The sequence below is a fragment of the Calypte anna genome, chromosome 24 (genome assembly GCF_003957555.1).
Source record: "Calypte anna isolate BGI_N300 chromosome 24, bCalAnn1_v1.p, whole genome shotgun sequence".
NCBI lineage: Eukaryota > Metazoa > Chordata > Aves > Apodiformes > Trochilidae > Calypte > Calypte anna.
The window spans coordinates 4,788,729-4,860,480 of NC_044269.1; the positions used below are offsets into that span (position 1 = coordinate 4,788,729).

The 71,752-nt window shown below is 45.4% G+C and overlaps 1 protein-coding gene across 1 annotated transcript; it reads right to left on the bottom strand.

Annotated features, from left to right (window-relative positions):
* Positions 1-14,826: 14,826 nt before the first annotated feature.
* POU2AF1 (POU class 2 homeobox associating factor 1) lies at positions 14,827-46,218 on the bottom strand. The gene is made up of 12 exons (XM_030464800.1): positions 46,202-46,218; positions 27,088-27,218; positions 26,389-26,431; positions 26,028-26,299; positions 24,753-25,024; positions 21,460-21,565; positions 20,662-20,808; positions 20,006-20,057; positions 19,145-19,311; positions 18,430-18,546; positions 15,292-15,456; positions 14,827-14,898 (listed from the first exon to the last, which is right to left on the bottom strand). Exons 3-12 carry the CDS (start codon positions 26,390-26,392, stop codon positions 14,827-14,829), a joined length of 1,374 nt encoding a protein of 457 aa, XP_030320660.1. The 5' UTR covers positions 26,393-26,431; positions 27,088-27,218; positions 46,202-46,218.
* Between the last annotated feature and the right edge of the window lie 25,534 nt (positions 46,219-71,752).

Genomic DNA, 71,752 nt, shown 5'->3' on the forward strand with positions numbered 1-71,752 from the left:
GGTACCTTGGCTTTTTTAGACAGGCCATTACCTTCAGGACAAGCTTTTATTCCTAAGGATCTTTCTTGTCTCCTCATTTCCATGCAGAGAGAGCCCTGGGAGCAGACCTCACCCGAGAGCCTCAGCCAGGCAGATGCTGCCTGCTCAGAGCCCCTGCAAGCCCTGCCTGCCAGCAGCTGCCTCTCCTCACAGGAACCTGGAGGTGTTTCCCCAAATAGGGGCTCAGGTTGGACTCCAGCCATCCCCGGGGCCCAGTCCTACCCTCTGCATCCTCTTGAAGATTCCCACTACTCCCCCAGCTATGCTGCCACCTCATCCTACTCCTTCTCCCCGTTCCTGGCTCTGGGAAATGAGGTGACCTCCAGGGTGAGCCACCTCTCAGCAGAGCAGAACTTGGAGACCCCAGCCCTGCAGGATACCTCTGCCTGGGCCAAAGAGGATGGGAGCCCCATCTGGGGGACTTGTGAAGGACAGAGAACTTACTGAGCTGGGCAGAGCTCTGGGAAAAGAGAAATGGACCATTATTGAAGCAAATTACTTGCACGTTTTTTTCCCCCCCAAAGCTAATCCTCCAAACAGAGGATGCTAACAACATGCAGTGCTTTATGCTCTATTTAGAAACACAATCATTTGTATGTTCCTCATTTAGCTTCTAGTGGTGCCTTCTAGAGCTTTGTGAAGGCCATTGCTCATTGACCCACTGTGCTACAAGTAAAATACCCAGCCTGAAAACTATCTGCACTCTGTGGACCTTTCCTACAAAACAGGATCTCAGGTATTTCTTTTCAGATGCTGAGAGAAGCAAGTTGCTCTGATTGTTAAAACACAGCTACAGGACATTACCAGAGGGTATTTGGGAAGGGTGGGGAAAGCAAGGCAATGCCTGGGGGGAGCTCTCCTTAATAGCACAGGGCTATTAATTAATATAACAGCACCTGGCTACCCAGCAGCATAAATACACATCCCTGCTGCTAGCATGCTCTGAGCATGGCATTGTTCTGGGCAACAGTTCTGACCAGACTAGCAAAGGCATGTTGGAGTTTACAGCACAGAAGGCTCAAACAAAGCAAAACAAAACAAAACAAAAATCTCACCGTGCTACCCCAAGGCCTGGCAGCCACACTGGGGTGCTGGAAGGGACTCTTGGGGCACTGTCTGCATGAGGAAATCTCAGCATCCTTCCCACCTGCAGTGCACAAAACATCCTCCCACACAAGTGAGGTGACCCAAAGCCTCGTGTCCGTGGGCAGAGCCCTCCCAGCCCCTTGCCCAAGAGGTTCCCACTCCCCCAGGGCTGTAGTGGGGAACAAGGCTGATGTAAAAATAATTCTGGTGCCTGTCAGGGCCCCGTGGCCACCAGAGGTAGCTCTGCACACACAAACACACACGGAGGAGTCCCCTGCAACCCGGACAGAGGCAGAAAGTCCTCTCTGCTGCATCCATACCCTTGGCCTCACCTCATCTCCCTGCCTGGCACCCACAGAAACACCAACAAAAGCCTCGCTGAAGAAGAACAGGAGCTCTGCTGGCCCTGGGAATGGGTAGTGATGAGATGCTTTAAGGCCTTCCTTGGCCTTTCCTCCACAAATCCTAGGGCTGATGGGGCATTTGGAGGCTTCTTAGCACCCTCCAGGGATCAAAAATGGCACCAGGGGCACAAGGTGGGGCCCAGAGCATCACCTCATGCCATGCTGCCTGCAGGCAGGGGGATGTGGGCTGGGGACCCAGAAACAGGCAGAAACTTCAGGGTTCTGTAGGCAATGAGCTGCCAAGTGGGCCAGTCCAGTCCTCTACACAAAGCCCTTTCTTTTACAGATGTAACCCCCCCACCCTCATCCCTGGCACCCCTCATCCTGCAGCCCAGGAGCTCTCAGAGCTGCTCCCCCAACCAGAGGCAGGACAAGAGAAGAAGCCCCAGAGGATCTCAGAGAGTGTGCAGCTCTCTCCTTGCCCCACACTCAGCTCCTCTGACCCCAAACCTGAGACCTGCAGCAGCTCCAGCCTTGTCCCACCCCCCGTGCCAGGCTGGCTCACTGTCCTTAGCCTGACAAGGTGGCAAAGCTGTCACCATCAGCTCTCCCAGCTGCACCTTCTTCAAGGGCTTTGCATAAACAGGGGCACCAGGGACACTCTGGCTGTATTCCCACCAGGCTCTGAGGGAGAAGCAGGGGCTGAAAGTTTTCTGAGCTGTCTTAGAAGCATTTGACCCACCTGATCTCTTGCCCAAGGCAAGGTCCCCATGAGCCTGGAAATGCTCTGAAACCCAGGACATGCAGGAACACCCTAAACACCAATGCTTTGTGTTTCCTTAAGGCATTCAGCTCAGTCCTGACTGGAGCTGAGCAGGTTCTGCTCCGTGGCCTCTGGTTACAGAGGGTAACCATCACCCCAGCTCCAGCAATGCCCTGCACAGCCCCAGCAGCATCCCTGGGCTCTGCCCACCCACCACTGATCCTTCAGTGGGAAGGAGCTGCAGCACCACAAGGGCTTCAGATCCCAAACATTTTATGGGTGAGCACTTGCAAGCCCTCTCTGCAGGTTCCCCAGCACCACAGGCTCCTTTGTGCCACACCACAGGGGCAGAGGAGAGGGTTCATCTCCAGAAGAGACCCTGGAGAAGCATCCGTGTGGATTTGACCTGAACACAGTCTGAGTCAAACTTCCAGCAGGAGTTGCAGAGGCACATTTCAGCACAAGGAATGGCATCACTGCTGCAACCACTCCCCACAGAAATCAAGTGTGTTTGTTCAACTTAAAGAACAGATTCAGCTGTAACAAAAGCCAGCCCGAGCTGCTGGTAGATGATTAACAGCCTGGCCTGCTTTCTGCTTTCTCCTGGGACACAGCAGAGCTGGTGGTGCCCAGGGAAGAGTTTAAATGCAAACTCCAAACCCCATCCAGTGCTGTGGAGGGATGAAGGGTTATCCAAAACCTGCCATCCTACCACACACTGAAACCCCACCACTTGCTGAAGCATGTGAGGAGACAGAGGCCAATCTGCAGAGCTAAAGCAAAGAGCCAGAATTAGGGGAAAACACAAATTAAGGCCAGCATCTGGGCAGAGGGAAGGGAGAGCTGTCAAAGTGGGGTTTGGGTAGCTTCAGCTACCTGAGTGCCCAGGGCAACCTCTTTGTTACACCATGCCCACACACTGCCACTTTGGTCCAAAAAACCTTAGTATTTACCCTTAAAATGAAAAAAAAAAAAAGAAAGAAAAGAAAAAAAAAGAAAAAAACCCAGCTCAGTCCCTCGCAGAATCTTCTCTGCAGGTAGCAGGTGAAATATGAGAGGGCTGGAAGGCAGCCTGCCTGTCTGAGGGGAAAATACTGAGCCGGTTTCGAGGCATCTGCTTCATTCTGGGAAAGATGGGCAAAACCCTGCAAATGTCCCAAAAGCAAAGGAGGAGGAGGGCAGCCCCACCAGATCTTATTCCCCCAGACCCTCTGCTAGATGGGGATGTGCTCAGTTTCACCAAAAGATAGCCCATTTTGTGGAGCCTTTGAATATTCAAATTGAAAGCATCGCGCAATCATTGATTGTCAAATCATTGGTTTCTAGAGGTTTTAAATACTTGGCATTAGGAGAGAAAAACTCAAACTTATACCCGTAGGGATAAAACAATAATATTGTCAGGATCCACCTGGCATTGCCACCAGGCAAGCGGGTCCCTTCACCCCCAAAATTTAAAGCCTCTTGTCCCCTTCACCTGCTGTGGGGACAGGGCCACGGCTGCTGCTGCACCGGCCACCCTGCGAGGTGCTTCCAGCTCCTGCTCAGGATGTCCGGTAAGCCCCCCCCCGAGTCCCCCTTTTCCGCCCCCCAACCCCCCCTCAACCCCGTTTTGGGGCTGTTTCGGGCTTTGCCGGGGTCACCTCTCCAAGGAGGCAACCTCGCCTCTCAGCCAGGAGGAAGCGGGGAGGGCGGGGAGGAGGGAAGGAGGAGGCAGGGAAAGGCTCCTGCCCGACAAGTCCCAACCCCGCAGCTGCTTCGGGGACGTTGCGGGGCCGGGGTGAAGCGGGACGGACCGGGCCGAGCCGTCGGGGGGGGGGTTGGGGGTGTTGGGAGCCGGGGCACCGCTCGCCCTGCAGCGCCCATCCCCGTGGCTTCCGACGGGGCAGCGCTGCCTTTCCCGCTCCTCTGGGTGCCCTCCCCAGGCATTCCGGACTCTCTGCCAGCCCTTCTCCCCGAACCCAAGCCCACCTTAGCCTTGTCACCCTTGTCACCTTCCCCCTGGCCACCCAGCCCCCCTGTGCCAGCTCGGCACCCTCAGGTGCCCCCCAAACAGCCCCAAAGGGGGGGACAGGAGAGCCGGGGAGGGGGGTCAGACAGGTAGATGGAGACGTGGAGAGGTGGTGGGAGAAGAGAGCAGTGGCCGTGGTGGGGGATTTGTGGGGTGGGGAGGCAGAACCCAGCGACCCGGTACTGCCCAGTGCACCCAGAGCATCAGCACACGGAACCTGCAACCCAAATGCCTGCACTGACTGCACCGTGAGACTGACAACAGTGTCTGCAGGAGCTGCTACTGGGTCAAACTGGGAGCAGAAAGGACTGCCAGAGGCTTTGGGTGTTTTAGCAGGAGCTCAGCAAGTGAAAGCGATTTTTCACTCGAGCGTTTCCTGTAGTAAAAACCCCACAGGGAGTGGCTGATGGTCGCTGATTGGTTTGGGCTGAATTACAGACATTCTAAATGAGTGTTTGGAGCACACGGGAGTTGCACAGAATGAGCAAAATAAAGAGAGAAGGTAGGCTTTTCAAGCAGTGATTCATGAAAGCAGTGATGGTGTTTTGGTTCCAGAACTGCCCACTTATTTCCACTGTTTCATTCCTCGTCTTCATCTGCCAAATTAAGTGCTTCCCACATCTATTTTCTGGTCCTAGGAGTGGCAAATATGGTATGAATTAAGAGAAATCCAACAGTAGCACCAGATGGAGCTTGGTATTAGGACACCTGGAGGTGGGCAAGGGGGAAGAAGGTAGAATAATAAGAATAATGTGGGGTTACAAAGTAAAATAAAAATGTATGCTTCTATAATCAACACCAATTTTCTCCTAAACCTCTGCTTGTCTCAAGCATGAATAGGAAATGGTAAAGAGGGCTCTAAACTGTGATTACAAGTGACTTAACAGTAACCAGATAATCCTGTTAGCTCTAAGTGTAGAGCATCCCCTGCAAATGTGCTGGGTTTGCTATACACTCTGCAAGTCTCCTGGGTTGTAAAGTGGTTTTACACTCTTTCTTTCAGGAAAGCCCAAGGTGTACCAAGGTGTTAGAGTAAAGATCACAGTGAAGGAGTTACTGCAGCAGAGAAGAGCACGGCAAGCAGCCACTGGAGCAACAGTAAGTAAAAATCTTTTGGTGTCTGCTTTGCCTCCCCTCAATCTTTTTTTTTGCCATGAACCAGGAAGAAGTAATGATTTACCAACCCCTTTATGCAAATCCCAAGAGTGGCTGGAGCTACAGGACTCCTACAAAGCCTGGAAGAGTGAGTGTGCACACGTGTGAACACAGGCACAGATCTCCACCCCCTTCTTCAGCAGGGATGGGGCTGGGAGGTGGTACTGAAAACCACTGGAAACTTGAATTCAGTCAAGAGTACTTGAATATTACGCTGAGGAGCCCTAAGGGAGCAGGATGGCTCTTACAGAGGCCTGGGTGAACAAAACTGCTGGGATTTGGGAATTCTGGCTCACCCCTCCTCTCCAGCCTCCTCATTGCAGCCAGGGCATCACAGGGCTGCATGGAGCTGGGGTTTGCTCCCCACAGCAAGGTTACAGAGCAGGCTTTTTGGAAAAAAAAGGAAGAAGTGAGAAGTGGCAGTGCAGCAGGTTACCTTTGTGGTCTGCAAAAGGTTTGTGTTGTCCTGGAGAGGCCTCAGATGTTAGGGCTGGCAGGATAAGCTCCCTCTGTGCACAGAAAACAAAGATACTTGAAAAAATGCTGCCAGTGGTATGGATCTGTCTGCCTCGTTACTCACCTGCAGCCTAAGAGAAGAAAGGTGGTCCTCTAGACACTTCCAGTCCAGAATAGCCACAACTTAATGGAATAAATGCTTGGGAATGTGCTAGGAAGCTGTTGCCAGGAAAACAAGCCACTAATTCAAGACCGTTTTGAATAAAGGAAATGAAGGGGAAGTGTGTGTGAATAAAAAGAGGGAGGGGAGAGAAAAACAGTACTTGCATTTCCAGAATAAAATCCTGGTCCCAAACAAGCCATCACCAAAACTCTTGTTGCTTTTGGGATGGATTCATTCCCCCTGGCAGATCAGATTCCTAGAGCAGGTCCCTCTGCCTGCTTCAGCTTCCAGCATCCCTCAGCAATGACCCTGTCCCTTTGCAGAGGGGCACAGAGCTGAGTTAGGGTGGGCAGTGAGGGCAGAGCTGGCTCTCAAACTGCATCAGCACCAAGCACAGTGACCCAGTCTGATGCCTTGTTAATGGGGGGACCTGCAATTGTCCTTATCCACGTTTCAAGAGTTATCATTACGAGTTATTAATTACTCAGTCATATTTCTCCCTAAAAATTCTTTGGGATCCCCACCCCATGGAATTCACAGTCCTAGAAAGGAGCAGGTTAGCTTCAAAGCAGCTACATTTCTGCTGAATTAGGAAGAGCACACGAGCAAGGTGCTGCCTCAAGGGCTGGTTTTGTGCTGTTATGGGCTCAGGGAAAAATCACGTTATGCCTGGTAACCTTGTTGGGTCAGTGCTAGGGAAGTTTCCCATGTCACATCCACGAGGTAAATAAAGTTTACATAAATAGGTCAAAAAATGAAATCCTGACTTACCTCAGCATGTGGGAAAAGGCTCCCCTGTGCTGCAGTGTCTGTGATTCCTTTTCTTCCCTTCTCTTTGGCCAGGTTTCTTGGGGCAGCAGCAGCATCCAGTTTTCGGAGTCTGTGTCTCCTCCTCACCCAGGTTGGTACAAAGCTCATCCACCTCCCCTTTCCAAATTTTTCCACAGCCCTGAGTCTTTGGCCCTTGGTTGAGGCAGGCACCACCAGATAACAGGCAATGCAGCCAATCAGCACCTGAAAGGAGCCCATGAAATGCAGATGAGGATGCCTGGAGGCCAGCAGGGTACACATTACCCTGTTCAGGAGCAGGCTCTCATTTGTGCAGTTTATTTTTCCCCCAGCCAGAAGAGAGATCCCCTTCAGGAAGGGATGCTCATCCCCTAGGGAATAACACACAGCACTGCTGGCATCACCTGTGGGGCCACTTGGAGCACTGGGATGAGCTCCAGGGGATTTGGATTTTCAATTATTCTGCAATCACAGCAGAGAAACCCAGAAGGTGTGCTAGGTGTGAATATATACATTGTATGGACAAGGAAACGATGAAATCATCAATCTTTGGGAAAGGATTTGCTTATGTTAATACAGAAACGTGAGACATGCCAAAGCTTTTCCAGGCTGGAAAGTCTCCATCTGTTTATGTATTTTGGGTGCTTCTCACTTCCTCCCCACATCCACCTAAACCTTGAACCTGTACTTACCACTGACTCTGGGCTTGCTCCATTTTGTCTGCTCACAACTTTGTCACCCCAGCCCTCTGCCAACCTGCAGAGCACAAACCACTGCATGGCAACCTTCTAGGTCTGTAAACTGATGACATTAGAAGGGAAACCAAAGGGCCAAGAGTCTGAGGGAGTTTCCAGCTGGATCCCTGTCCAATATGTCTGGAGCCAGGAGACTTTCCAGCAATGTAGTGAAATGAGGCAAGCTCATGCCACTCCCTGGGAGTTAGTGGCACCTGGTTGCCTCATTTCACTACACAGCAATATATAAAGAGCTTTGGACCTGTACAAGGGGACTGAAGTCGCCAGGAGATCTGCATGCTTTTCAGCATCCCTCTGATGTCTGCTTCCCTTAATATCCACCCTGAACTTGATGACCTTTTCCTTTGGCTAAATTCCTCGGGCTGCTGAAAACATGAGAGGCAACACCTTCCCTTTGTGATGACAGCTGCTGAATAATCTGCTACTGTCTGTTTTCCCTTCTCTCCCAGCACCTTTTGATGCAGAATCCATCTCCTCTGTGCCCAACTATTGCCCATCATGGCAGTTTTCCTGTGAAGAAAGCCCCAGCTATTTGGAGCAGCTGGTGGATTCCTGCCTGCAGACAGATGGACCCTCAGACCCAGCCTGCAACACTTTCCAGACATCATCTCCCTACAACTCAGACCCCTTCCAGCCAGTCCCACTCTGCTTTAACCAGGGCCTGGTAAGATTTGTGTGCCAGGGGAGCAGCCACAGGTGGGGAAGTGAGACAGATCCTAAGGCAGAACAATTTAGGAAGAATTTTTTCACTGTCAGGGTGACAGAGCACAGCTCAGGGAGGTTGTGGGGTCTCCAGGGAGGTTGTAGGGTCTCCTTTCCTGGAGATATCCAAAGCCCACCCAGAGCTCTTTCTGTGGGACCTGCTATAGGTGACCCTTCCAGGTTCCCCCCAACCCCTAAATGTCTATGATTCTATGAATCTGATTTGGAAATGCAGCTGCATTTAGGGGTGGGGGGTACAGCCCCAGCAATGCAGGCTGCTTGGAGGATTTCCAGTGAGAAGGGGACAGGGAGGCTCAGCCAAACCTAGAGAGAGGCTGCAGCATAGGCAATGTGCCTCCAACAGATCCTGTAGGATTTTCTGCAAGGAAGAGCCCAGCTCCCTGTCTAACCCACAGAGAAGCTCCCCAGTGACACTAATGTCACCAGAACTGCCTCTTAGGTTTAGGACACCAAGGGCCAAACCATCTCCCTGGGTATCCAGACCCTCCTGAGGAAAGCAGCAGCATGGAAGTTCCAACTGCTGCCCCCCTTTCCCCAGAGGACACCCTGAAATGTCCTGTGTTTGTTTGTTTGTTTTTCTCACCTCCAGGCTGTTGGATCCCCCAGCCCAGCTGAGCTCTCCAGCCCACTGAACTCCAGCTGCTCTCCTCCTCAGCTCTCTCCTTTCCCTCCCCTGACCCACAGCCCTCCCTCTGCTCTGGACACCAAGCCCTATGGTTATCCTGCAGAGGAGTGGTCCTGCCATGCCCCCTCCCCATATCCCCCCTCTGCCTGCTGCTGCACAGCCTCTGCCTCCCAGCATGGGGACAGCAGGGTCCCACAGTGCTTCCCCTGCCCCAACACAGACTGCATGGACTACCTGCCCCCCATGGCCATGGCTGAGGACTTCTTCAGAAGGGACAGGAGCTGTGACATCTGCTACAGCTAGTGAGGACTCTGCTAGGACACCTCCACTGCCTCCAGAGCAGACTGGTTGCCCACGAACTGTGCAAAGTTGTGCTGCCCAACACATGTCCAGTTTCTTCTTCACTACTCACACCTTTCCTACACGATGCTCTCACTACATTTGTCCTCCTGCCTGCTATGGCCAGGGGTGTCTGGTTGTTGGGGTGGGTTTTGGTGGTTGTTTTTCCTGTTTTTTAAAGAAATCCTAAGCTGCTTTAGCAAACACATGTCATTCAGCCAGCTCTTTTTGATACAAATAAATAATTTGGTATGCATGCTGAAACCTCTTCATTCCTCATGTGCTACATGTCAGTGCTTTTCCTTTTTGCCAATAATCCTGGTGAGGTGAGGGTGAGAAATGCTCAGCAGCCTGCACCAGGAGCACTTACTCAGCAGCAGGAAATGTCTTGCTCACCATTTCCAGCAGATAAAAACTCTCTGTGCATCTCAGCACATTTTCCTATAGAGAAGGCAGCACCCAGATCAGCAGCTTCTTTGCCACTTCTTCTGCTCAGGCTGCTGGGATGATATTCCCTGGAAGTTCTTGCAGGAAAGGAAAACTGCTGTTTTCCATGCAAGCTCAGGGCTTAGCCCATGCAGGATGTGCCAGAAAGTCCCCTCAGGCCTGCAGGGAGGTTGAATCCAGAGCCAAACTTCTCTGGCTGCTGCTCAACACCAGCTGTGATGGCTGATGGAGTCTGGCAGCTCTCTGTAAGGTTTGGTCTGTTGATATTGGGCTTTTTGCACCTTGTAGCAACTGAACAGGAACTAAATTATTATCCTTTTTTTCCTTTTTTTTTTTTTTAAGTACATAATGGGCAATTTATCACACTGAGGATTCCCTGTCTCTTGCACAAACCCAGACTGGGTCTCACCTCCTTTTTATAGCACTTGGTGAGGCAGACTGCCAAGCTACCAGTTTATCAGCTGAGCAACCAGACTGGAAAGAGAAAAAAAACATCCCTCCGTATTAAATCCAACACAAATGAAAATAACTAACTCCATCTGTGAGGACAAACAGCAAATTTCAGCAGCTGTATGCTCACCTTCTCCTCTGGACCTTTCCACAGTTAACTGAAGAGCATTCCTCTCCCCAGACCTGGAATTACCCACACAGCTGATGGTACAACAAGCACAAACATCTGGCTGCCACACACAGAGATTTCCTTCTCTCTACTAAGAAAATAACCAATATTTCCTCACCCTGTGAAATCTAGGAAGAGCAAAGGGCAACATTTTAAAAATGAGACTTAAAAAAAAAATATTGATATCATGCCAGTTATTTCAACCTTTTTTCCCCACTTCTGTTAAAAAACAGAGCTGTTTCCTCCCATGTTGGTACCCTCCAGGGTTCTCTTCACTTCAAGTGATTTATGGGACATAAATGGCATTTTTTCCACATGGAGTCCAGGTGCCTGGACAGGACATTTCATTTTTGCCATGCTGGAGATGACACAAAGATAACTTTACCTTTCACCTTCCAGGTCTTTTACCTTATCTAAGTTACCAGCATTTTTTTCCCCTCCAAACTGGCTTTAAAACACTTTGACAGCTTTAGATATCTTCCCCTCTCCCCTGTAGTATCCTGATTAATCTCAGATTTGGTGACAGAGAGCTCACCAACAGGGTTCACAGCTGTGTCTGTGCTGCAGATAAAGGTTTGATTCCCCTTGGGCAGAGACTCTGAGCTGTCACTCCAGTGTCCTTGGCAGGTGCTGCAGCCCCTGAGGGTTATCTCAGGATCCTGGAGGGTTGTATTTCTACTGCCCCAGTTTGCCCAGTGCCAGCTGCTCCTTGAGGGGCTGCCACACCTCCAGCAACACGAAAGAGCCATGGGATGATAAGTTTGAGGCAAGATGTTTGAGGCTTCCAGTGGAAATGGGGAGACCACGTCCTCCCCATGGGTTGGCAATGCTGGCTGGAGCTTAAAAGAGCTGGGATGGAATGTTCTCATCCAGCAAAAAGCATGTGGCAACAGTATGGAAGCACTCACCAAGGAGAGCCCTCTCATGAAGCCATCCCACAGCAAGGCCCAGAGCATCCCAGTCTCTAGAACAGAGCCAGGAGGAAGAGCCCAACATCATTTCTCTCACCTCCACACCAGGCAGGTGTCCAAACCTGTTATCAGCAGCTTGAACACTGCTCAGAACACTGTGGCACACACCTGGGCAGCTGTCAGACTGTGCCCATCTCTGCACCCACAGCTACAGTTTGGACACAACCCCTCAGAAATGATGGATGAGAACAAACCACCCTACATCCCATTCTTATTCCTGCTTCTTGGGTGCTGCCTGACCCAGGCAGAACAAGCAGCAGCTCTCCAGGGAGGGAAATGGGCTCTGCCAGGGCTGGGCTGGTTTCACCACTGACCTTCTCCATCACTTGGAGGTCCTGAGCTGGGTGCATGCAGGGGCTTGCTAAAGACAGCAGATTTTTAGCAGCTCTGAGCCTCATGCTGCATGATGCCACCTGCTCTGATGGGATAAGGACATTTCCAGCCAAATCTTTCTCTGCACTGGGTTCTCTGGACTCTACCAGCTTCCTTTAAGTGAGTGGCACTGTCCCCCATCACCTGCAGCCTCTTCCTATTTCTCTGCTCTGCTTTCTCCACTTGTTTTGCAATCCCCAAGGCCACAGATGTGTTTCAGACACCATTCCCCAGCCCCGTGTCAATAGCTCCAGGTGACACACACACAGTGCAAGTTAAAGCTTGCTGGCTGTTGACACAATGGTATCTTGTTGACACAAGAAAGGAAAAAAGAAAAAAAAAAAAAAAAAAGAAAAAAAAGAAAAAACAGAGCAGGACTATTCAAAGGCTGATTCTGCATTATCTGGCTGTGACACATTCCTCCTCTCCACCCCCCTTTCAAAAAAATAAAAAAGAAAAAAATAGGGGGATTAAAGGGAAGTAGCTTGGGTCATATCTCCAACAGAACTGGCACAGAACTACCCAAAAGCTGGCAAAGCATCAGTCCCTGCCAGGTGAGGTTCTGCCAGCCTACATAAACACCTGCTTTTACAAAAGTGATGATCACCCTGCTCTTACAAAAGCCATAAATAACTCCAGAAGTGGCCTACAGAGAAAAGAAAAAGTTCTTATTTTCAGGTTCTTAACCAGTTGCACAGAGCAGTTGATCAGAAAGCTTTCCTTGCCAACCAACTGGCAACTTTGTTTTGGTGCCACTTCAGACTCTTTGTCTGAAGACCTGAAGAAGCCTTTGCTATTTGCAGCTTATCCAAAAAACGTGAGTAGGGAGAGAGAAACTGCAAATCAAGGGGTATCCCACACACCCAGCACTGCTGAGGTTATCAAAGGGACTTTTCCCCTGAAACATTCATTTAAAAAATGATGGGTTAAGTATGAACTAAGATGCTGCTCAAAAGCATGCAATCCATCCAGCACAGGTTAACACTGACCATAACACTGACCAGCTCTGAGCTTTAAAAGGGATTTTCTTGATGCACAGGCCAGGAACTGGCTGGTCTGACAGGGAAAAGTGCTTTCCATGAGCAGGGAGGCAGCAGCCTCCATCCCCTCCTGGATCCATCCAAAGGAAATCTGAGCATCCTGCTGGCTTCAGGGCAGGTCCCTAATGCAGAGCTTTGGGAAGCTGAACACAGATGTGCCCTTACACAGACCAAATCCTTCCTGGCTCAGTCCTGGGAAGCCTCTGCAAAGCTCACCCAGCAACTTGGAGTAACATAACACAGCTTTGCCAGGGTGGAACTCTGAATACAGCCACATCCATGCCTCCCCAGACAGACACTTCCCCAGATATTCTGGAGGCTGTGTTGTTTCCAGGCTGCTCTGCATTAAGCACCCAACAGCAGGCAGATCAAAGAATGAAGAGAGAAGCCACTCTACAGAACAACTCAGGGATTTTTTTTTTCATTTGTTGCAAAAAGACTTCTGTCACCTCACAGACATTTAGAGACAGCAAAAAGCTTTTATGTTTTCCTTACTGCACCACATGCCACACGATGATCATCTTCTTGCAGTTTTCTTGCTAGCAACCTCAAGAAACTGGGATTTTATTGAACATGTTGTCTTGACACACAGTATTAGCAGTCACCACTCAATTCCAGGGTTGTTGTAACATCCCTTCAAAGTAAGACAGCACATGCTTTTGCTGGCCTATGCCCAGATGCATGCAAATTTATGCAAACACATGCAAATTCATCTGCTTTTTTGTCAGAGGATGTTGGCAGGTTTGTGGATACAATGCAGTGAGAAGCAATAGCAGAACAGGAGAGAGGAGGGCTGAGAAACTGGAGATTTCTTCACTTCTCAAGAGCATTTGTAGAAGTCTGGTAAACAGTTGTTTAAACAGTTTAACTCTGCAAGACTGACAAGAAACCCTCATCCCATTGAGTCTGTGGGGGATCAAGGAAGTTACTTCAGTGATTTAAGGTGTCTGCCCTTCAACTTATTGTTCAGTCTGGTTAGAAAAAAAAAAAAGAACAAAACAAAACACTGAGAAATCAGCGAACTAGAATTCAGGATGTGTGCTGAAGATGAGACACCTTCTGTGGCAGGGCTATTAAACCATGGGTTTCACACTCTTCAGGCATCTGCTTCCAATCCTCTTGAGCCACTGGTGCCAGATGATTGCACAGCAATTCACAAATCATTTCACAGAAAGAATAATCCACTAAAACAACCCCTGAGAGGAGAGCACTTGCCACATTGCCCTGTGACCCTGCTGTGTACAGGGGCACACGAGTCAAGGGTTTTTTCCCCTGTCCATGCCCAAAAGCTGATGAAAACCTAAAGCTAAAGGAGCTTCTGCCTCCTGCCAGGCATCAGCTCAGGTTATACTTTGCTGGAAACTTGGATTGAATCAGATGTCTCCAAGAGGAGCCACACAAAGCTGTACTTGCCATGTGCTTGCTCCTACAAGCCCCAGATTTCTGTATGGAGCTGGGGTGAGGAGCTGCTTCAGCTTTCTTCCAGAAAGTGCCAAGAACTGGGGTAGCAGCAGCTTGCAGGAACTCTTGGAGCTCTTGGGTTCAGACATCTGTTCTTCACTCAGGTGAAATACATCCACAGGTGACTCCTCAGGCTGGTTTGTCCTCTCCCATCCAGTGTTGTCCCTCCCCCCAGCTTCTTGCATTTGCAGGAGGAACAGAGGTAACTGCACATCACACAGGATTCAGCATTTCAACCAGTACCTCTGGACAGGATCCCACAAAAGACCCATTTTAAGCATGTCTTAGAGCACTATTTCTCAGCCTTTTATAGCCAAACTACCAGCTTGGGTTCCATCACCACCACGGGGTTCAGTGGCCAACCAAACCAAAGGTTGGCTGCACATTTGCTTATTCCTGTAACAGCCATTTCCTTTGCTTCTCTCCTTGCTTGCAAGCAATGTCTGAGGTTTATTAGTATTTTTTTTAACAAAATAAAGTTCTCAACCATCTGAAAGCTCATCCTCTAGTATCTTATGTATTACTCATGGTCCACAGGTTGTTAAACACTGTCTTCCCACCTGGTTTAAAGACTTTAGGAGCAGGGACATGTTGGTTTGCCATCCTCAAGCTTGGACGTCTTGGGCAATCAGCAAGCAGAAGTTGAAGCCATTTCAGGAACTGCAGACACCCTAGGACCTGGCATTTCGGTGACAGGAAACGAATGCAGATCCAACTTTCCCTTTTTTCAGCAGGTGCCTAACCTGCCAAGAAAAATGGAGATGTTCATAAGTTACCCTCTGAAACTCTGCATGCCACCCCCCCAGTCCATCCCTACACTTACACACATGTAAATATGTAACCAAGCACACATATAAACTGAGCTCCAGGAGCCTTTCCATACCCAGAGGCATGAAACCCAATATTCCCTGGAGATTTTTTGCCATTATGGGAGAACTACAGGTTGCTTCTTCCCCATATGTTTTGGGAGTACCTCCCAGCACTTGCTCTGTGCTCCTTGATCACAGATTTACTGGAGTGGGGAAGCCCCAAGCCTGCACCCACTCAAGCTCAGCCCCACATCCCCTTTTTTGTCCTCACTGGCAAGGACAGAAGCAGTGCTGTGCCCAGATGTGCCAGATGTGCAGAGGATGTACCTGATCCCCAGCTTTTCCAGGAGGAGCCATGTGGACTGGCTGATCGTTGTCGAAGTTTCGGATGCTGGGGTCTGCCCCGTGGTCAAGGAGCAACTGGATGATTTCTCTCTGGTTCTTCTCCTGAGGCAATGCAGCTGCCATGTGCAGAGCTGTGTTGCCATGTGCCTAATGCAGTGGAAGAAATAGAAAAAGATGAAAAAAAAAACCCCAAAACAAACCCAACAAAAAACCCAACACAAGATAAATATCCTGATAAGCTGTGCCAGTTACTCTGAATTGTCCTGGAAATGGAGACTTGTGAAATGAGAGCTGAAGGAGCCTCACATCATTGCTTCCAAGGAGAAGAGAAGGTATCTTTGCTCTGTTTCCCCCATGTATGGCTGCTCATGCAGAAGAGCTGAGGACTGAGGTTTTTCTTGCTGATAAAGCACTACAAACCAGGGGGTTTTGATGCTTTGGGCACAGCTAACAAAGAGTCCTGTATCAGCAACACTCCTGATCATTCTGCAACTCCCTGTGCCCTCACTGAGCACAGACCCCAGGAGATGTTTGAAAAAGAGAAGGATAAAGGCAAGGTAACATGCAGAAGAAACAAAAGGAATGATTTCATTGGAAAACACTGAAGTCAGTCTAAGGGACACAAACCCCATTAAAAGCTGTGCTTCCCATCACACCTGAGCTATGCAAGGATCAACAACAGCAGACCTGCTTTGGCTCTGCACATCTTCATCACCTCTTTCTCCATCACCTGCAAGTGCAGAAAAGCTGCAGAGAGACCTTGGCACAAGTGGAAGCCAGGCTCAGGAGGTGTGGGTTATGGCTCAGACAAATCTTTGGGATATCAGGAATCTTTGAGCCCTCCCTGGTCGCCAAACTCCTAGCACTGAAAAGAGGTTTTTGGAAACTGTCCCAGTGGTCCAGCTGAGCCAGAAACCCAGCAGCCTCTGGCTCTGAGTGACTTTATGAACCAAATCCTGCCTTGGCTCACAAAATAAATGATGCCAGGCTCCAAACCTGGCCCCTTCCCCGAGGCAGAGCTTTGTCTTTATTCTCATGGCAGAGTCCTGAGGTCAGGAGCTACTTTAAGGATGTATTGACTCCAGGTTTTCCTGGATGTGGTTTGCCCAGGAAGGATGCACAGAACCTGCTGGGAATCCACCGGGGGGCGCCGGACGGAGCCGCAAAGCTCCGGTCCCGCCAGACCGTGTCCGAATCCCTGCCCCTGCCCAGTCAGCTGTGACTGCAAACGCTGTTAAATGAGAAAAACCTGACCGGCAAAATGCACGAAGCAAGGTATTTTTAGTGTGCCAGAAGGCTCACTGAGGCAGCTGTGCATTTTTAATTTTTATTTTTTATTTTTTTCCACTCAGAAACGAGCACCCATTTATCCCCAGCACGGGATGGTTGGGTACAAACTGCAGTGTGTGTCCCTCCTGCAATTGCTAAAAGGCAGAAATACGATTTTCAGGTCTTATTGACCACTGAGTCACATAAGGGACATCGAAGCACTAAACAAAACTTGAAAATCTTAACAGCTATTCTCAGACAAGGCTTTTTTTTTTTTTTTACAAGCCCTGAACAAGCTGATCCTTGTCAATTTTATCATCCCAGAGAGACAAGTAACAAGCTCTTTATAGGACTTCTCATTAAAAAGGAAACATCTGCATTTGTTTGCTGCATCTTTATGGCAGAGCACTTGATAAAACCTCCAAATCCAGGCATGGGGCTAAGAAAACACAACACTCAGACAGTGTCTTGGATCTTCCCTTGGCTATAACAGGGTCCACGGTTCAGAACAGCAGGATGTGGAATCCTCCAGGTGAAAAACACCTCAAAGGCCTCAGTGTTTTCCCACTGACTTAATAGATTTTCCAAATCCACAAAGAAATGGGTTTGGAATGAATCAGAGTAAGCAGTGAGCCAGAGAAGCCAAACCATGGGCTGTAGTGTCCCTGATTTCTTGTCATCTTCATGCTTGGAAGAGCTAAAAGGCAGGATGGGTGTCAGACAAGTTTGCCACCATATTCTCACTGTCCCAGACAGCTCACAACAAAACTGAAGACTCCAGGTGATCTTATCAAGAGTGGGAAGCTCTCACAGGGCTGTGATCAAGAGACACAACTGCAGACTCCAGGGACAAGCTAGCACCTGCCCCGTGGGTCTTAAAAGATACAGAAAGAATGTAGTGAAAAGGCAGCATAAGGCTCTCCACTGTGAAGAAAGACAGCCACTTGGTGTTATTACCCACAAATGCAAAGCAAAACAATGTTTGTCCCAGTTCCACATAATTATGCAGTGGAAAAAACAAAAACAAATTAAAAACAAAATGATGTTGCCCAGCATCTGCTCCCCAGGTGGGCAACTGAGTTGGCAGAATACATTCAGCTCCTTCCTGATGAACACAAACATGTGGATGCTCTGGGGGGCTGAAATTAAAGGCTGATGCTCTGACCCTCTCAGAACAGGGAGCAGCAGCCTTGTCCTTCCCTCCTTCTCTCCTTTCCTGCAGAAGCCCCCAAAATCCCCCACTTGAGAGGCAGCTGGTGCAGGGCCTGAGCTCAGGGTGATGGAGCAGATCAACATCTGAGCTGAGGCAGAGGAATGTCAGGATTTTTGTTTAGGAGGCTGGGTGAAGCTGATACCTCTGCAAGATAGTGTCACTGCTTGGTATCTGCCCAGAGGTGAAGTATGGGGCAGCAAGGGGCTGGGTGACACAACAGCAGCACTGGGAAGGTTTCTGGCTTGCTTTATACACCCTGGCAATGGCTGTGCCCCCAGAAACCAGCAAAAACACAGCCAGAAGACCTGCAAACAACATTTAAGGCACTCACCAACTCCTTTAAATGAAGTGGGAGCTCTAAATGAGGAGGATGGAATGTTTGGCAGGAGAGATTACTTGACACAGGGCTGCCCTAAGCAGCTGGAAAATGTGGTTTCAGGTTAGGGAAAAAAAAAAAAAGCTTCAGATTCATAAACTGTTGCTCTTTCCCTTCAGATATCTGTTGGAATGGAATAACTGGTTTCTGGAAGAGCCCACAGATCTCCCAACACCTCTGTCTGCTCTGCAGCACAGCTCGTGGCATCTCCTCTGCCTGGGGATGTGTACATAAATCCTCCCCGTGCATGGCCTGGACTCACCTTGCTGTTCACAAAGTCCTTGGACTTGAAAGCATTCAGTTCCAAGAAGTATCTGAGCAGGGAGATATTTCCATCCTGGACTGTATAATGAAGGACTGTTTTGTTGCTTTTCACATCCTATTAAAAAAAAAACAAACCAACAAACAGAAAAATCAAACAAAACAAGAGATGTTCTGCTGAACAACCTGAAAATATTACCTTAATTCATCCATGGAAAGAATCATAGAATCACAGAATGGGCTGGGTTGGAAGGGACCTCAGAGCTCATCAAGTCCAACCCTTGATCCACTCCCCCTGTGGTTCCCAGCCCATGGCACTCAGTGCCACATCCAGGCTCTTTGGAAAGATCTCCAGACACGGAGAATCCACTACTTCCCTGGGCAGCCCATTCCAATGCCTGATCACCCTCTCCAGAAAGAAATTCTTTCTCATCTCCAACCTAAACCTCCCCTGGCACAACTTGAGACCCTGCCCTCTTGTCTTGCTGAGAGTTGCCTGGGAAAAGAGCCCAACCCCCCCCTGGCTCCAACCTCCTTTCAGGGAGTTGCAGAGAGTGAAAAGTCCCAAAGGCAGCAATTAACTCTGCAACCAAGCATGTGAAAGGGGAACTGGCTTCATCCTTCTGTCAGCACTTAATTCCTTCTCCAATTCTCCCTCTGGAGCACAGCACAAGAGCCCAACAAACCCCCTGTGGATATCTGAGCCCATCCCTTACCCGGCTGTAGATGGAGGCTCCTGTCTGCACCAGGAGGTGGATGCAGGACTCCAGCTCTTCCCTCTGGTGCTGCAGATTTTCCTGCTGCTCTTCTGTCAGCACCTGGAACCCCTGCTCCCTGAGCAGGGCATTGTGAGCCAGCACAGCACAGTGCAGAGGGGTATGTCCTGCAAAACCAAGGGTGGGAGGGAGAGAACACCAGTCCCAGGGAAGATCCTGATGCACAGAGAGGCAGTGAGGGCTGAGAGCTTGTGTGTCCCTGATGGAGCAGCAGTATGAAACACCAGCTGGCAGCAAAGTCTGCTGGCTTTTTTGGGTTTTTAAATTGGTTGGAAACAGAAGTGCTGACTCCTGGTCTGACCTCTGCTGTCAGAGTGGTTCCAAAGAACCACTATCACCATACTATTAGTATTAGTATGGTGATACTAACACCATAGTATCACAATACTATTAGTATGGTGATAGGTACTTTAGAAATATAAATATAAATATAAATATAAATATAAATATAAATATAAATATAAATATAAATATAAAGTCCCTGCTCCTGTCCTCTGCTCCCTTCCCCACTCCAGAGGTACCACAGTGGTTGTATAGAACCTCCATGGGCCACTCCAGCATCTGTTCAGTTCCAAAAGTGCAGTGAATCCCCACTGAATTATTGGAACCACTGAATTATCAGAACCACTGAACCACTGAATCCTGTGGTGTGTGCAGCAGCACTGCTCCCCCAGGCAGCTTCTGAGGCCACCATGGGCTCCTGGCACAGCACCAGACACCAGGGAGCATCAGTCAATGAAACAGCCAAGAGACTTTTTTTGAGTTCTAGGATACCACTATAAAATATTTCTACAGTTTTACCTTCAAAATCCTTCATTTCTAAGTCAAGAGGGAAACCTAGAGACAGTATAACCTAGGAGCAAGAGAGAAACAGAAAACATTAGTTCAGCAGAATACTGTCCCAGCCAAAATCAGTCAGAACCAACAAAATTTAAACCCAACCAGGCAGGTAATTCTCATTTAACTACAGACTAAGCTCTGGTTTGACTCTGCACTGCAGTGATGTGAATCTATTTCCCCACAGGGACACCCAGGGTTACCCAAGATGATCATGTTCCCTGGTTTCCCAAACCCCACCTAACTCCAGCATACTACTAGATTTTCAGTTCAGAACAGCAAAATGAAGGCAATTCCCCAACCTGAGTGTCCTAGCATCCTCACTGTCACCCTGGAGCAAAGGCACCAGTAACACCAGTAACACCAGTCCTTATTTATTCCAGGTTACTCTTGACAGGAGAGCTGGGATCTGCAGGAAGGATTTTTTCCCCCTGCTAAAGCCATTTCCCCTGTAGCAAGGAGCATCTGGAGAGCTCAAACAGGGACAGGCTGGGAAGTCTCTTCCTCACACAATGGGACTTCAGTCAGTCTGCAGTGCTTACTGACACCTTAACTGATTAGACACTTATTTAATTGGGACTTCACTGTGGGTTCATCTCAATCCAGAGGAGTTTTCCTACCTGGAGAACTTGGGCATAGCCATAAGTTGCAGCAAGATGTAAAGCTGAGTGCCCTTTGTTGTCCACAGCATTGACATCTGCTCCTGCCTGGATCAGGTCCCAGACAATTGCTGCCTGCCTGGCAGTGACAGCCACCAGCAGAGGAGTCTGGAAACAGCAGCACAGGGGATAAAATGTGAGAGTCCAGCCAGCATAAAGTGAGGAACAGGGAAAGACAGTCCGGATCTAGAACCCCAAGGGAAAAAAAGACAGGACACTTTATATCACAAAACTTGATACTAAGCCATGCATTTGGTACAAGAATTTCCTTGTTACATCTGTATAATTTGAGTTCTATGTCTCAATTTCATCCCTAGAATCCCAAGGAGTCTGGTTCATAAAAAAAAAAACCTCACAGGGCAGATTTTGAATCCTACATATTGGGACTCCTGGTGTCAGGAGACAGGGACATTTCCCAGCTCCTGCTGAACACCCCCTGGTGTCCTTTGGCTCTAATCAGGATGACAGCTCCAATCCAGCATTTCTGGGACACTGCACATCAGGTGCAGCACTCGTGCACATAAAACCTTCAGCCTCAGAGACTACTGCAACCACACACCTATTTTTCCAAACCCAGAAAAAGCTCCTTCTCATTCCACTGATTTTAGGGTCCTGCACCCAAGCGAGGCACAGCCATGCCCGAGGCCTCCTTTGCAGCAACAGAAAGACAGAGCTGGATTCCCTGGCTTGCTCTCAGCCATGGAAAGCCCCTGCCCATCCCAACCACCCCTGTCTGGAGGAGAAAGTGGCCGGGGTTACCTTTCCTCTGTGTTCCTTGGCATCCAGTCTCCGCAGCACTTTCATGCGCTCTGCAGCTGCCAGTGCATAGGCCCTCATACCTTTAGCTGCATAAAGATGTAGAATTCTAAGACAGTAAATAAAGACACTGATCACTGCTTGGCCACGAACCCCCCCTTGGGAGAAAACAGTTTTACACAGCCATTTGGAGGGATTTATACCCCGTGTTCCACAGAACTATGCCACAAGCCCTAAGGGACTTGACCTCGAAAGCATCCACTCCCATGGAAAGAGCTTCCCCCCCTCAAAATACCTTCAGCTTTCAAGGGCCCTCAGCACTCCTGAGCTCTGACAGGATGTCTCCCTTCCACTTCAGCACTTGCTTTCAGGTGAGATGCACCCCTGTGCTGGGACGTATCCAAGTCCTCTACAAACCCTGGTGCTGGGGCCCAGAGCACGATGCTGTAACCCCCACTTGTTGGGGTGATATGGCCCTGGATGCACTGGTGATGCCTCAGCACCCAGGGGAGCACAGCCCCTTCTAAAGAGTGTCTTGGTAAGCAGTCTGCTAAGCTCTCCTTCTTTGCCAAAACTACCACTGAGAAGGACAAAGTCCTTATCTGGAGCATAAACCAAAGAGGTGTCACAACTCACAGCAGTTTTGGGTCTGCTGGTGACATAAAATCAGAATTTCTCAGTCTGGAAAAAACCTTCAGGATCGCTGAGTCCAACCTCATCCTAACCCTGTCACCCTATTTCTGATAAACCCATCACTAAACCATGGCCCCAAGCACCACATGGCCCTTAGCAAAGGGGTGAACCCTTCACTTGCTTGCCCAGCTCTCTGGCTGGAGCTAAGGAGGATTTCAGAGCCCTTGGCCACTTCCATTCCCTCAGATCCTGCTGGGAAGGGTGCTGTGCACACAGAGGTAGCTTTACAATTCCAGAACACCCTGATCTGCTGGGAGGTTGGAACTGGATGATCTTAAAGGTCCCTTCCAACCCTGAAAATTCCATGATTCTCTGATCCTAAAAACATCCCTACCAGTCCCTGGGTTTGCTTTGCTGCAGACAGCACCATTTTGACCCTTTTTAGTCAGAAGGCAGTGGGTAGTTGCTTCTTCCCTTGGGTAATTTTGTGCCCCAGAGCCAGAGCTGGCAACTTCAGGAGGTGGAAATGCAGCTTTCAGGGTTTTATATCAGATTTTCAGCCAAGCTCAGCATTAGCTGTGGCTGCTCACCCACACATCCCCAGGGGTGGCAACTGAGGATAACACTGATGGAACTTAACCTCTGAGCTCCAGGAGTGCCTCCAGGCCTTATTTAGATCATTTAGATCATCCTTAATGTGCAAAATTAGCTGAAAGACTGAGAGCTAATCTGGGCTTCTAGTCTGTACAAGTGTTATTGAACTGATTGATTGCTAAACCAATGCTGGGTTACCCTTTTGCATAGGAAATAAAACACTCCAGGCATGTGAAAGGTACTGTAGATCTTTATTGAAAAAGATTTTGTCTTTTTCTGACCAGAACAACCCAGAAAGAAATTCTGAAACAGTTCATTGTTGGTTTATAGTCACACACAGAATTTACATACAATGGAGTGAAAGAAATTTAAAAGCAATCTTAGCAACTACAGGCTTGATTCCCAACTGCATTACCCCAGTTTTACCTCCTGGTTAAGGATGTCTTAGTCCTTATAAAACTGGAGTAAGCAGTGGTGAAGTAAGCTCCTTCTAATTAATTTCTTTGCTGGGTTTTTCTGCAAATGCAAGCCCCTAATTTCAATGCACCTCAACTAATGCTATTTCCAAAGAACCTTGTGGTCACTTGCATCATCTGTTGCTTATGGCTGCCAGATTCATCAATATCAAATTACAAAACATGCTTTGAAAGTCCTCAAGACTTTCAACCTGAGCTTGGAAACCTCACTCAGGAATAAAAGGTCAGCTGAAATATTGCTTGGGTGGCAACTAGAATGCTGGACACCAGATAATAAACAGTGCAAAAAAGGATTTAGCAGTCACTCTTGCAAATAAGAAAATCACCTGGATAAAAGGACCCTGGGCTTTAGAAAGCAGAAAAACCCAGAGAAATTGTGTTCACCAACCAAGAGTCTCTTGTTAAGAAAACAATAAACAGAGTTAGAAGGGGGTTTATCTCCTGCAAATCTATTTACAGTTCTCTCCTGCAAATATATTGAGTTGCATCAGAGGAAAAAGGAAAGCTCCTCATTCTCCAGGAAAGCAAATCAGAAAGCTATGAAGAAAACGTGTGTCCCTTTAGGCCTGGGAGATTGCAGCACAGAGGAACTTTGCATAGGAAGGCACAGGAGAGGTTCCCTGGCTCAGCACAACATCACTGACTTCACACTCAAGTGCTACAGAACAAGTCCAAGTCCTGCCAGGAATGCCCAGAACTCCTTCTTAGGTGGGAGCCCAGATTTTGGAAATTTGTCTTGCAAATTGTAGGGCCATGTCTTGCAATCCTGACTTGGGCAAAACTCCTGGTGACTCCCAGGATCTGTCCCTTGGTAGCAGATGCAGCATTCCCAGCTAGCCACAAAACCAGCCCCTGTCTCAAAGATGGGTGTTTTGGATACCCAAACCCAGGCTGCTTTGTGTTGCTGTCTGACAGCACTGCTGTTTAGTTCAGCTGTACTGACTTTGTTTGTCTCCAGACTAATGCACCTATCTACACCAGTAAAGCAAAGTTACATTTTCTGTTTTCCTAATTTCCAAAGGAGCAGCTCAATTTAGGAAAAAAAATGTCAAATTAGGTCCCCAAATGTGTTCTAGTGGACAAGATCAGGTAGAGGGCAAACACAGACAGACACACAAGAGCTCATCTCCTCTGAGCTCTGGCAAGCAGCCCTATTGAACCAGCTCCTGCCAATATTTAGCTCCTCCAGCTCCTCCCTAAGTGCTACAGCTGCCCATGCACTATAGGATGGCAATTTGAGACCATACCCTGTACCTGAGGATGAAAGCCACCTGGTGCTGATGCTGAGCACAAGAACTATGCAGTAAGTACCAAAAGCCTGCCTGGGAGAGGTAGCAGGGTCTGTCAGAGCAGAGAAACCTTGTGCTGGGCACCAGGACAAAGCAAGCTTCACACGAGACACAAGTGCAAGAGGTGAACACCAACACCACAACTCAATTCCCCCCACCCCAACACTCCCCATGCCCCAGCCTGCTTTTCCTCTGTACTCAAAACTCACTGTGGTGGCAGGTGGAGTGTTGAGTAGGTGAGGATGAGGCCCCCAAATGTGCAACTTAAAGCCCCTCAACAGAGAGAGCATGGTTTAAAACATACGTATCATTGTCTTCATCTTCCAGGAGCAGCTTCTCGATGGGCAGGGTGCCGATGACTCTTCTGGCATCCTCCAGCTCCTGGGGGGCTGGTTCAGGGATGGAGACTGGCAAGGGCACAAACTGTGGCCCAGAAAGGGTGGGAGAAGCTGGCTGGTACTGCAGAGTTGGGGCTGGGAGTGCAGAGAGGGGCTGTGCCCATGGAAAGTACGGGAGAGGTGGCTGCTGATCCATCCCCTCCAGCTGGGGCACTGCTGCAGGGGTGCTGCTTCTGGGCTGGCAGGAAAAAAGGAGAGAAATTAAACAAAATTCAACAGCTGACACAAAAAAACCACAAAGTAAGGATGCTCAGTCTCACCTGTTAACATCCATTTTCCTGGGTAAAGTGGTACACTGGGTGTTATCCCCAGGTGCTTGCTGCCAGTAGCTCACACTCAGGCCAAGTTCCCTTCAGCTTTCTGTGCCCACTCCCCCCCTGACTGCAAGCCCAGGAGAGTCACAGTCTGGGCTGAAAACTGCCACCTCTGACAGCCTGTCCTGCAAGCTGAATGCATGGGCACAACTTTGCTGCCACGGGGCTGCAGGCAGCTGAATCTGCCCACTGCAAACCTGAAGCTTCAGCCCTTCCTCAGCAGTGAAGGGCAGAGGGCAGAGGCATTGCCCTTTGCTGCTTTGCTGTCTGAGCTCAGGCAGCTGAACTGAAACACTCAAAGTGCTTGAATTTACTAGAAATAGAACTCTCTGTCCTTTCCTAAGGAAGAGCAAATCATCTGGACTGAGCCAAGCAGATTTTGTTCAGCCTGAAACCAAACATTCTGCTATGTTTCAGTGCTATTTTGGCACCCATTTTTAATTGCAATATTGGAGTATATTGCAATTTTGTTTTTTAATTAACCTTTATCTGTTAGGGCTTGGAATTAGAGAGTGAAGAATCCCTTGGGTACTGCTCAGATCTCTGCTGGGACTGTGTCCTAGGCACTTGTTCAGACAACAGCATTTATTAAGCATCATGTGCACCCACTCAGTGAACTGCTTTAATTGTGCTTCCTCAAATACTCCAAACCCAAGCTGAAGAGCAGCTCCTCAAGCTGGAAAACTGCAGCTTTTTGTCCTGCAATATCCAGCACAGTGCAGACAGGGGCAGTGCCATGCATGCAAAGACAGACATTATAGCAATTAAATAAATTATACTCATTACATCCAGCTCTCCCCACGGCTCTCACTAGGAGGAGGTGGGGAATTTGCTGTCAGCCAGACCCAGGTATATTCTTTTACTTACTGCAAAATTGGTGATCAGTGGTTGAGAGGTGTAAGTCAGAACAGATGAAGGTCCCACCAGTGTGTAACTGGGACACACTGGCTGAACATACATATCTGCTGTGTAAGGACAGCTGCCTGCCTCGTGGGACACATAATCAGGGTAAGTGGTCCACTGGGTTAAAGGCTGCAAGGATGTGGGAGAGGGCTGGGAGATCCAGCCAGAGCAGAGAGCTCCTTCATCTGTGACAGGCAAAGCAGGGGCAGCAACATCCATCTCCAGGCAAGGCTGGCCTGAAAAAACAGGAGAAAATTAAAGCCCAGGTTCAGCACAGCCTCCCCTTCAGCAGGGCTGGCAAAGAGAAAAGTCAGGGAAACATTACCCATTGGTGAATAGGAAGGAAGTGATTGATGGGGCAAAACAACCTGGAAGAGAGAAGGAAAAAAATCCAGAGATGAAAACCATAAGCATTAAATTCCATTCCCTCTGAGCAGCACTGAGGGACAGAGCCCATCAGCTCTTACCAGCTGGTTACCAGCTGCTGATTTCATCTCAGTGCCTCAATGTACAGGGCCAGGAGACCTGAGCCTGTCAGCTGGGACACAAAAGCCCAGCCCTGGCCTTGGACCCAGTGTCTCTTCAGCTCAGAGATGGTGTTAGACAGTATTTAACCCCTGTGTGGCAGGGGGATGTCCTCATCAGCAAGGAGGGAGTCAATTATTTGCTTCCCCATGGGAGGACAGGCTGCTGAGGACAGCCAAGCCCTGCAGGATCACTTGCTGTGCTCCTGAACAAGCTGCTCAACTTCTGAGCCATTTTCCATTCCCAGGAGTCAGATCCTGCCACCTGCAAAGCACTTCACCCTTTCCATGGCACCAAAGGGATCCCATTCCCAGGGTATCCCAAGTGCTCTTCAGCTAAAGACACATTTCATGGCACCTCCAAGTAACTGGGGGCTGCAGTGCCTTCAAAAGACTTCAGAAATGAGATTTTTTTTCCTGGCCAGAGTATTGCCAGCAGGTACAAAGGAAATCATTCAGCTGAGGAGGACTTTCCAGCCTGTATTTGCCTTTTCTCTCACCGCTGTAGCAGCTGGGGGGGCACTGGCATTCTGCAGGTTTCCCCTTTTCCTTTTCAAAAGCTCCTTCACTGGCTCTTTGACACGGACACCTTGGTAGGGCCGGGGCTGAGGCTGCTGCTCGGGAGAAGAAGCTGGAAAAAACAAATTAAAAAATTAAAAAGAAAAAAAAAAAGAAGGGAAGGAAGGGAAGGAAGGGAAGGAAGAGAAGGAAGGAAAGGAAAAAGAAGGAAAAGAAGGAATGAAAAGAAGGAAGGAAAAGAAGGAAGAAAAAGAAGGAAGGAAAAGAAGGAAGGAAAAGAAGGAAGGAAAGGAAGGAAGGAAAGGAAAGAAAGGAAGGAAAGGAAGAAAACAGAATGAAAGAAAGAAAAAGAAGGATGAAGGAAAGAAAGAAAGAAAGAATGAAAGAAAAAAGAAAAGAAAGAATGGACAAAAGAAAGACAAAAAGCATGAAAGAAAGGACGAAACAACGGGAAAAAGAATGAATGAAAGGAAAAAGAATGAAAGAAAGAAAAAAAGAAAGAAAACAAAAGAAAGGAAAACAGGAGTAAAGAAAGAAAAAAAGGACGAAAATGAAAGGAAAAAAGAAAGAAGAAAAAGACAAAAGGAAGAAAAAAAGGACAAAAAAAGATCAAAAAAACCAAAAGAAAAAAGAAAGGATGAAAGAAAGGAAGAAAGAAAGAAAAAAAGGACAAAAGAAAATAAGAAAGGATGATAGAAAGTACGAAAGGAAGAAAAAAAGGATGAAAGAAAAAAATTAGAAAGTATGAAAGAAAGAACGAAAGAAAAACAGAAAGGAAGAAAGAGGGAAGAGGGAAGAGGGAAGAGGGAAGAGGGAAGAGGGAAGAGGGAAGAGGGAAGAGGGAAGAGGGAAGAGGGAAGAGGGAAGAGGGAAGAGGAAAGAGGAAAGAGGAAAGAGGAAAGAGGAAAGAGGAAAGAGGAAAGAGGAAAGAGGAAAGAGGAAAGAGGAAAGAGGAAAGAGGAAAGAGGAAAGAGGAAAGAGGAAAGAGGAAAGAGGAAAGAGGAAAGAGGAAAGAGGAAAGAGGAAAGAGGAAAGAGGAAAGGAAGTGATGTTTAATTCGCTTTCCTGCCATTTCCACAGAGCTGTTCTGGTCCATGTGGCTGCAGTCTGGACTCACAAACATTTCCTTCCCTACTTAATGATGTGTTTTGAGCCAGATGTGACACCTCCCCCCCTTTGCTGCTGGGATGCTGTGATCCCACAGGACAACCTGACCTGAAATAAGAAGTCTTGCAGCTCCTTCCAGTTGTAGAACAGCCACAGCAGAACCAGGAAAAGATGATTTTATTTTATTTTTGTGAAAGATCATTTGTTCCTAACTCAGACCTGGGATGGTCTGGAAGGCAGAGGTGGTGGTTTGCCTGCAGCACCTGCAGGGGCTTTTGTCCTGTGAGTCACAGGGTGTCATGAATGACTTCTGGTGAAGAAGTGGGCATTTGTGAAAGCCAAGAGCAAGGCAGAAGGATTGCTGCTGTTACACAGAGGATAATATTCCATCCCTCAAACATGCTGGTATTATTATTATTTTACATTATGTGTTTGGAAGCAACTGATAGCAGAAGGACAGATATCAAAGTTCAAGGAGGCCCAATATCTGGAAAGTCACTGGGAGCAGCAGTGCCTCCCCACCCCTTCGTGCTGCACTTTGGGGTGTAAACATGCCAACTGATCATTTCCTTCTCTAAGGTTTGTGACTGGCCTTTGGTTTTATGAAGTACAGGGGGACATCCAGCACGAATCTTAAATTTAAAATGGTGTTCTACCCATAAAACAAGAGGAATCATTTTACCAGCATCTTCATTACTGATCATCTCTACCAGTTACATGCATAATAATCACACTCAGATGTTGCTGTTACACCTCTAGGGGAAAAAAACCCCTGAGTCTAACTACAGACACTGTAAGTCAGCCTCAACAAATACATAAAGGAATAAAGATTTTTGCTTTACTTTCTTTTTAAAAACCAAAATACTTCATTCCTTTCAACCCTGCTCTACCATGAACTCCTTCTGACTCACTACAAACCATTTTCCCAGGGAACCTTGATCCCTTATCAAGACTTCTGGTACCAGGCAGCACTACACTTATGGATTGAGCTGCTGGCTTTGTTACCATTATGTGTGTTAAAGAAATAAATAAAATAAATATAAAATATAGAGCAAGTATAAAATATGAAATAAATATAATAAAATACTGTAAGATAATAGCTGAAGAAAAGATGTTTTTTCATGCTTTGTCTGATCTACCTTTGCTCTCTGTGGGCATTCTTTGTGGGAATTTAAATTGGGTTACCTGCATTCTCAGGAAGCCCTTGGCTTTGGAAATGCAGTTTACAAAGAGAATTAAGTCCACTTTAATTCTGCATCCAAGCATCCAGAAGAACTTCTAATGCAGTTCACATTTTGGGTTTTGAATTTAATTGGTATTAATTATTATTGCAAACAATACATGGTGCTCAAAACCTCTTCCTCTTGGCCAGCATCTTATCCCCGAGCCATCACACTGATTTCAAAGGGGCTCCTTGCAGAATTAGGGGGGGAAGGATGGTAGTTTCTGGCTCCAGGTTTGGGGGATGGGAAAGGAGAAATTTACTGTAAAAGCTGACAAATATACCTATTCAGTTTCCGGTGTTTGCAGAGTAACCAAAAGGGAAAAAGAAGAAAAAAACACAAAACAACAAACCCCAAAGCCTGCAGAACATATTTCGGTTCCCCCAAGATGACCTCCAGAAATAAAAATAATGCTAGCACAGCTGCTTTCCCACTGCTCAAGTGTGTACCAGGCCTGAGCACCAGAGATGAACCACAGCAAAGCTGCTTTTGGGTTCAGTGCAAAGTTCCTCATAAAGCAAAAGAAACACAAGCGTTAAAAAAATAAAAGCATTTTGCAGAATAATGACAATTTAAACAATTCTTGTAAAAGGAGTCCCTGGTTTTAGTGCTCTCCAACTCCTTATGCCAGGGATTGTCTTAAAAACCCATGAAGCTGCCTGGGACCAAGTTTCACTCGTATTTTTAAGTCATAATCTGCAAATGCTCCAAAGTCCCCGTGCTCAGATTCCACCCAAGCAAATAACTGGCACTGGATTTGGATTTGCAATCTGAAGTTAAAGCAGTAGGAAGCATCAGAAGGCAAGGAAGAGGAGAAGGAACCCAATCCAGCCAGGAGGAAGCTTTGCAGTGGTTTCTGTGTGTAAATACCCCTGAGCTCATTGCAAAGCTTTTTGTCCCTAGCCCCATGGGCTGTGTTTGCACTCAGGCTCCTTTCAGCAACCTTATCACTGACTGCTTTTGTTGGATGCTGACAAAAGCCTAGCACAGACCTTGAAGGCTTCTGAATAATATTTCAAAGTGGCTGGATAACTGAGCAGCTAACGAAAAGCTATCAAATGCAGCAGCTCCAAGTATCAAGTGACAACAGAAGAAAGCCCAGACTGATGTTCTGTTCCAGACTGCTCTGATTCCAGTCTGAAAGTGTCCAGACTGCAGAGACAAGCTTGGAGGCTGCCAGCTGCAGTGGACTCTGGATGAAGATTTGACAACTCCATTAGTGTTGCTCCTGAAGCTGCAGGAACATCTTCACAAGACCCCTTCTTGCCCAAGGTGAGCAAAACACTCATGTGTTGGGTGGGAATCCTATAAACCCTGGCCTTTAGTTGTTTGTGCTTCGGAGAACCTCACTGGGAGGTATCCACAGCAGCAGTCAACACTATCCCACTTTTGCCTGATTATTATCCCCAGATTTCTGGCAGTATGATGTCTATTGGCAGATAAACTCTTTTTAAAGAACACTGCTTCTTCCTAACACCCATGAAATGCTGCTCAGAGTTAAAGCTCAGGCCAGGAGAGCACACCAAGACATGGCCAGACAACTAAACCAAGCAACTTCAAAATGCATCTCCCTCTACATTTTTATTTAACCATTGCTGCAACTGGAGGGCAGATAATGGCAAAGCAGCTGCTGGAAGACACAAGTATTGAAGTGTGTCAAGTTTCAGGTCACTAAACTTCCTGTTAGCACTTCTCACACACATCAACTGCAGATCAGCTTAAAGCTTTTGGAAACCCCTGGAAAGGAGGATCTGCAGTCCTCAGGCTGCCAGACTCCCCTTGAAAACTTGGTTTACAAATGTACACAAGCAGGAGAAAACCAGCCCTTATTCCTTTTGGTTTTCTGGTGTTTGTACTGCTCTTACCTGCCTGCCAATCCCCTCTGTGGTATTTGGGTAGTGCTGTCCAAGATCCCAGAGAGCAATGTGACAGGGAGTGACTCAGGAACAAGGTTCTGCATTTCAACTTCATCTCTGGCCCTCAGCATTCTGCAGGGTGTGTCCCTTTTTCACCTGCTCTGACTGATCACTCCAACTTGAAAGACTCTGCAGTGATTCCATCTGCAGCTCAAGCCCTTGGAAACACAGGTTATTTCTACCAAGATCCATCTCAGTGAGTTGGGTCGGTGGTAACAAGGCTTGGTGGCCCCAGGTCCTTGATACCCAGCTGAGTATGGACCTGAGTAACAACACAAACCTGACCAACACCTTCCCTGGCTGGCCCTGAGCATGAATAACCTGCCATGCTCTGCTCAGCCACAAAACCATACGTACAGCACTGCCAAAAAACCCATGAAACAACTCCCAGAATGTTTCTCTGGATTCCATTTGGCTACTGCTTGCTCCTTTACCTTACCACCAGCCCTTCCATCAAACATATGGCTCCAGGCCCCAGGATTACATGGCAAAGCCCATCTGAAGGACTGAACATGTTTGTGCACCTGATACATACCAAATCTCCTTTGAAGTGTCACTATTCTTTTTTTGTAGACAACCCTGACAAGGAAAACTGGACTGGAGTGGATTATCATCTGTCCTGTTTGTCACACTCTGGGTGGGTATTTCAACAAAGATTTAGCTAAATGCAAAGCTCTAAGCAAACATCTGGGCAGAGAATCTGCTCCACAGTAAACAGAAGAGCTCAGAGCATGAGCAAAAGAGCTGAGTGATGGTTCATTGCTCAGCATGAGGAAATGAACTCAGGAGGGTTCTGAGCATAATTAAATCAATAGACTAAAGATTTCACTTGCTTACCAACAACCCAGAGCAGCATTTGAGCAGGTCTCTTTCTGCTCTCCTACATGGCACTGTAACTACCAAAGGGAAGGACATGGAATAGTTTGACAGAAGGATATTTCTGAATTTTACCCTGTATTTTTCATTTCAGGCATTCAGAATGAAATTAACCTTGGATCCTAGCAGATCCATGTGCCCTTGTACCCTGCCTGCTTTGTTCTTGGAGGCATGGAGTGCTTTTCACTACCCTCCTTTTAAATAAATTAAATAAATCACACCTCCAGATGATCCCAGTGAGAGCCCTGTGCACACCCTGCACTCTGTGCTGCAGACTGGCACAAGAAATGTCAACTTTGTATTTTTCCACATGGACAGAAACAAAATCAAGGGGAGATCTGAAGCCATTTGGGAAACAACCTGAGAGGCTGGCTGGTAATCCCTGCTGCTTGGTTATTCTAACAACAATAAAGAGCTTCCAAGTGCCAAACAGGGGTAGGATGCACTGGGCATAGAGCAGGGGGGGCTACTAAAAGTTATCTCCTTCAGAAGAAGAGAACCCTTCAGCAAAGGGGAAGCTGAGATAGACAGAAAGTGTCTAAACCAGAAGTCTCACCCGCATGTCCTGATTCCTCCCAGCCCATAATACTCTTTCCATTTTAGTAATGCAAGCTTTCCACTTAATTGCTTATGTGGTCATTTGCAGAGCACGACACCTGCTTTGTAAAGCATGGATGGGCTCAACTTTCAGACTATCCATCTTTCCCAGTGGGGTTTTACCAAAATTAAAACTCACAAGGTGCAGCATATTGCAGTTTCACCTCTCAGTCTCATTATCTGATACTTTCAGAAAGGCTGCAGAGAGCCCCACATCTGTTGTGGGCAGAAAAGGGTTTATTCTCTTCAAAAGAATTTGGGAAGAAGTTTTCAGAGGTGTAAACTCACATCTCTCACTTGCATGGGAACTCAAGCAGTCAGTGGAACAGCTGAAGAGCTGAATCCTGCCCTGTCTGCAGAATTCCTGTTGGATTGCAACAAGAGTTGAGTGTCCAAAGCCAAAATCATCACCTAAATGCAAACCTCCTGCAGAATCTCAGCCTGCTTGCATACCCTCTCACAACAGAAAACAGTTACATGAAAGATACAGTCATTTGGGCTTCAAAATCCAACATGAGGCAACTCTCTGCACGAAGTCGTGTAAAAGAAAAGTAGTTGGTGCTGCCCAGGAGCAATTTCCCATCCCTGAAGTGTCACTGAGCAGTTTTGCTTCCATTCAGCAGAATCCTGCCAAAAGCTGGGAAGCCCCAGCCTGATACTTTGCTCCTGCTGTGGGAGGGGATGGATTCAGGCTGAGACACTCTCTGGGCTCTTGCTGCCCTGCAGAAGCTCTGGGCCCTCCTCCTGCAAAGGACTGCACCGTGCCATGTCCCAGAGGGAACAATTCCCAGGGAGCAGGGTCAGCCAGGTGAGATCCTCTGGAGGACTGGGAAGTCCAAGTGCCACTGAAGCCTTTGGAACCTGGCACCTGAGCTGACCTGAGGAATCTACCCCCAGGCACACAGAGGGTGTCCAGTGGAACAAGTTGTTACACCCAAGCCATCAGCATCCCAGAGTCCTCCACCTGTCCCCCCTCAAGGCCAGAACACATAATTCAGTGCTGCAATGGTGCAGAACAGAAGCAGGGGCAATAGGATGACATTTCCATGCTGGGAAAAAGCAGCCTGCAATGACACAGCAGATGAAGGCAGCAAATGCCAACAGTGAGCACGGACTCAGCCAGGAGCCACCTCCAGGAATTTCCTCCCAGAGCCCTCTGTGTCTGGGTGAACATCAAGCCAAGCACCCTAGCACCATGCCCAGAATCAGAGGGAAGTCTGGCCATGTACTGCCTGGCTAAGCCACCCCTGGGAAGGGACTTCCACAGAAGCAAAGGTCAAACCAAGGCTGTGCTGGGTCCCACCCAGGCTCTCAGGACAGTCCTGGGGCATTGCTGTCACAGGAGATCCCAATCCTGAGTAGGGGCATGGAGGGACAGGGCTGATACCAGGATAGAGGTTTGCATCTCCTCTCATGCAGGTTTGTAATTCTGCATGAATTCCTTTGCACGTCAAGGAGAAAAATGCAAAGGAAAACCACCAGTTCAGCCACCAATTTTCTTCTACCTAAACTACCAGGTTTTTACTATCCTTTTGCCATTGCAGAAAAACAAAACAAAACAAAACAACACCCCAAAAACCATTAAGGACTTCTGAGATGGGAGATTAAATTCAAGATCTGAACCCATGTGATGGACACAGAACATTCCCACTGGATCTGAAACCAGCACAGGAGGGATACAAGGTGTGTGTTGCCACAGTGCTCCTGCTTCCTGCATGTAATTGTCAGGCAAATTGAACCATGATTGAATAAGCAGCCAGAGCCTCTTGCTAGAGGATGTTACAGTCTGCAATATAATTTCATAAATATACATTTGAGCCCCCAAAACATTCAACTGAAAAAAAAAAAAAACAAGGACAGGAGAAATGCATAACAGAGAAAACAGAATTAACTGCTAATAAGCTCAGAAAGGCACATGCAAAGCTCTGAGCAACATACAAGCTATTAGAGAGAGAAAATTAATATTAGTTCCATATGAGGTGAATCACTGGCAAGTGTTCAAGAAATGAATTTCTTCCATTCAGGTGTATTATTTCTGTATTATTCTAGGACACTGGAAGAGCAGGGTGAAACTGAGGGGATGGGAACAGAGTTGCAAAACTGAGCATCACCTACAGAGCCCTGGAGTGAGAATGAAAAGCTTGCAAGAAGCAAACACCTACCTGTGTTCTGCTCAGTAAACTATCAGAGCAAAGGTGGGCCAAGAGGAGTGGAATTCTCTTGAAAACAAGAAAACTGCTTTCCTGTAAAGTCATAACTGTATTGCCCTCAACTACTTTGTTCCTTACCTTTTTTTATTAGTTGTAAAAAAGTACATATAAAAAAAAAAAAAAAAGCACAGAAATAAGATTTCTCACAGGTTTCACTTTTAAGAAGGAAATTTTTCTGGTATGTAACCACTGTAACCTTTGATACAATACCTGCATCCTGTTATTGTTTTTATGAATCAGTCTTCCACTTGATTCATAGTGATGAATGACAACAAAGCAGCAGTGCTGCCCTGTGTTAATATCCCTGATGGAAAATCAGCATCATCCCTTAGCATCTTGCTCTCTTGAGCCATGTCTCTCTTCACAAGTATTGCCTCCCAGGCTATGCCAATGCTCACTTACTCATTACAACCCTCAGCTTTTTGTCCTAATTATGAAAAATAAATCAGAGCTCACTTACATTTTTGCCAGTGCATATTCTGTGGCAGGATGGAGGCTTTTTTTTCTCTCTGAAGGTAGCTTGGCTTTTTAATAGCACATGTGTGTTTGAGTCCTGGATGGGGAGGTGATAACTGACTGTCAGGATGTTTCTTTCAGCTTTTTAAAAGCCCCACGTTCCCACTGTGCCCTCTGATGTCATCACATCCTCCAACCACAACCAAGTCTGTATTTTCCCTTGCTCTGTGTTGCTCTTTGTGATGCTCACAGTTCCTCCAAGAGCTCTCTAGAAGACATCATGCCCAAAAAGGCACTGGGTATCACCAGAATTTATCTGAACAAACACCTGGAACCTGCCACTCACGGAGCTCTTACCACAGATTTCCAAACCAAGAGGTGCAGCAGGGATAAACATAAGGGTCTTTTAGTAAGAATTTGATATTCCCTGGCCCTAAGGATGGTCTTATTTCATGTTAGGGAGCATTTTGCTGCTTCAAATGACACAACTCTTGGCTCTGTAACCTTCAGCCTTACTGAACCAGCCACGTGCCCTGGCTGCCTGGCCCCTTCAGTGCACAGCACTCTTAAAATAAAAATAAAAACCTGTGTTTGCTCCTGCCTTATGAGAATACCTCAGCTCCCTGGGGCCACTAAATTTGAACTTATGAGGAAACACCTGTAAACACTTCAAGCCTCATTAAGTGAGGACGTCCCCCATTTAAAAACGAAACCCTTTTTTCTCTTTTGTTGTTATCAAAATACAACACTGGCAACTAAAGAAGAGATGGTTCTTCCAAAATAGCTTGCAAAGCCAAAGCAAGGCTGACAGAGACTTGCCATGGAGCTCAATTAAGTTCTTAGCATCAATAACAGGACCATTATGTCTTAACTATTCTCCCCAGGGCATGAATAGAACCTCTTGAACTTCTCAGCATTCCTTTCCTCTAAAAATCAGACTATTGTGATGAATTTTCACAAGTAACCCTGATTTAGGAGCTTCATTCCCAGAGAAATATTTGTTGGAGGTTGCACAGTGAGATTGGGATTATAGGATTCCTATCTTTCTGGTCAGTTTTTGATCACTCAATCACCATCACCCCAAAATCTGTTCTCACAAATTTCTCTTGCCATAAAAAGGATCTGATCAGTTCTTTGGCCATGATTCTATTAAAACAATTTCATCCTTTCAGGAATGCCTAACACCTCTCTCAGGAGCTGGTCCATTTTCTGAACCATTTTGCAACGTAGAGAGATGAATCAAACGGAGGTGAATGCTTAATTGCATTCCCTCCAGCTCAAAGATTTCTCACAAAAAACCCCAAACAAACAAAACAACCCAAAACACACAAAAAAACCAACCCAAAAATGCAAAACCCCGAAGAAGCAAACCCCAAAGTGAGGAAAGAAAGTAGGAATATGGATCTCCACGTTGCTGCCCTCCAAAGCAGCCCCCAGCTCCTCACTTCTCAGGCACCAGATGATTTTTTAGCCATATTTTGCATATCTGCAGTAATGCTGACAACCAGCCACACCACTCAGTACCTGCTGTGGAAATGCTTAGTAATAGCAGGCAGTGGTTTAGGTACCACTTCACAGATGGACAGGGAAGGAGAAGTCTGTCTCCTAGCCCAGTGGAGCCAGGTAAGTGGCAAAGACTTGGAAGCTGCTTCCAGTGGCTACACCAGAGCAGGAATCTGTGGCCTCTCACCAAACCAGTATCACATTTCTCCCTAAACTTAATTTTAAAAGCCTCTTAAATTTGTAGACTTAAGATAAATGTTTGCAATGCCACAGGAAAGCTCTCCCTGTCAAATTATTCTGGTCATACACGTAGAGTTACTCAGAGCTTTCAGCACAAAGCAATCTCAGGAATTAGTTGGAGAAGTTCCTAACATTTGGGTTGAGTCAGTGCATAATGTGTCAGGGAGTGTTCAGAACTTCAGAGTTTGCTTCTGGAAATGCCCAGGTTCTGACATCATGGACATCACAGGCATCATCTGGAGGGCAGAACTGTAAACCAAGCTTTTAGGCAGGTTTCTGCAAGAAACAAGATCTTATTTTTAAGGGTGAGAACACGTCTGTGGACATTTGTGCTCTGCAGAACAGGGGAAGCTCAGCCTAATATCTGTACACTCCAGGTCTTATGGATCTGGGAAGGCAGACTGCATAATACAAGAAATTAAATATAAAGGTTCATATTAAAAGAATCTACGTATGTGGATAACATCAAATCACTCAGGATTCAACTGTTTTAAAGGTCTCTGTATCAAAACTTTAAAAATATGAAACCAGGCAGAGCTTTGTTGTAATAAACATCATCTAAAATGGGGAAGTTGCAAAAATTGTCATGTTTTCCACAGATAAACCAGCCAGCACTATTCTGGTGACTGATAATCTTACATTTCCATATTTTAGACCCAGTTACTAGAGAAACTTCTGACGTATTACTGAAGAATTGCTCTCCCAAAAGTGACCTCACAGTTTCATGTTAAAATATAAAGGGGTGTGTGTGGAGAGCTTCATCTCCCTCCCACAGCTCCTTGATGTTATCTTATTTCCAGCACAGAAGTTGAGCTCATAAGTAATTTTCTTTCAAAAGGTGGAATAATCCCATTGGCAGATGCCCTTGGTGTTGGGTTTTGTTGTTGTTGTGGGGTGTGGGTTTTGGTTTTTTTTTTTAGCATGTCAATATTAGGACTTTAATCCTTCCATACAACACATGAAATGAGAATAAATAAATAGTAGTTTGAGATTTAAGCAAGCTTTGTGGTCTGCAAACACAAACGTTTACAATAACTAGACTAATAAATGGGTTTCTACCCCACAGGTTTCAATGGGTGTTTAAAAAGGTTCTCATCCTTCTCACCTAATCCATCAAGAGAGAAATCAGAGGAAATCAAAACTTAAGCCTCACCAGAGACAGACAATAAGATCTGGCACCTGACTGAAGAAAAGATCTGCTGTTTGGGATTACAGATCCTATAACCCAGGTGTTTATTTTGTAGTGTGGTGCTCTTGGTGTTCTCATCCTGCAGCACAGCCTGGGGTAGCTGAGAGGAGCCTCAGTGCTTTGCTTAGGGTCATATAAGAAATCAGATGGGAAGAGAGGCCAAACTTTTGGGGATGGCCTTGTGTACATAGGAGACTACTGGTAATCATGCCCTTGCTGAGCACTGCATCACTTTTTCTTTTTAATACTGTCATTAACACTGAAGCAAACACAGTACAATAAACCCAGACTGTTTTTTTTTTCTTCCCTCTCTTTCAAAAACTTTTGTGTGAGCCTCACACCTCCCATTTCACCCTCTGAAACAAGTTGTGATTCATAGCTCAGCTTTGATAAGGAACAAATGATGCAGCTGTCATACATGCTCAGCCCTAGAGACTAAGTAAATTACCACAGCCCTTGTGACTTCTTAGACAGTGAGGATCTGAACCTGGGACATTCCACATCCACTCCATATTACTACATCTATTTTTTTACACAAAGAAATGTCCCATACTGAGCAGGTCTAACATTAGCCACAAAGGACAACATGAAATCCTTCAGAACTTCTACACACAGATGCTTAAATGAAGCTATTGCCCAGTGTTCTCAAGAGAGTTCTGAGTTCTAGAGTAGAAAGAAAGTAAAAAAAACCCCAACACAAGCCAGCAGTATTTCACACACTGAGACTATGTCTGCACTTAGATGAGAGCTTCCTGTGAACAAGCACTTGTGTTTTCTAACACATTAAGCTCTAGAATTGACCTTTCCAGGATTTCTTTGCACTCTTTAGAAGACCATCCTGGCTGCCCCTGAGCTCAAAAATGTGATTGGGTTTATACCCCTTAAACCACCAACAAACAAACAAACAAAAAACCCCCAAATAAACCCCAACCCCACCCCAACACATTTCAAAGCTAAATCTGTAAGCTGTTTGAAGTGGTCACACACACAGACACTCCCTCAGACCTACCCTGGCCTGGCTTCTCCCTCCCTGCTCCCCTACACATCCTCTGGTCAGCACCATCACCAAACCCCTGGGTGATGTTGGCTGAGCTGTTGCTGGGAGCACTGGTCCAGCCCCTGCCCTTCCCCATCTCACAGCAGAGGGTGCCAAGGGCTGAAAGGAGCAGGGTGGGATCTTGGAAACCTCCTCACCAACACTATCACCACTTGCTGCCTTCCAGAGTCTGTTAAATGCACCCATCCAAGGTGTCTGTTGGGAAATGACACACAGAGCCACCCCCAAAATAAACCTAAAACTGGCAGAAATCAAAAGCAGATCTCAAATCACTCGTGGAGTGAAAACAGGATTAAGAAGATCACTGAATATCATGTACAGAAATCACATGTCTTGCTCTGGAAGCTGGAAATGTGAGACAGCAAGAGAGCTTGGGGTTGCATCAGTTATGAAATCAATGCAGCACGGTGTTTAAAGTCCCACGGACCCAGTGGAGTCTCAAATGTGACTTTTTTTTGTAGTGGTCCTGCATGGAAAGCAGAAACATGCTGCACTTCAGGCTTTGGTCCCTCTTTGGTGAGGCTGTCAAAGCAGAGCACTTCTTTAGGGACTTCTTACCATCACATTTTAGTAGCCTCTCTCTCCCCCCAGAGAAGCAAAACTAAAGAACAAGGAAGATTCTGCAACACGAATTCAATTACATCTCTCACAACCATTTCTAGAAGTGGGTTTCATTCAGAATCCATGTTACCCTTCATCTGAATTTCAGATAAAAAGCACTTTCTGATAATATCTTGTTTTGATTGGGTGTACCCTAACAGGTCCTGGAAAGGCATTTTAGTCAGATCTCACTCTGTTGCTGGATTCATGGCACCAACTTATCTCAAACAGAAATATTATGGTGGAAAAAGCCACATTCAGCCAAGCCACGTGCCCAGCTCAGCAGAGTAAACCAGGGACTTCAGCACCTCAGACACTGGCCCAGGCTTCCCAAAACTGAAGCAATGGGCATTTCTTCAAGCTAAGAGCTTTCAGCAGGTGTGAGATACTCTACTACCAGATCAGAGCTTCTGCCAGAAACCACACTGCCAAGCTGCTTCTGCCCAAGTTCACTTAGGAGATGAACCTTGCCAAGGCGAAAGTTCGAGCCCTGATTGTGTCACAAGGCACCTCAAGTCCCCACTACTTTGTTCCTTTTGGAAAATACTCATGTTGAAAGCACTCTCTGAGCACGTCTGCCCCCAGATTTCATAGAGAAAGAGGACTCAGCAGCTTTGGCAGCATCCTCACGCCTGCCTCACCTGAAACTCGTGATTTACAGCTGCAGGGGAGTGGGCAGAGAGAGCAAAGCTCTGCACTGAGCTCTTCAGCTACACACAAGTTCCACTGCTTCATTCAGCATTGGCTTTCCTGTGGTCTCCTTCAAACATCTGGGAAATCCCCTTGAGGGTGCAGATGGTTCTGGAAGCTCAGGAAGTTTGCTTTTCCTGGGACACAGTAGATGCTTCTCTCTCCTGCCAGCAGGACCACCTGCAGATCTCCTCACTGAGAAGGTAAATTCTCAGCTTAGTCTAGGGGAAAGAATTCCATTAGGAAGTTGTGGAGCAGGGAAATACGAAAAGTTTGAGGGAATTTCCTGTCAAGTACCTCCCTTTTCACCAAGGATGAGGACATAGGGTGCAGAATGAGCCCATGGGTGCAGGGGTGTACACAGCAGGTGAATGAGCTGACTTGTTTGGCTAAGGGAAACCTTTCCCACACACTCAAAGCCAATTCTTTCCTGCACACAAAATCCTGCACTGATTTAGAGCCCAGCAAGAGCCATGTCAGTCCCTTGCTGTCCCTTTCATTGCCCTGAAACTCCATCACCAACCCCATCCGAAGGGGCAATGAAGCACAAACAAAAGCTCTTCTTTGGGTAAAAACAAACAAAAAAAACCCCACTTTTGCAGCTTGTAGCTGCACACAAACTTATTTGTTTCTTATTATTTGCTTCTTAACATGCTTGGATTGGTTGTGTTAATCTGCCATCTGCTGGTTACCTCCTTGTCAACCTAACAGGAGCTGGGGGCTCAGCAGTTGGGTTACAACACTGATAAAGAGAAGATTTGCAGATGCACAGACACCAAACCTCCCAGCTGAGCCCTGGGCAATCTGCTCTCCAGCACTTCCTACTGTTAGGAATTACACAAAAGGAGACCACATTCCCTAAAATCTGGTCCACATCAAGGTCCTGTGGTCTTCTGACACGAGGTTGGTAACAGAAACACTCCAAAGCTAAAGAAAAATGGTTGTCCAGAAACAGAGCAGAGGAACCACCTATACAACCTATTTTAAAGTAATCTCCCTCTCTGCTGTTGCAGCACAGTCTTAAGTCACTTCTGAAGTCTAAAATAACTTTTAATGTATGCATTAAAATTCGGTGCTTTCCTCCTTCCCAATTCATGCACTTACGGAAAGGTTCCAACATCCAACTAAAATGCCAGCTATCAGCAGGTGCACAGCTTCTCTCTCACTCATCTTTCTTGGGCTATGGTGTGATCTGCCCACTTCTGCACCAGCACGAGCTGTTGCTGCAATTGTAATTACTTGGGATAACATGAAGAGGGTGAGTTGTAGGGTAGTCCTCAGATTAGACAAGTCCTGGTGTTGTCCAAGGTGAGAATTTTAAGTTGGTTTTATGTTTACAAAAGGGCAGAAATTTTCATATTGGACTGAGCCCCACAAGGTTTGGATTACACAGCAAACACTGTAAAAATCATTTCTTCCTTTGCAGCTGCAGGCAGGGAGGGCACAAAGCTTGGGGCTGGCAGAGTTCAAGTGCATGGCCCAGAGGAGTTGGCCAGATGCAGGGATGTTACAGCCAGGATAAATTCACAGCTTGCAGGAAAAAGTTGCCAATGCTGAGCTGAAAACTGTGGGCAACACATGGGCAGAGATCCCCTGGCTCCTGTGCCCACTTTCTATGCTCTCTGCTCTGTCCTGCACACACATTCCCAGCAAAGGAAGAGGTAGGAAGGTGAAGCCCCTGGCTCTGGGAAAATTCACTGGATATTGACAGGTAGAGAAAGGAACTTTGTGTATTTGTACCAAGGATTAAGCTCTCAGAGCTGTACCCAAGCTCTGGAGGGCACAAGGGCAGAGTGCAGGGCACAAATATCTGCAGGGTGCTGCTGGGGCTTTAGGCTCTCCAGAATTTGCATCAAGTTTGCTGGTTTATCTGATAACAGAAAAACAAAACAAATCAGATCACGGGGTTCCAATTCTAAGTGAGGTAAACTTGGACTTTCCCAGCTAAACATCTCAATGCTGTGAAAATACCCTGACTCAATTATTCTGATTTGTTTCCCCTGACTGTGTGACACACAGATGAAACACTTGAAACAAATGAACAGACACACAACTAAACTGAGCCGTGATGCTAAATATTTACATATAAAAAACACTGTTTTCAGTTTCCCTTCTGCGCTTTGACAATGCTCAATTTAGTCAAAACTAAATATATCTCCTTAGCCACAACAAATGGAACACTTTCTAGCTTTAACAAAGAGTCAAAGCACAACAGAAAATCCTGAACTGTCAGAAAACCAAATTCACAGAGTATCAAGTTCAGCATTCAGATAGGAAGAGCCCCCAGGAGGGATGCATTCTGGTCCCACCTTCAGTGGCAAAAATTCTTTATTCCTGTATTTATTCCTGTATTCCTCCCCAAAATGACTGTAGAAAGTGGGAGGTTGAAAGATGAAGGTGCTAAATACTTCACTGCATTGCTGCTAAGCATCATCCCAAGCATGCAGTATCAGCCAGGAGCAGCCTCCACTGCTTCACATGTACCACACCAGGTTCCATGGTTTCCAGGCTCTGGTTCTGCTTTGGCTGCAAGATCTCCAGTGGAGAACTTCAGCTTCTGGAATGACTTAAGCATAAAACACTGCAGCAAAGCATGCAAAGTATTCCAGGTATCTCTAGAGAGTGAAAACCAAGGCAAATCCAGTGTCTGACAATAGAGGGGGGAAAAGAAAAAAAGAAAAAAAAGTTCAGATGGGGAGGAAAAAAAGGCCATTAACAGACTGTGAAGATGGAGGAGGAGCAATTGGAAGGAGCAGCTCACAGTAGTGCAGCACAGGTCCCCTTCACCCAGCCATACACTTGAGGTTAAACCTCCAAATCTTCAAGATTTGGCAAAGAGAGATCCAGTCCCCCCCTAATGCTGGTTTCCCATTCCCATCAGTCCCAGCCCCTCTTGATTGCTCCTTTTCCATTCCCCCTGGAAAGATGGCACTCAGGAAGTTTGCTCTAGGAGTGCAGCAAGGCAGGACACAACATGTTTTATGGGGACTCCTGCATTTTTCTGCCTGTGACATGTTTTATGGGGACCATTACATTTCTCTGACTGCTTCCATTTGGCTCGAGGCATAAGCAGCCCAGGGAAGAGCAGTTTACTGTATTGACTCATGCTGAAAACAAGCACTTGTCCTACAGGAAGAGAAGGATTTGCTCAATCTCTCAGAAGTAGATTGGAAACTCTCTGAGAGTCAGAGCTGTCACATGAGTTAGGCACAAGGACACAAACACTTAGCACAGTCTTTGGAATAGATCTGTGCCAGCTCCTTCCCTTTTAGGTAGGGAGACTAAGGAAGCTTCCAAGGAAATTGCTTTTTTCAACAGTTTTTTTCTGTCTAATCAGTAACACCACCAAGTTTTTATCCTTCTGCACCCATGAAAACCCTGCCCTACACCACAGCAATTCACAGATGCAGAACACGTCCATTGCCTTACATTTTCTTCAGAATGAGACCACTCTGGCTGCAGCTTTTGGCTCAGTATTGGTGCAGAGCATCCAGATAGTTGAAATGAAGGTCCCAGAATAAAACTGTCCTAGTGAACTCAGAGAGACTCCAAGTGGTTATCTGAAGAGCTCATGCCTGGCATCTTAGGAGCTCATGCTTCTAAATAACAAAGTGGACCAAGTGGAAGGCATAGGCCTGCAGAAAGTGTTAACAAAATGCTATTTTTTTCTCTTGCAGCAGAGAGCAGATGCCCTGGGCACAGAACATCAAAACCAAATGAGTGTCTTCAGCTGCTCACAGGCAGGAAAACAACTGGAGATGAGAACTGTTAACAAAGCCACCTCACTGCTTGGGAAGGGAAACACAGGTAAGTGGTTAATATCCCAACCCTTCACAGAAACACTGCATCCAACAGGAAATTCACATTCAGGTGAATCCCCCAGGATGGCTCTTTCTGTAAATGGAACTCAGAGAACCAACTGAGACTTTCATGTCCAGCTCAGACACTGCCCTTAAGGCAGGGGAAATTCAGCCATGGGGACCAAACCCCTTTCCTTGTGTTCACATTGTACTGAGAGCAGAGCTAGGAATCCAGCACCAGGCAAACCCACTGCCCAGGTTTACAGCAGGTGGGGCAGACACAGAAACACACACAGGCAGACAGGAACAAGCCTGGGACTTGATTGGGTTTGCACCAAGCACAGACTCTCTTAGTAGGGTGGGTTGGTTTAAGTCCAACCCTTCCTGAGCAGAACCAGAAAGAGATTCCAGCATCACAGACATCATTCCTAGTGGGTTTCTCTCACAGGAGAGTGACCCAGGCAACACCACCACCACCATTTCCCTAAAGGACAGCTGGGCCAAGCAGCATCCCCAGGAATGCAAAGATTCCAAAGCAGAGCAGTGTCTGAAGGTTAGAGAGCTGCCATTTGAAGGAGCAGCAGGCTTTGGAATTGAGCAGTTTGATGGTATCACACACACTCAGTTTTTGGTCTGTAAAATGTGTGCAGAAGTTGAGCAACATCTACAGCATCATCCATTTCTTTGTTAAACCCTCCTCTCCCTGGGAAGAACAAACACAGCAAGCAATGCAAGTTACAGCCCTGAAGAATTACTGCTCCAAGTGTTACTGATTATATCAGCTGCCATTCAGTAACAAAAACAACTTGTCCTGAGGGAAAGCAGTGTGTACAGAAAGCCACAGAGTGCAGTGAAGGTGCTGGGTGAAGCTCTCTGTTACTCAGAGGTGTAGTGTTACTCCAGGTAGTGACACCAACACTCAGGGCAGGAACACCTGCTTGGAGAGCCTGCCAAAGACACCAGCACTCATCTGCCCTCTGTTTGCACACTTGACAGAGCATGAGCAATGCAAACTGAAATCCTCCTTATCCACAAGCAGTAATTCTCCTTACAGCTACCACTCAGGCTGCATTTTTATTTTTTTCAAGGGAAAAAGAAATTTTCCACCCCCAGCCCTGCACAGAACAGGGCACAAGAGCCTTGTATCCACTTTGCATTTAAAAATCAGCCCCACAAGGCATCAGATGGACATCAGTGACCATGGCTGGGGTGGTTCCCACATCCCTGCCTTGGGACAGGATGGTTCACAGTGCACATGTCAGAGCTGAATCCAAAGCTCTGCTGATCTGCCCCTCACACATTTGCTGCTGCTGATACACATCTCAGGAATAGCTCAGCCCACAGGAGACACCAATCCTGTTTTACTGCCTGCTCTGTATACACATTGAGCAACCAAATTTCTGTGCCAAAGAATTTACAACCAAAACCAAAATAAAGGATGGAGGGAAGACACGAGTCTCATTCCCATTTTACAGGCAGGTGGGGTTTTAGGCTAAGCCCTGGCTGACTTTCTGGCCCCTGCAGCCACTAGTGCCCCATAAAACCTCAGAAGTGCTTCCTATCACAGCCAGACATTTGAAAAAAGGAAAAGAAATGAAGTTGTTGCTTTATTTGCAACCACATGTACCTACCTGAGCTGCAACAAGCATCTCACCACCAGTTCTGAAGGCTCCCAGCAAAAGAAGCCTCAGCAGCCAAACTCCGCAAGCCTGAGTTCTGTTAACTTAAAATTTTCCTGCTCTTACCAGGTGGAAATGCAAACTAAAACATGGGTCCATAGAGCACTTCCTCTAGGAAGATTCTTTGCATGAATGCATTTCATTTGCAGAGTCATGAGAAGCTGTCACTCAGGGAGGTGACACAGCTCAGCTCTGAGTGACCACAGCCTGATGCTGCTGCAGAGCATCACGTGGGAGCAGATGCTCAGGGTTTCTCCTGTTCCTGCACACTCCAGCACAAGGAGGGGATGCAGAGATCATGGCTTAGAGCAGAAAAAAAGCCCCACAGAATTGCCCAGCTCCTTTTCACTGAGTGCTTTGTTGTCTCCCTTGTAGTGGCCAGAGAACAATCCCTGTGAGCTACCCAGAGCCTGAAGCAAAAGTCACAGATCTGAGAAGGGCTGAAACTCTTTTCTTTCAGAAAGAGCCATTCAGCATAAAGTTCAGAGCATCCACCACTCACTGGAGTTCAAGCACATCCAGTGCTGCAAACCCTGTGAACTTCTGTGATTCTGAGGGATGTATCACACATACAGAACAAAAGCATCAGAGTTTTCTGTTCATACAACACAGACCAGAGCATCAGGTGCACGAATCTGCCCAGGTCCCTCTAAGCCAATTTCCCAATATTGGCTTGGTTCATTTCAGTGAAACAATCACTTGATTTTCTGACAAATGCCTCGAGTACACACTGGTGGTAAGAGGGTAAAAAAATGTACCTGAGGTGGGAAAGGACACAGAAGGGCTGAAAAAGAATCCCAGCCTTTCTGGGGGTCACTGTTCTCCAGAGAACAAGCTGCTTCTTGCTTTGCACAGGTGTAAGGCTTGTACCAGCTATTTGCTCTAACTTTTCCTTCTGGAATTCTTAGAATGATAACAAAGAACCTGCATATTTAATCTGTCAATTGGCAGATTTCTTGTACTAGGTAAATATTTAATTCTTTTTTACTTTCTTACTTTTTTTTTTTTTTTAAAAAAAACAAAATCTTGTGTGAGTTTGGCTTCCATTAGCCTCTTAACCCTGGATAAAGAGGAGCCAGTTCAAAGCACCACCTGTATTTTTGCATTTTCTCATTTCCCTACACAAATTTATCCCCAGTCAGTTCCCTATCCTAGCAAGTTGCATCATCTGTCCCCTCTGTTCCTTGAAAAGTCTATTTTTTTGGAATGTGATGCTGTTAGCAAGAAAGAACTCATTCTGTACACAGGGGTTTGGGTAGCAAAGCCTTGCTGGAATCAGTGGAAAATCCCTTATTTAGAGACTGTGGTCTGAAGTGAGAGACATGAACCTTCTTGATGAGAATAAAGCTTATTTTGGGGCCATTCCCATCAGTTACAAACATGTGCTAATATGGCCCTAAAAAGCCACTGGGGAGATGCTTGGTGTTTCCATTTCTTCCACCTTAGGTGAAAGGATGAGTTTGTGGCAGAGACAGCAGCTCTGAGACTACAGAATTAAATCTGCCCAGGGCAGGAATTGTAGAGGCTGCAGCAGAAGGAAGTGGGACTGGAATTCACTCAGCAATACAAACGGCACAGGAGGATTAGATGCAGGTTTGTACTCAAGGAGAAATTAGGCCAAACTCCACGGGACATGAAATGATTTACAGTGATGAAATACTAGCTCACAACAAGAGGAAATATGTTGGCATTTTCATGGAAACTTAATGCTCAAGAGAAAAAACACACACAGCAAGAAAGCAACCCAAACTGCTGCCAGGTTAGACTGGTTTGGGCAGAGAGTTTGTTCTCCTATAAAAGAACTGAGTGGTGCTGAATACATTTCTTAGCCTTGTGGATTAATAAGGTGCACTTCCTTATTTTTAGATAAATAGAAGTTGGAACAATTATTAAAGAAACCAAAAAGCAATACTATATACAACACTGACTGGATAAAGTACTTCACTAACCTCACCAATTTCGGGGAGTTGGTTTTTAGTCTCCTGCTCTTGTTTGTTGTGCTGCTACCCAGATATTAGCATGGCAATGTCTGGATCAATTTGCTTAATTAAGAGTTCACTTCAGATATCAAGAACCTGATTATCCACCATCAGAGGGGGTTTGTTTGCCAGCGAGGATCTTATTAAATTCCTGCCTTCCATTTCTACAGGAAATGCTTTTTGCTGTTGTGTTGGGTTTGGTTTGGTCTATTTAAAAATCAGAATTATTCCCCTATTTGCAAAGTGACATCTTTAGGCCAAGGATGAGGGATAACAGCACAAATATTTAAGATCAGTGGCTCCTACCTTGCTACCTTGCCCAACCCTACACAGAGGAAGGAGCAGTTTTAGGTGAGAATGCAATAATTTCTCTTTTCTTATGAAGCCATGGGAGGGCTGCATGAACTTACCTCAGTGGGAGTCATTTCCCTGATGCTGAAAGAATTTGGATGAAGGCCACTGGGAGTGAAATATAATCTCAGTGTATGGGAAAAAAGGTCTGAAACTTGACCCCAGATTACAAACCATTGTTGTCTGTGACTTTCAATGTATTTGTTCAGAAGGGAAAAATGGATTTAGGGCCTTTATTTTCTTATCCCCACTTATGTATTACTTTAATTATTAACCCTAAGTAAGCAAATTTTTATGTAGCTAAAGTGCAGTTAACAGGAGAGCATTTGCAATTTGGCCCATCTGAATTCTGGTTTCCTTCAGCTCAGTGACTCCCTCTTCAGCCCCTTTATTTGATATTAAGGGACATTCTTTATCTAGGTCATATTTTCTGCTGAGATGAGAGGTCCTCTGAGGGTTTGGCTGTGGAAGCATAAGTTTCTAGCAAATACCTTCAGTGTGTGTCTGATGTTGTTGGAATTCCTTCCAAAAGCAGTAGAAATTCAACATCAAGAGACTGGGAAATAGCCAATTGAAGGGGTTTTGCCCAAGTCTGCTGGGGGAAGTTCTGCCCTGCTCCTGACACCCTGAAGCCAGAGGGAGCATGAGAAGGGCTTGAGGCAGCCAGGGCTCCTTGTGAAGAGCTGCATTTGAAAATAAACATTCTGATCTCTCACAGAGCCAGGAGATCTGGAGTCTGAGAACAGACAAAGCAGAGCACAGGAGGTCAGGAATCACCTGTGGGATGAAGTGTCCCCATGTCCCCTCTCTCACACTTAAAACTCATGTGGCTACTGAAAGAACTCTGGCTGGGAAGTGCATGGTACTTGTACAGTTTGCATTCTTGGGTCTTCTCCCCTCAGTGCTTGTAGAATCACCCAAATTTCTTTGTGTTTGTCAGAACTGAGCCTGTGTCAAGCCCAGCCAGAGGGACTCAGTTATTCAGACATCCCTGAAGAGCAAACTCAAGACCTTTGTAGACCTCCCAGGTTGATGCCAGAACTGATGCTCCAAGGAGCTTCAGGGAATACTTTGCCACCATCAACAGGAAAGTGCAAGGACCCCAATTAAAACAGCACCTCTTGATGGGTAATGTCAGGCTGGCACTTAGCTTTCTGAATTAAGTGCTTTACTGAATCCCTGCCAGGAAAAGCAGACCAAAGACAACTGCAAGATAAAAGAGGGCAGAGAACAACCTTGTATCCTTAAGTGACACCACTCCATCACCATGAAGTCTGAGATCAGCAGGAAAACAAAACACAAAACCCCAAAACAAACATTATTGAGCGTTCTGTAGCTGTCTCAGTTAAGGATGAAGAGAAAGGACTTGCAAATAAAGGCAATGTAGGAAAATACTCTGAAAATCTTAGAGCTGGGGGCTCAACTTCAGCACCTTTGTTCATGTGGAATATATCACTTCTCTGTGTAAGGAAGTAAAACTCTTTAAATAGCAACAGCTTTCTTAGAGAAGAGGAGCAGACCCCATGTGCTTGTGTTTGCCAGGGGTAGGAATTAAAAGGAGAGAGAGACAATGCTGTGAAAGGGTTGGAGAAACCAAGTATCTTGACTGCCTGCCAGCCATGTAATTGTATTTCAATAACTAAGCAGATAAATGATCCTTATAAAAAAACAAAAAAAAACCCCAAAAAACAAGAAAAAGAAAAGACTGTAAATAGAGAAGACTGCTCAAATACCCAGCCTCAAAACCAGAATGTGTTTGCAGCTCTAGGTGACAGGCACAGAACTTTAACTCTAATTCTGCATCCTTAAATTGGATCTACCCTCTGCAAAGCCAGCCAAAGGCCTCAGCTGAGGTGTTGTTTTGCTGTAGGTGTACAATTAAGTTAAATTCACAACCAGTAACAACCCTGAGAAGCCACAGGACATTTTCAAAGGCACGAATACAAAGAAGTAGAATAATTCTACTGAATAAATCTGAATCTTGAGATTCAGAAATGTAAAGATGGTGGGAAAAAAGGGAGAGTCATTATGATAATTCTAGCAAGGCATTAAAAGAAGGCACTCATAGTGTCCTAAAATGTGCATCTTTTCCTTGCTGGGATGCCTTGGGGTACCCAGGACACCTGGAGGGAGGTGTGACACAGCACCCACAGAAAACTTGCACTGTTCCAGGGGTTTCTTTACACTGACACAAGATGTTCAGACACATGAATCAAACTATATGACTACCAAAATATATCAGATTAATTAAGCTGTCATATGACAGAACCTGTACCACGTAGTCCCTGGTTTTCTACTGCAGTCACATTTAATGCTATATTCTACGAAGCCTTTGGGATTAATAACTTCACCCAAACTTCCACCTGGGTTGTTCCAAGGTAGTAGGTAAATTCAGCTGCATTTGTGAAAGTTCTCTGTCCCTTTGGGACCTGGGAGTCTGGATTGCCAGGAAGCTGAACAGGAGCCAGCAGTGTGCCCAGGTGGCCAAGAAGGCCAATGGCATCCTGGGCTGGCTCAGGAACAGCGTGGCCAGCAGGTCCAGGGAAGGGATTCTGCCCCTGTGCTCAGCACTGGGGAGGCCACAGCTTGAGTCCTGTGTCCAGTTCTGGGCCCCTCAGCTCAGGAAGGAGATTGAGGTGCTGGAGCAGGTCCAGAGAAGAGCAAGGAGGCTGTGAAGGGATCCAGCAGAATTCCTGTGAGGAAGGGCTGAGGGAGCTGGGGGTGTTGAGGCTGGAGAAGAGGAGGCTCAGGGGAGACCTCATCACTCTCTACAACTCCCTGAAAGGAGGTTGGAGCCAGGGGGGGGTTGGGCTCTTTTCCCAGGCAACTCTCAGCAAGACAAGAGGGCAGGGTCTCAAGTTGTGCCAGGGGAGGTTTAGGTTGGAGATGAGAAAGAATTTCTTTCTGGAGAGGGTGATCAGGCATTGGAATGGGCTGCCCAGGGAAGTAGTGGATTCTCCGTGTCTGGAGATCTTTCCAAAGAGCCTGGATGTGGCACTGAGTGCCATGGGCTGGGAACCACGGGGGGAGTGGATCAAGGGTTGGACTTGATGATCTCTGAGGTCCCTTCCAACCCAGCCCATTCTATGATTCTTTGATCATCAGATTTGTTTCATGGGATTTCACCATCCTGCAGTTTATTCCCCTTCAGGCTGCTCCTTGTTGATTGCTTTGTGCCTGGGATGTGTTTTGTTGGAATGTCTAAATCACAGGAGTTTAATTCACAGCCCCATCTAGTGACACAGCTTGGGCTACCAGGAACAAAGCTTTGCATTGCTCACTCTCCACTTTCTGAGCTCACTTTGGTTCAGTTGTTGCAAATTAAAAACCCAGTGAAAAAATGAAATACACCAAGATTCCCAGTGGTGAGATCACATCCTGAGAGCAACTCACTGGGTTGGCTCCCCAGTTACACCAAGGAAGTTGAAGTCTCTGAAGAGAGTTCATTGATTCGAGGTCTAAATGATGTCTTGAATTTGGGGAGTTTTCAAAATTTTGAAAAGTACAATCTTAAAATTCCATTTCCCCTTCATGAAAAAAGACTTAAATGTTCCTTAACAAGTCCTTAACTACTTGCATCTTTCCTGTGCTTCCTGCAAAATCTCTTTCAACTCAAATCACTCCACAGAAATGCCCAAAGCACTTCAGGCAGCCCAAGTCTGCATTTAACAAGGAACAGAAAGTGCTGAGCTCTGCTTTGCAATCACTTCACATTGGTTCCCTGTGGCTGCAATTCCAACAGCATCAGCACACAAAACACAAACAACATCTCCCCCCCAAAAAAACAACTGATTTTTTTTTTCCTCCAACATCTCTATAAAACATTTTGTAACTGGAAAACTGGTTAAAACAAGAAGCACCCAAAGCACCTGTCACAGTTGTCTGAATTACACATTTTTTCCTTCTTGTCTTTGTAGGCAAAAAAAAATAAAATATCTATGCCACAAAACTGGTTACTAAACAAGGTTAATGCTCTGGCTAGTTATTTGGAAGGCTGAGAAATCTGGAATATATTTTGGGACTAGGTGATCAGGTTGTAATGGATTTGTCAAGTCAATAAAATAGAAACATTCACCCTGACAGCTCCTTACTGCCCATGGGAGGTCACTGTTGCTGCACAGAAAGAACCTGATGCTCCAGTTCCAGGTTAACAGCACAGATCAGACTGGAAACAGCATCACTTTTTCAGAGTTTGTCTCCATGATCACTTTTTGCAGAAATGCAACAAAAAGCAAGCAGAGAATTACACAGCTTTGGGTGGAGACTGAGACTGCTCAGCCTGTAGAGCTGTACCAAGAAAGAAGTTGTTATGTGATCCCTGTCCTGTGCTTTTTATCTAAAGGAAAAGCAGAGCACAAATGGTTCCTGAAAGTCATCACTAAGCTAAAATACAGCATCTTGCACCTAAGAAATACAAAGATTTCAAAGCCAGAGGAAAGCAGGACTTCAGAACAGGCATTCTAAGGAGATAGGAATGGCTGTGATTGGAAAATAAATGAATTTTGTCTTGCAACAACACAGCTTTGTAAGCAGAGTTTGTATTTCTCAGTCACTGAAATGCCCCAGAGCTGCTCAGGGTCACTGGCTCAGCTCTGACATCTGTCATTAGAGGCTGGCTTTTTCTGAAGCATCCCATACAGACAGCCCTGATGCAATCACCCTGTGGCCTGTCCCAGCCTCTGAACCAGGGATTCCTGTTTGCTCTGCAAACCTGAGACAGACTCCATGTGTCACAACTCCATTTCACTGCTCTTAGCACGATGCACACCCGTGGAACACCAGAGCTGAAGCTTTCCACTGAAGGCATGGAAATGGCACCTCTGCAACACAGCACTGCTGCCCATGGGAAATGCTCAAAAGAAGGGAAAATCACCCACGTTTTGCACTAGTTCTGAATTCATTATTTCCTGAGTGCCTTTTCAATCACTTGTCATCCACTGGGTACACCTAGACACTATGATGTTCCCCTTTAAAGGGAATTATATGCCCAGAGTTGATTTATTTTTTTGGTATTCTAATTAGAACGTGAAAGCATGTGGAGGGAAAAGCCTTCTGCTTGCTTTCTGCATTGCTGCAAAATAAGGCCACCACCTCCTGATCCCTACATGTGTGAAAGAGAATATTAACAAAGGAAAGCTTTGCAACAAAGGATTTCATAGACAGGGGAGTTACCAGCTGGCAAACCAGCAGCATCTGAAGGGAGAGACAGACACACAAACACCTAACCCAGCACAGGCCCTTCCAGTGGGTGTGGACACCAAAGCAGGGAGGAGGGGAGGCAGAGAGCATAAATCCTACATCCAGAGGTACCCAGGGAGCATAAATCCTACATCCAGAGGTACCCAGGGAGCTTTACTCACTGGCAGCATAACCTGAAAGTTCACGTAGAGAGAGATCTGCAGAGCTGCCCATCACAAAGGAATTGGAAAGGAATTGCTTTCATTACTCATCCACCAGGAACTTCGAGATGGGGATTGCCATTTCTGCTGAAAATACCCCATCAGCACCCAGAATACCTCAAACAGCATCCCAGTGATGACATCAGGATAGAGGAAAAGGAGGAGAAACCTCAGCATGTCATTTTTCCTACAGGGGAGCAGGAGGTGAAGACAGGAAGCACAAACCAGTGCTTCATAAAGGCTCAGACAGTTCTGTTTCTGACCAAACACACGTTTTGCCTTCATCCCCCTACCCAGAAGAATATCAAAGACCTTTACCCAAACATTCATCCTCTTCTCCTACATCTTCAATACCTGATTTCCCCCCCTCTTTCTTAGACAATTCAGGGTAGTTTAAAAAGCAGAAATCATTAAAACTGTGGAAGATAACAAAAATACTCTGAGCCCCTGGGTAGAAAACACTTTTCCCAGTCCAGGTTTCACTGGGTAAAATGCCAAATCATTTTGTCTGTAGCTGTAGGAATCCCGAAGTACCAAATGCAGCAGTATCTGTGAATCCTAGAAAGTTGTATCTGCAATCCCAGTTTGCTGTGCATGCTGAAACTTGCCTTGTCACAAGGGATGCAGGAGGATATGATGTAGCATTACTGGAAAGTCCAAATTTAAAAGTGCTACTGAAAAGACAAAGTTGTAAATGGACAGCTCATTCCAATAGGACTTCTAAAAAAATATAAAATAAGGTTCTCTATTTGCAATTAGAGAAGCAAAGTGTTCACTAAAAATACCAGGTCCCAGTTGGAGCTGGAGAATCACAATATTCCTAGTTTTACAAACACAAAGCCTTAAAGACTCTTGTAGTGGCCGGATTCCAAGGATTCTGTTGCTAGTTTCAAATATCTGCTTCTCTCCTTATGGACACAGAGATGGATTTTGGTCCTTTCTTTACCCTAAATCCAGGTTAATTCCTGCTTTCACTGTCAATGTAGTGGCATATTATAAACAAGTAAAAACTCTCCAATATATGGGTTGGAGGATGGAAGAGAACAGGAACATAGGAAATCTCCAGTGTGATTTACTGCCCAATAAATGCAATGATTCACCACAGTAATTTCCTGTTTGCAGGAGGCCAAATTCTCCAGCCTATAGAAGCATTGAGTAGTTCCTTAAATAAAGCCTCATCCTACTGATCTGAGCAGAACAAAATACTTACCAAAGCAGGGGGCATGTGCCCTCAGTTTAAAATAGACTGTCTGTGTGGCCTTCTGAATGCCAGCAAGGTAAATAATTATGAAATATCTTCCAATAAATCACTTCCTTTAAGCAAACTGGTTACAATCCACTGGGGAAGAAACTGGAATATTGGCTCTCTACCTGTCCTTAATATCTGGACATACCTAAAGAGCCTCGTGGATTTCTGAGGAATAAAAGAGAGTTGCTTTGCCTTTGTGAGCTGCAAGATGTGGATGGATAAGCCAGGCTTCTCCCCTCTGCATTCATGTTTTCCAGGTCCAAATGCAGTAACAGTACCAGGCAGTAAGATCTGTGGGGCAGAGAGCCAGGAGCAGCCTTCCCAGGGCTACTGCAGTGCAGATTGTTCCTGATTCCACACTTGTTCTACGAGCGTGGCTTTGATCAATCCCTAAATAATTAATTCAGCATCCCTGAGACTGGAGTTATGATGTTCAGCACAGAGAAAGTGGGAGACAGAGGATTCTGCAGGGCTGTAGAGAGAAGTCATCACTCAGTTTAAAAAAAAATAAAAATCAATCAATCTATAATGTCCTTATAACTTGTTCTGCAAAGTCTGGCTGCTTCCTGCTCAGGCTGTTTTAGCTGATTTTGCTTGGGACTAAAGATGCCACAGCTAAAGCTGCTGTTTGATAAACACTGTGATATCTTTCCAAGCTGAAGAGAAATACCTGCTTGCTGGATTGAAATGGCTCAGTCCAGAAGTAAGATTGCACAATGAAATATATTTGCCAAGGATGTGGGACTGAAGTTTAAATCTGGTACTAAAGTCTCCCTGTGACAAGGGAAAAGACTTCCTCTAAAAAGAGTATCCATCAAAGTATATTCTTAATCCTATTGCATTTTAATGCATAAAAATATAATAATTATTAATTATAAATTACAAATGCATATTATATGCATGTATGTATTATATAACTATTACACATTTTAATACATGCACTTGAAACAATAGTTAAGAATCCTCCCTTGATATAAAAACCACCCAACAAATAACACTCCCCACCAAACAGAAGCAGTAATATCCTTAATGAAACACAAAGCACTTCTCTGTCTTCACCTATTCAAAGCTATACAGATTCAGGGGATGCCTTTCCCTCACTGAAATTTTATCTTTAACAAGATTATTCTTGGTTCCTGAAGGCTGTGAGCAATAGGTAAAAAAAGTCTTCTTAAAAAAATGCCTTCTTAACTTACTCCATTTGCAAAAAAAAAAACCCAAAAACCAGGAGTTTAATTTTCTGTTTCATAAGGAAAAACATTTTTCAACTTTTACTCAGTCTCTTCTTGGCAAAACCCATTTCTTTATCAGGTGCTGAACATTGTTAGGAAAGAGGGTGGGGCCTTCCCAGGCTGACGTCCTTCAAGTCATACCTGAATATAAAGAGCAAGGGAGAACAACAGCCAGGAAACTCTCCAAAGGTGTTTCCAGGGACTGCTGGAATTCCTTATCCTGCAACACCTCTGACTGCTGCTGGGTAACAGAGGAGAGAGAAGCTGGACCCATCTCCTGGTGGCTAATTACACTGGAGAATTAAATACAATTACCATGTTCTCAATGTGAAACTGGACTGAATTTATTTTTTAATGTGGTTTTTATTTTGTTTTGGTTTTGCCTTTTTTTTCTTTTCACATTACTGAGTAAGATCTTTCCTCCCTTTTTCTTTTTCACCTTTTTCTCCACACAGCAGCAGCAGCAGCAATGCTGCAAACAGCCTGTGTGAATCCTGAACTTCTGGGCAACCAAAACATCAGTGAAAATGAAATCTCTGGATGTTGTGGCCAGGGATCTCCACTGCCTGGAGAAACTGCCAGTCCCAAAAGCTATTTCCAACAGAGCCCATCGTTGCCAGACTCTGGATTAACTGAATTTAATGTTACAAGTCCCAAGATCTACGGTGACCATAAACCTCAGGAGATGTCTGCTCCCACTGGTAAGCATGAAACCTTCATTCACAGTTTCTATTTTATGCCACACTATTTTGCTTCTCTTGCAAAGTGATAAAGTGTCCTGACAGCAACTCCTTTTGTGCTAAGAGAGAGCTGCACTGACAGAATATATATTAAGCTTCTCCTCAATAATACTGAAGATGTACAACACACTCTCTAACTCATGTCTTCTTTTTATTTTGTTCTGGTCTGCTCCTGAAGTCAGAAATCACCATTTTGTAAAGGATCCTCAATTATTCCATCATTTCTGTCTATCTCTATTGTTCTGATGCTCATTTAGACTCCACTGCAAGCTCAGTTCTGAATCTAACATCAAGGTAATAGAAAGGAGCTCCTGAGTTATTCACATGAAAAAGTCAGAGGTGTGTTTGGTGAATCACTGCTTTTGAGAAGTTCTTCAGTTTCAAGGATACATTTGGGCATTTAATCTGATCCCTCATACAGCATTTGTACTGTTAAACAGCTTGGAAAATAATTTACTAGCAATTTTTGCTTTTGTATAAAACTTCTCAGATAAGCCTAAAAAGTACTTGAGAAAGAGCAAAACATTTGTTGTCAAAACACCAGTACAAAAAAAAAAGGAATTATTCCCATTCCTGGAACAGTCTGAGAAATAAACCACTGGTTTTGAGGTCCCACTGTTTTAATTGTTCAGTGCCAGGTTAAACACTCAGGAATGCCAGAAACCTTAACACAAAACAGCAATTCAGTCTCCAGTCAAAATGCACAATTTGCTGCTTGAGATTCAACCCCCTCCTGCTGAGAGGGACTCAGCAGGGAAGAGAAACCACCTCTTGTGTGACTGCTTTCCATACCAATATTACCTATTCTGAGGCATCCCAACTTTGGGAAGCTGCTCTCCTGAGCTCCTACAGTTCTCCCCAGCCAGACTCCAGTGTGCCACGAGCCAGCACAGGCACAGGAGGAAGATGGGGACAGGCACCTCACATTTTACTTGATGTTCACTGCTCCTCTAATAGGAACTGCCTTCCCAAGCTGCAAATTCCTTTTCCCATTCTTTTTTCCTTTTTTTTTTTAATTTTTTTTTTTGTTTTTTTAATCATAAGTGTGTTTTAATGACAAGAGGTGTTTTCATTCCTCATGCCATGAGCTTGCTGCTCTCTGCTCCAGCAAACATTGCTGCTGGCTGACTCCTTGTCCTCAGTAGCTCATGATCTGATTCCCCAAACTTGGGCTTCTTTGGAACAGTGGCTTTCTGATCTATTGGTCAGAATATTGACCTATTTCTGACCCTGACCTAATGCAATAAACTCTCACTTTGTAATGACACTAGGTGCTACTGAATGCATTCTATCTGGAGAGGATTCTCAAGGGGGAGGGGGGTGGGACACAGCATTACATAAAAGGTATTTCAAAACCAATGCATTTAAGCTCCTAATCTGGGCAAGTCTTTCAAGTTTGGGGATTCAAGTACAAGATGCAAGAAGAGCTATCAGAAACAATTACAGAGCAGCTTGTTTTGACGAAGAGAAGCTTGTTTGGACAACTATCTATATTCTCAAATAACTATTTCAGTTCACTACAGAAATCCAGTGCTTCCCTTTGAACCACACCACACTGAATTCCAGGCACACCAAGAACCACTGGAGAAAGGCATTGGACATAGCATTTCGTTTCTGAAACCAATCTGTTCCTTACTCTTCCACTAATACCAATATAACAATCCACAAGACAGGAAACTGCAGAGGCAGATTTACTGCAACAGATGAAAATCAGAACATGGCTAAGAGAGGCAGTAGTCTAGAGAGAGCTGACATATTCCCAAAAGCAATGATGTGCTCTAAGTCACTATGGCACCCCAGAGCTCAAGGACACCAAGGAAAACTTCCCAAGGCTAAAGCTCAAGATATTACATTCATTTCTGCACCAGAAAGCCCTAAACCAGAAACATCCAACTTCTTTCCCAATCATCATCCTTCTGAACTTCCTTTTGCTTTGCTACCCTGCTCCTGTTGTCATCTCTCCAGCTTCAGGGACACAGTTGGCACTTGGGGCAGTCTCTCCACACCAAAGTTTGACAGCAGTAGGAATTTCCAGGTTAACTCAGCTCTCTGCTTACATGCCCTCAGACTGAGGATCCCACAGCCAGCTTTGGGGTTTGGTTTTGGTTCGTTTCTTATGAAATGGACTCCTTTTGGGAGGCCTCACAGCCTGTTCTATCCTGAGAAGCAACGCAGCAAATAATTGCTGAGCAGGAAGGGGGCCAGAGCTCAGGATGTGGAAATTCCCCACAGCTGATGATGAACCTCAGAATCACAGCCTGGCTCTTGGGGGGTGACTTCATCCTGCCACTATAACAACTTGGAGAACTTTAAGCATGGTGTTGTGACTCTTCCAGATCCTGGGCTCAGCTCTGATCCCCCTCAGAAGCGCTACATGGGGGTGAGAGTGAAAATGCCAGTTCGGGAATTACTGAGAAAAATTCGTCTTTCCAAAGGCCTGGATTCAGCTGACAGCAAGGTGAGGACTCCTCTTCAATCTACAAAACTTGCACACACACCACAGTCCCACTTTGCCAGTGTTCTGGAGAGGTCACACCTACAGCTGCTGCCTCTTCCACCCATCAAACCAATGCTTTTGATGAAGGTGGAGAATATATCTAATTTTAACCAGACTGCTGGAGAATATACCTAATTTCAACCAGGCTGGCAGCAGAGCCCATTAATGCCCTTGATATTTTACATCATGAAATCCAGACAGTGACAGCCCAAGAACTGAAAACTTTTTTGTAGCAACCCAGATTGTTGAACAACCTGCAAAAACAGACCAAGGAGCTGGCAGACTCCCAGATAACTGGTCCAATGTAAAGATCTTTATAAAACTGCCATGATTTACCCACTGAAGGGAATTTATTCACCTGCATTCTCTGCTGTGCAGTGTTCATGGCATGGAACACAATTTACTTTGTGCTACAGTATTTGCTAAGGCTTCATCTTCTCTTCCATGCAAACATCTCCAACTGAACTGGGTTTTTTTGTCTCCTCAGGAAGCCTCACTCACCAAGATGGTGACCAAAGGAGCCTCAGGAAGAACAGGTTAGGAAACTCCTCTCCTGGCAGCAGGGCCTCCTTTTCTAGTAGGATCATCACCACTAGATACCCAAAGAGCTGGACCACTTCTCTCCCGTGGTCAGGGACCCACACTGGTTCCCCTGACACGACAGGAACAGGCAGCTGCCTGCTGAGAATCCCTTCTGTACGTGTGTCCCCTCTCCTCCAATTCAAAATACCTCATTTCTGCCTTTCTTCCCAACAGAAAAGAGAAGAGTTCACCCTTATACAGAGAAACAGCTTAGACAGGTATGCAGAACACCTTCAGCTCCGTGCTGCCAGTCTCCTCAGGCACATTTCAAGTTGTATCACTGAACAAGAACAGGACACTTCATGTCTGATCTCCCTCCCCCATCTTCCACCCTCCCCTGGTTTATTTCTCTTTCAGAGCAAGCAGAGTGTTGGGCAAGCTCTAAAAGGCTTGGAGGACCTGGATATCCTGGTGGAGGTCCTGCAGGAGGACCTGAAGAAAAGCCAAGTGAAGGAGCCCCTGCTCCCTGCCCCAGGTGGCTTTTGGCAGGGCTTCTCCAGTGACCTGAGAGCCTCTGACTGGGATACAGGAGGGAGCAAGCAGGCAGCTGGGGGGCTGCAGGAAAGATGCCCCAGCTCAACCAAGCTGCATCCACGCTGCTGTCCTAAAGATTTCATCTCCTTGTGGGGCGGAGAGGCTGAGACTTCTTTTCATGGTGATGGGAAAAGCCTGCAAGGGTCCCTCTCAGCAGGAGTGTTCTCAAGGACAAGTGAGAAGGAGAGCAGCTGGGGGATACAGGGTGCATCTACAGGTCCCCTGAAATGTTTCCTGAGGCATTCATCCCCAAACCCACCTCCACACCTGAACCCATCAGGAGGCTGCTCAGAGGCACTGCTGGAAACCAAGAGAGGCTCTCCAGACACTGAGGGACATTTGGAGTCAGCCCCGAGTCCTTCCACCCCCCAGGACCTCTCTGCTGGCTCTTTCTTCCAGTTCCAGCTAGACAGGGAAGAAAGCTTACTGAGAAACATCCCAGCAGACAAACTGCTTGCACCCGATGAAAACGGCAACAGGTTTCCAATTTTTTCTTTTGAAATACATTCATTTTTTATTTCCTGGGGTGCCACTTCTCCTGTGGCTTTCCTCTACCTGCCCACCTGTAGCAAAGCCTTTCCTTGCTCAATGAGAAGCTCAAACCTGCCTCAGAACACCCAGATTTAGGCAAGACAGGAAAAATAGATGGATTCCATATTTGCAGTGGTATTGCCAAACCATAGCTGACATCAGGACATATTCAGAGTGTTAACAAGATTAAAGACTGAGCTGTACACGTAGCTTTCCATAAGAAAATCCAGCAAAACAAGTAATTGCTACTGAAAAAGAAAGAAAAAAGAAAAAAAAAAGATATGCAAAAGAGACCTTTTCCATGCTGCAGACACTCTCAGGATAATTACTTGTATTATTAGTTGGTAATAAAAGTAGGTGGGAGGATTACACCAAAACATGCATATGCTGCTAGTCCAGAGCCCAGACTTCCAAAGAACTGGGAGTGGCTGTTTTGCTAGAAAAGAAATGAAAGCAAAGGTTTTACTGATCCCATTCTCCCTAGAAATGCATTCTGATAGAGAAAACAGCCATTTATATTAAAAAAAATTATCTTATTGTGTTCCATACAGTTCTGCTAGTTTGGGGAATCTGGTATCGAATCAGATTGACAGAAAGCATAAAATACTCCACAAACTGTCCTAGTTGCAGGGAAGGAGATTAATTCTTGTTCCTATAGACAAACCTGCTTCCAGTTTAAAGTTTTTATAACCCTCAAAGGAAAGCTAAACACAAAGTAGTGTTCCATTCAGAATAATGATTTTCAGGGCAGTAATAAAATGATAAACCACTCTTTTTAGCAATACTGTAACTGTGACCAAGTTACAATAAACCCACTACTGTATTTCCTATTTTTCAATACAGAAAAAATTCTCCCAGATTAACAAAATAAATCACAAATGAGAAATCATGACATTTTAACTTCATGCAAAATTCACCAGCTCAAATCTCCAGCATCCCATTTACACCTATGAAGTATTCAGACATCAGATTACATGCTCAAAACAACACATGAAGGCAGGATTACAGTCCAGATAACTCTACAGAACGGTGAACATCTGGTGGGTATCAGTGACTGTGCCAAAAAAACCATCACCAAAGTAATCCACCCAAGACCCAGAAGCAGCAATGTGTCACTGGTATTCAGACATCCTCAAGGGTACCATGCTACAAGACAAGGGGAAAATGAGTAAGTGAGTAAAATCAATGCCTGCACTATTTTGTCCTCCAGGAGGAAAGGAAAACATGCCTGAATTTACAAGACCAAAAGAAAAAAAAAAAGGAATTTTCAGGATAAAACTCAAGAGAAACACTTCTACTATAAGTAGTTCAGTGAGACTGAGCACACATAAGAGCTCTCCTCCTCCACAGGAATGAATTACAGTTTGGAAATATTTCTTTTATGTGCAAGAGGAGAGTTTCCCTTCTCTCAATATTTAGGTATCTTACTCTCTTTTCCTGTACTGAAGGATTCTTTAAATAGAGAGGAGGAAACAGAGACCATTAGCAGAAAGGAATCATGGAGTAGCTCCTGGAGAGGAATAATATTAAGAAGGGATGAGCAAGAAATCTGGGCAGATAAAATCAGCAGTTCCATTATTAAGAAGCTAAATAAATTAAACACTTAAATTAAATAAATTAAACCTTACCAGCTTGTGCTTTCAAATCTATTCTCCCTGTTAGTTTTGACAACTTTAACCACTGCTTTATCTTCTAATTGTTTAAACTCTTCTGTTCCAGGCTGCTGCACAAGGCTGTTGCTCAGGGAAGAAGAGCTCTGACTTATGCCCTTGCACAGAGATTTGCATCCCTAAACAAGATCAATGAGAAGGATGCAGAGAAACGGGTAGGATGCCAGCCTGCCAAGAACAGGGTCACTTCTTATCACACACAAACCTGTGGCAAACACCAAGAATCCTTTTGGACAAAGTGTTGCAAAGAGGGGAAAGAAGAAGAGGGAAGAAGTGATCTGTAACACAACTGGGAACAGAGCCCCAAGTCCCCATCTTATTCTCTAACAGGCATTGTTGGCTTATAAATACTTTTGCCACTGTAATGAGCTTCTCCCATTCTTCTCTCCTTAGACTGCATTACATCTTGCTGCAGAAAAGAACCAACATCTGATGGTGAGTGACCTGATATCCCTGGGAGCCAGTGTCAATGAACAGGACAGTTCTGGCAAAACTCCACTCCACCTATGTGCAGAGAATGGATATCTGAGAGTTTTAGAGGTAAGCTGGTCACTTATGTTGTGCAAAGGCAGAGAAAAGGCATCAAATGCATGGTTTTTTGTTTAAAATATACAAGGCTTGTCCATATCTGAAAATTAGTGTTGGTCTGAGGTGGCTGAAGTTAAGATATAGCTGGGGAGGAGAGGGCACTGCCAAGAATCAGGACTTATCTCTGTCTTCTTCATTTCAGGTCTTGAAAAACTGCAAAAACAGCGGGGTGTGTGTGGAAGTGAATCTGACAGACCATTATGGTAAGAGAAAAAGCTTAACCACAGAGATACTGAGAGTAAATCCCAAACGTTTCAGACTACAGATATCATCTAGGCCAAAGAATGTTCTATGTCATGTTTAAAACTAAAATGCCTGGGAGAAGAGACAACCTCAATAGAGCATCCACTTAGGATTATCCAGGTGTGGGATGGTTTGCTCCAGCTGAGGTGTTCAAGCTTAATTAATTAATTTGACTTCTCTGTGGTCTGTCCAGGTTTAACACCACTCCACTGTGCTGCTCTTGCCCACTCTGTCTTAGTTCTGGAATCCCAAAACACTGACATGAACACTGACATGGGAAGGTTCCTCAGACTCCGCAGAGAACAAATTCTGGAGGGAATTTCCTGCTTGTTACAGATGGGAGGGAAGCCTGAGCTGCAGGTGAGGACCAGGAGCAGGTGCTTTGCTGTGGCCTTAGGTTTTCTGATTCTTTTGCAGTCACAGGTTTCACTGTCATTTGCAGGTACTAAATTCATGTCAAACTAACACTACCTATTTAAAAATTGAGGAGAACACAGAACTCATGTGTTTGCTTCAGACTCATAAACCTAAGGGACAGAGCATTCTTCAAGAGGTAATTATCTATAGCAACCTTTACCCAGGCTCCAGCAGTCCTACCCAGGAGGTAAATGCAGTAATCATGGAAGCTGTACCATCTTGCAAACATGGCAGATGATGCTCCCAGCCTTCCCCCTGTCTTGCAGAGGGCAGATAATCCCCTTTGCAGGGAAACTGTGCTGTAAAAGCTCTGACCACACTTGGTTTCCAACTCAAACCCATATTTGGGGTCATTTCGAGCAGTCTGGTTGCACACAGGTGCTGCCAAGCATTTTGCTCACCCCTATCCCCAGCACAAACTCCCCCCAGCAAAAACGGCTTCATTTCCAGCATTTTACAGCACACCAAACTTGACAAAAGTGCCTCAGAATCAACACCAGGGGAATCATTCCCCTGCTGATAAGGGTGTGCTGCAGCCCCATGGATTGCCACTGTACTCAGTTACATTCAGCAGCATCTTAAACAAAAGAGCTCATTTTCTCTGTCCCTTAGGACACTCATTCAACACCAAAACTACAAAAAAACTGCTTTATTGGGCCAAAAGATAACCAGCTGATCCAGTGGTATCAGTAGCTCTTGATAGTTTTTTGGTGCAGAAAACAAGACACCAAAACCAACAAGCAGAAGCTTGAGTGCTTAACAGGAGAGTAAAGAGAAAGTCTGCTCTATAGAAATACTGCAATATCCACCATAGAATTCTGTATTTGTGTCCAAGATCAAGCAAATATTCAGTGCTTACAAGTCACAGCCCTTCTACATTTTCTAGGGTGTTTTTCTGATAAGATTTCCCACCAGTACACATGTACAAACACCTATAATATAATAAGATTTCAATTAGATTTACATCCTTGAAGCCACATTTCAATTTACTTAGGAACCTGTGGAACAGTTACATTCTGTAGGGGATAAAACACAATAAAACAGAATTATTTCAATCCAGCTCTGTAGGACCTGAGCATCTCCAGTCTTATGGTCAAGGGGGGAGAATTCAGGCCTCACGTGTCAGAACCAGCACAAGTTACAGACACAAAGCCTACAGCACTGCTAATGCTGGAAATTTACTGTTCTGGTTTCTCCATCTGTACAGAGTTACAGTCTTCTGGATGCCCAAAGAAGACTGCCCAGAGCCCCATCACCAGATACCTTTTCTGAACTTTTTTCCACGTCTCCTTTGGACCTCTTTGACACAACTCTTAAAGGTATTATGTGGCAGGGAAATAGATTTCTACCTACTCTGAGTCTTTGTAACTCAAGAGCTGTTATGTAGCAGGTAACTCCAGTACCTTCCCTGCTGCTACATAACAATTCATCACCACTTCATGTGAAACTGGTAGGAAAAAATATCCAGAGATTCGTTAACAGCTTCAGATTAACTCTGGAATTCTGCTCAGAATCTCTTTTGCTTGCAAAACTCCTTACTAAGGAGAAAGGAGGGCAATAAATATGGGGCATTAGAAGGAACACTTTGTAGCTGAATATTTGTTGGTTTATTGCCTTCCAGGAAAATGCTGAGAAGGTTCATTATATGCATCTCACGGCTTGTGTGCTGCAACTCCTGCTGAAGAATAAACAGTAGAAGTCATCACAGCATGAACTGACCCTAGGAAATATCTCCTCAGTACCTAGAATTAAAGAGTAACCTAATAAATGGGGAAAACCCTCCAGCCAGGTTCCAACAATACTAGGCATTTAGTGTCAGATGCTCCAGTAAATAAATAGGTCTTAGTTTACTCACAAAGCTGAGTACTTGCACCTCTCTTTTGAAGTCCATTTGATTTGTCCATGTGCTGTGTTCTGAACCTCTGACAATTCTTTAATGTCCAGCTTCATCAAAAAATCCTGCCATTTTAGCCCAGGCTTGAGGGTGTCAGTGTCAGACTGGTCTCTGCAGTTTGAGTGTTCAAGAACCTCAGGCAATCTGTACTAAATCTAAACATGAGATATGGGAACTTAGAATCTGATGGGCTAGAGTTACTATTTTCTGCAGACTGGCTCAGAATCTGTCCAAGGCTGGACTTGCCACACTTTATGGGAAGAAAAACCCCTCCAAAATAAAAAATCCCCACATAGTGTTACTGAGCAAGTTTCTCCAATAAAAATCAAGCTCTTTATTTAAGCAATCAGAGTTTGCCACCAGTAGCAGGCTGTAGGTGAAGTCTGGGACACAGACTGCTTTGAATCAGTTCCTGTCACTTTGAGTGCTCTAAGAGAGGAAAATACCTCTATGAAATAGAAGTACATAACATTTACCAGCTTCATTTGTTATACTAAGAGATTTGCAAGTTAGGATGATATCAAGGAGCTTAAATTATTCTGTGCTGCCTGATACCAAAGCATTCATTTAAATTCCTAGGTAGTTATTGTTCCCCTTCTTTCTCTCTCTCAAAAAAATAAATCTCTTCCCAGATATAGAACAATTTTCACTTCTGATTGTGAATTAGCTGGTTTCTGTGAAACTTCCCTGTTTGCTACTTATGGAGCAATCTGCATTTACATCACCTCCAAAATGACTGATCCAGCAATCAGCTCCTGGATATTCCTCCCTTTGAAGTGTACGGGAGACTTTTCAGCTGTAACCATTGCAGGATCCAGTATTAAGTACTCAGTATGTTTGAGGAATATTTTTTTAGTGAACCATTTGCATTTTCTTCTTGTAAAAAAGGTTACTTTCCCTTTAGTGGATATTGTTAAGTGTTAAGCTCCAAGAGCTATGTCACACGAGTTGAGTTTTACTGAATGATTTCAGTGTTTAAGGTAATTCAGCTGGGATTTGGGTCATATCCCATGTTTCTTATGCTCTGAACAGCTAAAAAGGACTCTTCTGTATTTTCTCTAGTCTGAATGAGACACAATACTTGAGGATTTTAAATGATGTTGTAAAAAAAAGCAAAATAACCCAACTGGTATTCATGTGCTGAGGGTCATAACACTCCAGACTGCTCATCCACCTCCTTCCAGAGGTGTCCCTCGTGTTTTAATCACAAAGTCTTCTTTTTCCCTTTTTGTCCCAGGTTTTATTTGGAAATACAAATATCTGTGTCTCTGATAATTTTCCTCTGTCCCCCTCATCACCAAACACCCTTCCTTCATGACTGCATTTAACTCACATCAGTGCTCACAAAGCTTCTTTTTTTTTCCATTTGAAGAGAATTCATGAGGATGATGTAGGTTATTTCATTCATGTTATTTAAGGATCAGATCCAAGACTCCTTATTTTCAGTAGAAACTGGCCAAGAAATTCTGCATCACACAGAACCAATAATGAAGCAAACAAACAAAGAAGTGCATCAATAAGCATTCTCAGTGAAGAAAAATGGATTTGCTTAGAGGACATCTTAAAACCTGCAGAAAACTATCATGTAAGAAAATGATTAATCAAGTTATTTTAGTCACATGGAAAGTCAGGTGAAAGGATAGGAACCTTAAGCTATTAGGATGGATGGTTCATTCTGTATTCAAAGCTGAATTAGCCTGTAAAGTGTATTCTACAACAGTTCTACATTAATTGCAGTAAACTTTACATTGTTTCATGTTCCTTCCTGTCAATAAATCTGTCATTTCATGCAGTATGGAGCTTTCTGGTTTTATGTCCTCTGTAGCCATCCCACACTCCCAACAGCAATCACGACCAGAAAAGCAGAGAACTAAGCAGACTTGAAAAGGTGACAACTATGAAAGGTTCTTTAATTCCTGTTGTTGGTTTGGTTTTTAATAGTGATGTGTGTGCAGAAGCACCAGCATTACCACAAAAAGTTGGGAGGGAGGGGATTTATTTTTAAAACAATAAAAACCTCCTTCTTTGCTCTGCATATTCACTGCCCCAAGTGTAACTGCTGCTGCAGGTGACACACAGCTCCTTGCAGACTTTTGTTCTCAACAGCTGCCTGAAAAAACCTTAAATTCCTTCTGACACACAAACAAAAATCACTCAATTTTCCAGCTGAGGGAGCAAGAGTTAGGGGAGGGCTGGGAAGAAAGAAGAAAATCTTCCACAGCCCTTTTGAGAATAAGGATCAACAACTGCCATTGAAGGAGGAGCACTGAGATTCCCAGTCTGCATCCCATTTCCCATCACTCCAAAGCTCTCTCCCCATGAGGACAGCCAGGCTGGGTTGCAAGCAGAGCTGGAGGAGCCAAGTTTCTGAGCCAAGTAAGAGGGAGAGGCTGAGCTCTTGGCTGATCCAGATACTTTTATAACAGTCTCACCCATCCAGTTTCATTTTTCCTTCTTTCTTTGTGGCTAGGAAAACTTGGAACCCATATGATTCAATTTAAAACCAGACATGTTTCTGCAGCTGTGCTGAAGAGGATGGTTGAAATTAAATTTAGAGAAGGGAGTCCCAGTAAGTGAGAAATTCAGTGTCTGAAGCACTTTGGAGAGGCAAGAAAAGGAAAGAGGAGAGGCCACTGGCTCCCAGTCTGTATTCCCAGAAGTTTCACTCATTCTGAGAAGTTTTCATGTGTCCTGCATACTATGCAGCTTAGCACCTGGAGTTTGCAGGACCAGCTGTAAAGAAGGAACTGCTGGCTTGAGATAGCACCCAAAGTACCACACCATCATTCTCCTCTCTCCTTGCCCCATCTCTCACCCCATGATGTTTCCAGGCCTTGAAACTGAAGTTATCAGGAAATGTTTTTGCTGAAGAAAGATGCTGGAGGGTTCTTGTTGAGCCCAGGTAATAAATGCCCAGGTAATAAATAGTGCTTATCCCTTCCTCCCTGGGTTTCCAGGACACAGTTTTTCATTTGAAATCTGCTATAAAGCCACTACACCATTTTATTTCAGTGGTGTAGTCCTGGGATTCACTTGGTTTAGCAGCAAGAGCTTAGGATAAAAGAGTTGGTGGATAAAACATCACTTCTCAGGTAGAAAAACCCCAAGTGGTTGCTATCAGGAAGGCCCCAGGCACTCCTCTGCTCCATGCTACACCCATGAGAAGCCTGTCTGGGTAGGTCCCAGCTTCTCATTATCTCTATTTGTTATCTCTATCTTTCATCACTAGCCAAAGAAGTTTACTGAAGTCTTTTTTTATTATTTTTTTTTTCCAAACATAGCAAATCTCCAAGCACAAATACTGAAATGTGTGTGGTGTGATAAGTACATGTCAAAATCATAACAGCACAACCTCAGTAAACAGAGGGTTACAGAGTACCCTGGAGAGAATACTCAGTTCAGATCTCAAGGAAAACATGCTGCATAAATTAATGTAAAGATCTAGTGGCAATTTTAAATAAGATCAGTTTGGGTTTGCTTGGCTTTAAATAAAACCCTCTGGATCCCTTTGCTAGTGATAAGTAACCAGGTTTTGAACCCTCCACAACTGCTTCTAGAAGGTATTGGCAGCAAACTGCTCTCACCAAAACCTCTCTTCAGGTCTATACAAAACCCAAAAAAGATTTTCATCCCCACAAGCCCTGAGACATCAAGTATTTTAGAGAACACAAGCACAACCTCCTTAAAACTCTCATTTTCTCCACCAGACTCTGATGCATCTCATTCTGCTCCTTGATAAAGCTTCTTTAGAGAGAAGGACTAAAAGGTTTACACCTCTGCTGAAGCTGGGATGAAATCACACTTCAGTTAAGCAATAAATATGAGCCTGCTAGAAAGACTCCAGGAAATCCTGGTGAACAGACACTCATCTGCTAGGATTTTAAGCAGCTGGACAACTCCTGGTTTCATTTTCTAGTGATTCCAGGTGTACATGTTTTGACTCCCAGTTAACATGCCCTTTCCATTTCACTGGAATGATTACTCACCCAAAAAGGCAACCTATTTTATGATATAAGAAATGATAAGCTTCTGCAGAAGCCTGCAGTTCATGGGCAAACAGAGCATTTGCTAAGGCAAAGCACATGCAGTCCTAAAGCCCATCTTGATGACATTCATATGTGTAGAGGTTATTTTAATACTGGATTCCTATTTTCCATGTTCACAGCAGGCTACTTTCAGCAAAATATTTGCCAATTGTGAAACAAAAAGCTCAGATACATTCTCCAACAAATAAAATTTGGGTTTGAATTGCCTGAGGAAGCAAAAGCACTTATTGTGTTCCCCACATTGCTTTGTCCCATAACCAGAGCTCAGCTGCAGAGGAGCTGATTTACATCCTCCAAGGTTTGAAGCCATCTAGCTGTAAAACTACTGCAAAAATTCAAAGTCAAAGCAAAAAGAGGTAGAACCCTCCAGTCTCTGCACTGTGTCTGGGACTTGAGCAAATCTGATCTCTCTTTGGCCTAAATCCTCATTTGTTTAAATTTAAATGATGAGTCAGCTGGCTTTCCAGGGTTATCTCAGAATAACAAGTCTTCAGCTTTTTGGTTTTCCAACCCAGCAACTGAGTCCCAAGAATTTTGCCCTTTTGATTCCCACAAAAGAACACACTAAAAGAGCAATAAACAGTGAAAAATAAAGAGAAATAAATCAGAGAAGGCATGGAAAGAGAAAGGAAACTCAAATTAGCATCATCCACATCCAGGATCACTTCCACCACTCCAGTTCAATGGGAGGTGCCTGTTTTTCTGAGGGTGACAAAAAAACTCTGCTAAACTCCAGACTGTGCTCTCATGTCTGTATTTTATGTGGAAAGAAAGATTCCTCCCTGTTCACAGGGATCATGGACACTGAAGGAATGGAATTCATCCCCTTCTTCCCTGTTCCACCAACAGGGAAACTGAAAGGGAGGACAATGAATACCCCAAGTGAATACCCCAATGAATACCAGAATATCCTCACCCTGGAGTGAGGCAGAAAGGCTCAAGCTCTACTTTTTAGAGCAATAATTCCTCTGAGAGTCACCTGTGGGTAATGCCACCAAACCCCACCAAAGTGACCTGGGCTCTGGGCCAGCTGTCACAGCCCAGCTTTTCTCTGTAAATCCATCTCAGCATTTGCATAAGCTTTTCTCCAGAAAACCCATGACTAAACCAAGCATTACCTGAAGGTAATTGCCCTTCTCTAGCAGAGTCCAAGGCTATTGTAAGCATGGTCTGGAGGAGAGTTTTTATGTGGAAAAAAAGAATAATGTGGTATAACCATGGAGCTTGTTGGTCAAATATTTGCAGAACATTCACCACCTGTGGCTGTGTGAACACAGCCTTACCTTTGTTTAGAAACCTTTCTTCAATTTTAAAGAGAAATAAGGCCAATATTTTATTTGACTGCTTTACTAGCCATGGGTCTGACAAACACAGTGGTACCCACGAGGTAAGAGATGTGGTTTGAAACCAATGTGGGAAAGAAAGGAATCAAAAGTGTCTGTGTGAATGTTCCAGCTCCATGGATGTTGGCTGGAAGATGGGTCTGGCTTCACTTAGGATTAAAAAAAAAACCCAAACAACAAATAAAACAAACACAGAGAGAGACTACAG

Bases quoted from the DNA above. Each gene is read 5' to 3' on its own strand.
- POU2AF1 (XM_030464800.1), bottom strand. The intron at 20,809-21,459 runs GTAACCCCGGCC...TGCTGTTTCCAG, and splicing joins CCAAGGAACACAGAGGAAAG to ACTCCTCTGCTGGTGGCTGT. The intron at 20,058-20,661 runs GTAGGAAAACTC...TCTTGCTCCTAG, and splicing joins GCTATGCCCAAGTTCTCCAG to GTTATACTGTCTCTAGGTTT.